Raw genomic sequence first — 70789 nt, 5'->3', positions numbered from 1 at the left:
TGGATCACCTGAGGTCAGGAGTTTGCGACCAGCCTGACCAATATGGTAAAACCCCGTCTCTAAAGAAAAATAAATTTTAAAAATAAATGTAATTTAAAAAAATACAAAAATTAGCGGGGTGCAGTGGTGCACACCTGTAGTCCCAGCTACCCAGGAGGCAGAGGTTGCAGTGAGCTGACACGGCGCTGCTGCACTCCAGCCTGTGCAACAGAGTGAGACTCCATCTCAAAAAAAAAAAAAAGGAACATATCTCAACATAATAAAGGCCAGATATAACAAACCCACGATAATATTATACTGAAAAGTTGAAAGCCTTACTACTAAGAAGTGGAACAAGACAAAGATGCTCACTTTCACCATTCCTATTCAATGTAGTATTGGAAGTCCTAGCCAGAGCAATCAGGCAAGAGGAAGAAATAATGACAGCCAAACTGGAATAGAGAAAGTCAGATTGTCCCTCTTTGTCAACTACATGAGTTTAAATACAGAAAGACTTAAAGACACCACCAAAAACTCTTAGAGCTATAAACAAACTCAGTAAAGTTGTAGGATACAAAATCAACATGAAAAATCAGTAGCATCTGTATATACTAATAACAAACTAGCTAAAAGGAAATCAAGAAAGCAATCCCATTTACATTAGCTACAAAAAATTACCTAGAAATAAATTTAACCGAAGACTTGAAAGACCTCTACAACACTTGATGTTGGTGGTTTCCTGATTTAACCAATTTCAGAGCTATCTGACCTTGGAACCTCTTACTATGTATTATAATAAATTTTCTTTACTATTTTTAGCCTACTGAGTCTGCGTTGCTTTTAACTTCATCCTGAAAACTTATTCAATGGTACAACATTAAAAAAAAATCCCCAGAGTGAAAGAAGATATTTGCAAGACTGTATCTAATAATAGTTTAGTATCTACAGTATGTGAATAATTCAAAACTCAACAATAAAAAGACAAATAATCCAATTTAAAAAGAGCAAAGCATTTGAATAGACAATTCTCTAAAGAAAACACACAAATGGTCAACATATACTCAGCATCATTAGTCACTGGGAAAATGCAAATAAAAAACTACAATGGAATCTCACTTCACATGAACTAAGATAACTACGATAAAAAGAAAATAGCAAGTATCAACAAGGATGCGGAGGACCGGAACCTTTGTGCACGGTGCGGATGTAAAATTAAGCAGGTAGCTGTGGAAAAGTTTGGCAATTTCTCAACAATTAAATGTAGTTACTATACAACATGGCAATCCTCTCACCATCTTTTGATCAAACACAACTCTCAAGTAAGTTTATTTTTTATTGATTATCATTATTTTTCGAGACAGGGTTTTACTCTGGTGCCCAGTCTGGGTGCAGTGGCACTATCTAAACTCAACGCAGCCTTGACTTCCCAGGTTCAAGCGATCTTCCTGCCTGAGCTTCCTGAGTAGCCAGAATCACAAGCATGTGCCACTACACCAGGCTATTTTTTGGTATATTTTTGTAGAGATGGGGTTTCGCCACGTTGCTCCCCCAGGGACTGGTCTAGAACTCCTGAGCTCAAGTGATCCACCCACCTCAAACTCCCAAAATGCTGGGATTACAGACATGAGCCACTGTGACCGGCCTCAAGTGAATTTGTAGTAGGTTAAATCGCTGCAGTGAGCCACCTTACTGATGTCTTTAGTATCAACTCTTCAATCCTCTGAGCAGCCTTCATGGGACAGTAAGATCTGCCCATGTCTAATTTATTTTCAGACTCTTGAAATACCTTCCATTTTCTTTACTTGTAATTTTAGAACTTTGGAATAAAAAGTTTCTGTCTTACCTTGAGGAACTGTGGACAACAAGGCAAGGACTCCAAAGATAAAAAACAAGACCCTCATGGTTGAATAGGTAAAGCAGGTTAGAGAGAATCAGTAGCTGAGGTGAAGAGGACTTCTGCGTACGTTTAGTCCTCTTAAGAGATGAGTTGCTGAATGATTATGGAACCTTCCAGGAGCAAGAACATTTCTGTGCTTCAGTGAGATTTTATATCAAGAGACAACATGCAATCATCATGACTATCAATCATTCAAAGTACATTTATCAAATCTCAACAGGGTGTGGACAAAGGTAGCAGAAAGCACAGCCATGGCAAAGGCAGGAAAGAGACTCTGTTGAAATATCAGCATTGTCTCATGAATTCTAGAGGAATTGTAAAAGTTAAGGAAACAGTTACAGAGGAAAAGCATTCATTTTATTTTTTCTGATAAGAAGAAGCACATGATACAACAGCATGCCTATTTATTAATATTTTTGGCACTGTGTATTCGCATCCTTAAGTAGTGGCACTAGATTTGAAATTGTAAACAGACTAGTAAGATATAGAAAGATTTCATTTGATTATCTTTCTGTCCAATCAACTGAATGAGGTCAACTAATTTTTACATTGAAATCTAAGTTAATACAAATTCTTTACACATCAGTTATATGTAATATGAGAGGAATAAAAGAAAGATGAGCGGGCCTTAGAGAATCTATAATACACGTGGGAAAGCAAATAATATGTACAAAGCAATGGCAATGCAACACGAGCATGTTTCTGACAAAGAGACACAAATTACCACTTAGACACTAAGGAAATGAACATAAACACCAGAATACTTTGGGTGGCCTAGGGCATGCTTAAAGAGGGTGTGAGCAAACTTTATTCGTTTATTTAGAAATAGGGTCTCATTCTGTTGCCCAGGCTGGAGTGCAGTGGTGTGATCTCAGCTCACTGCAACATCCACCTCACGGGTTCAAGCAATTCTCCTGCCTCAGCCTCCCAAGTAGCTGGGACTACAGGTGCACACCTCCATGCCCTGCTAATTTTTGTATCTTTACTAGAGATGGGGTCTCGCCATGTTGGCCAGGCCAGTCTCAAACTCCTGGCCTCAACTGATCTGTTGCCTCAGCCTCCCAAACTGCTGGGATTACAGGTGTGAGTCACCATGTTTGGCCAGAATATCAACCTCAGAAACTGCAAAGTACATGCACATTCCTGGTCTTACTGGATCTTCATGGCTTTCTAGTTGGTCTCACTACAGGTGAAGTAACTTTTCTCAGTACCAAAAAGGAAGTTCTCTTTCTGCCATGGCTTCTTCAGGGTGCTACTTCTATAATACTTCAAAGTTTTAGTGAATGGAACATGTGGTTACTTTATTTAAGCAGGCATTCCCTGCCTTTAGAGACTTTGAAAATGACATGTTAAGTTGAATCAGGGATGGGGAGGTCTTGGAAGAGGCAAACTTCACAAGTTTAAGCCTAAGGAGGGCCAATGAGGGGCATGAAAGCTCTGGGGATGTTTTTCCCTAAACCTCCATTCAGGTCCTTCCTCCTGAGCTGCAGAGGCAGCGGTGCCTGGGCAAGAGCATCTGTCAGCACCCTAGAAACACAAAGGGGGATCTTCGGGTCGTTGTGCTGGTTACTGCTATTGCTGACTGTTCCATTTACTGAAACCAGAATGGCCTAGGATCACTGGCATCTCTGATCAAGAATCCAGAATTTACTGATTTTTCTCACCTATCTGAGAAGTCTTTCCTTCTTGATCATGAGGAAAAGCTTTGGAAATACAGTTTACATTACAAAGCAATAGACTTTATGAGAACAAATAATTGAAATCCTTTATGGAACACTAAGGGAAGAATTTTCTCAGCTTAATATATTCTATGAACTTTGTTTGCTAGCCTGATATAGATTTGCACCAACCTAATAGATTTGGAGCCAGGAGACAGGTTTGGAATGCTTCCCAGGAAGCCCAAGAACATTGTGTAATCCACGGGCTGGCGATCAGGGATATCAAAGAAGGGTCACAGGAAGGTTCACTGCATTCTGGGAGTGGGCCAGTAGGTACCAGATGAGCATTGAAAGATGGCTTAGATTGCAGAGGACTTCAGTAAAAAAAGATAAAGTGCTTTGACAAGTGCCTTTCCTTAAAAGAACACCAAGAAGAAGATCAGATAGCTGTCAAATATAAGTTGTCACAGTAGAAGAAGAAAGGAGGCAATTTACCATTAGATAGTTAAATTTGACCTAGAAATTATTGCGTTTTATTGCACATAGTGCTCCAGGAAGGTGCCAGATTTTCAATAAATAATTTATAACCAAATATTCATTGTTTACCTTCCTTCATTTGGATTCTAATGCCTTGGGCTTTAACATAGAGATTGAAGACATTCAATCTTTGAACTTCAATTTATGCCTAGACATTTTAAAAGGAAAGTTGTTGTTTATATTGAAATGTGGAAAATTTTTCCTTTTTAGCATTTTGATATAGGAGGGTATTTATGACTTTAAAAATCCCTTACTGTCATTAATTATCAGAGAATCTCTAATGTGCTATACTGAATAATGTAGTGTCACACAACTTAAGATGACAAAGAAGATATGAATTTTCAGCTATGGGTACAGTGTACCTGGTAAAAATTGTATTAGTGTGTTATTCTGAGATTAGCTTAGAATCTGATCTCAGAGTAATACGCTGTTCATGCGTGATTCTGAGATAGAAAAGCGATGACTATCACTCAAGAAACAGATCCACGAAGATGCAATTAGAGTTATTTTAATAGACTCCTGATGTCTCCTCTAGACAGGGAGATAACCCACCTTCCCTGCTCCCCTAACTGATTGACTATAAGCTTTGTGGTTAAAAAAACACAAACTCTTGAATTTTGTTTGTGGGGTAATTCGGTCTCATTCTAGATTTTTTCCATCTTTGTGGCACTCATGCCATGTTGTACTCCTGGTATCCTTCCTGCCCTTTAATTTTCTTGGCCTGAAAATGGAGTTATCTGAGAGTTTGGAAACACTGAACCAGGCATGCTGACTTAGCAACTCTTCAGCTCTACAGCTCCTCCTAGTGAGCCTACTTGTAGAGAGCAGGTCTTCTTCTCTATTTCTCTAGGGGCAGAGGGCAGTAGAGGGGGGACCTGCTTCAAGTGCTGGAATGACTGGAATGGTCACGTGCCTAATTCTCAGGTGCAATGTTAGCAAGGTCGCATGATTAGCAGACGTTAACCCATGTTATCCAAGCAGGTCTCTATTAGTAATGAAAATGATATTTGTTCAGAACCAGATGAGGAAGAAGGTTGACTTTCCACTTCAAATAATCAAACACTGCCTACTGCGACTGCATATTCTCATTGTTTTACATATTTAACATTTTTATCTTTATTTTTTTCTTAGAAACTTACATTTTTAATAAAAACCTGTAGGGTATGAGATTCCCCTATTATTTATTCTTACAGTTCTTTAGAGGCTTGAATGTGCATCAAGAAGAAATGTTCCAGGAGTCAGTCAGTACATGTGGGATTAGGACATTTATTTCCAGTCAAGGAAGAATAAGAAATTATGTTAAACGGAAGTCTGTAAAATTTATCTATCCATTCTGGAGTTCAAAGAGCTTAAAGTTTCCTCCCAGCTAAGGAGATTTTCCTTTGGGAACCGGAGTTGGATAGGGCTCAAGTATCCACCACCTTCTACAACATTTTTTTTTGTCACTACATTAACCAATGGTATCATCTAGTGTGCTGCATCTGGCGTCTCTGCACACCCCTTTCAAAGCAATGCACTGTTTTTGTCCTGGAATAATGCCAGTCTTTCCTACACAGGAAGAGATTTAGGAACATCATTAATTCACTGTTGGAAATGTACATAAAACAATAAACCCCCAGAAGAATGGCTTTGGGATAGAAAAGAAAACATTGTCTATAAAAAAGGATCAGACACATAGACAAAAATGGTGCCTTGTTATGGGAGGGGAGCTAAGATTGCAGATTATATACACCTTGAAGGAAATAGGCAAATTTCTAAAAACCTTTAAAGGGATTGTCCTCCCTTGGAGCAGTACATTTGGAAATGTGTGGAAGCATTTGTTCTTGCCGCCCTGACTAGGGAAGGTGTCATTGGTATTTAGTAGGTAAAGCACAGAATTACTAAATTTTTCACCTAAGGAATTGTCTTGCACCAAACACCAACAAGACCCCCCTAGGAAACAGTTTCAAAAAAAGTATCTGTCCCTCCACCCTCCCTTCTGTGTGTACATCATTCTTATCAAATGGTGCAGGGTTGCATCTTTAGCTCCTTTTAAAGAAAACCTATCAATCCTTTAGATTTTATCTAAACTAATTTTCTCATTTCAGGACTATGTAAGAAATACCTTTCCTATGTTGCTCAATGCCCCATAGATAGATAGATAGATAGATAGATAGATAGATAGATAGATAGATAGATACTTGGAGAGAATTACTCACAGAGCTAAAAGGTATTTTCCCTTAAGTGTATCCACATTTTCTCTTATTCATTTGGTTGTTGAGAAGCATATGGCTATGCGTGTGCTCTAATTCAGTAGTTTCCTCTATGCTTACTCTCCTTTCTCTTGCCTTCTCAGCACAACCATAGTTTATTTTTCCTACTGTGGATCACAGCAGATGTCATATAAGAAAAACACTTTTGCTTATGTTCATTAACAGACATTGGTTCCTGAACCATCCTATTAACACACCTGGATCTTACTTTTACTATCCTGTAACACTCTACCTCTTACTTCTTTGCTTCTGCAGTTTGACTAATAGTTTGATGGCCTTTGGAGCTCTGAATCTTTTTGTTGTAGTTTTTTATTGTTTTGTATTTAAACTAGGCTATCATTATTGTTTCTCTATTTTGTAGAAATAGATCCATAGCCAGAAAAACCAATGCAGACTTTGGAACTGAGTGCTCATAACCTGTGCAAGATTGTCTTCCACCCTTGTTAGAAGCTTCAACCTAGTGAAGTCTGGTATTATACTCTACTATCAGGTGAGCGGTCCGTAAACTCAGGGTTTCTATGCAGCAAGAGAATGTCATGATGGGGGAGTTGGATAATATCTGGTGATACTACCTCTTTTTTTCCCCAAGACTATTGTGGAAGAGGAAGTGGCTGCCTTTCAGAGAGAGAGACTTGAAGTCTCACCAGCCAGTTATGGAAGGTGCTGGTTTAACAGCATTGTGCAGTTGGTTAAACAGCAACTCCCCATTTCCTCCTCCCTCCCCAGTCCCTGGCAACCACCATTCTACCACCTGTTTCTATGGGTTTGACTATTTTATGTACCTCATGTAAGTGGAATCATGCAGTATTTGTCTTCTGTGACTGGCTTATTTCATTTAGCATACTGTCCTCCGGGTTCAACCATGTTGTCACATACAGCAGAAAATCTCCTTAGTTTCCCCAATATATAATCAGAAGATTTTGAGAAAAAAGTCTGACAGAAATCAGAGTTATCATTTTTGTGTGCATATCCACACCCATGGATTGATAAAAACAACAACATTGACCTAGATTAAAGAGATTTGATTTTAGCTGCAATGTTGCTACTACCTATGTGATCGTAGTAAAATCACATTCTGTATCTGTACATGGGTTCTACTATCTAAAATAAAAACAATTACCATTAAATTTTATTTTAATTTGAAATTATTACCATCATATAATTTCATATCAGATGTCACCACAAGTGTGTCTGACTTCAATTGTACCTTCTGACCACTTGCATCTTCTGAGAACCAAAGGAGAATTGCACAAGCTCCTTCAGAAGCAGGCAATCATATGTGAGGTAGGTCTCAACATGTCCACAGAGTAGGTTAAGATCAAACAATTGAGTAGCTTTGATTGCATTTAAAAGAATATCAGAACTGAAACAGACAAGAGTGCCGTCTCTCACCATCCTAATCAATATAGTACTGGAAGTATGAGACAGAGCAATCAGCCTTTTGAAATAAAAGGCATCAAAATAGGAAAAGAAGTTGAATTGCCTCTTTTTATTGATGATATGATTCTACGCTTAAGACATCCTAAAGACTTTGCCAAAGGGATCCTAGATTTGAGAGACAACTTTAGTAAAGTTTCAGGATGCAAAATCAATGTACAAAAATCAGTAGCTTTTCTATAAACCAATAATGTTCAACCTGAGAGCCAAGTCAAGAATGCAATCTCATTTACAACAGCCACACAAAAAATCAAATACCCATGAAGACATTTAACCAAGGAAGTGAAAGATCTTTACAAGGGATACTACAAAACACTGTTGAAAGAAATCATAGATGACACAAGCAGAAAAACATGCCCTTCTATGGATTGGCAGAATAAATATTATGAAATGGTCATACTGCCCAAAGCAATTTATAGATTCAGTGCTGTTCCTATCAAACTACCAAGGACATTTTTCACAGAATAGAAAAAAGCTATTCTAAAATTCATATGAAGCCAAAATATAGCTCAGGTAACCAAAATAATCCTAAGCAAAAAGAACAACACGGGAGGCATCATCCTACTTGACTTCAAATTATACTACAAGGCTACAGTAACTAAAACGGCATGGGACTGGTATAAAAGCAGACACATGGACCTTTGAAACAGAATAGAGAACCCAGAAATAAAGCTGCACATTATCTGCTCTTTGACAAAATTGACAAAAATAAGCAACAGAAAAAAGGACTCCCTGTTCAATAAATGCTGCTGGGATAGTTTGCTAGCCACATGCAGAAGAGTAAAACTGGATGCCTATCTTTCACCAAAAAATTAATTCAAGGTGGATTAAAGATTTAAATGTAAACCTCAAACCATAAGAATCCTAGAAGAAAACCTAAGAAACACCATTCTAGATATCGGCCTTGGGGAATAATTTATGACTAAGTCCTCAAAAGCAATTGCAACGAAAACAAAAATTGACAAGTGGAGCCAAATTAAACTAAAGAGCTTCTGCAGAGAAAAATAGACTATTAACAGAGTAAACAGCAAACTACAGAATGGGAGAAAATATTTGCTAACTATGCATCTGACAAAAATCTAATATCCAGAATCTATAGGAAATTTACATCAACAAGCAAAAAGCAAGTAACTCCACTAAAAAGTGGGAAAAAGACATCAAAGACACAAACAGACACTTCTCAAAAGAGGACATAGAAGCAGTCAGTAAACACAAAAAATAGAACATCATTAATCACTAGAGAAATGCAAATCAAAACCACAATGAGAACTGTCCCACACCAGTGAGAATGGCTATTATTAAAATTTCAAAAATAACAGATGTAGATGAGGCTTGGAGAAAAGAATGCATATACACTGTTGGTGGGAATGTAAATTAGTTCAACCACCGTGGAAAGCAGTCTGAAGATTTCTCAAAGAATTTAAAACAGAGCTACCATTCAATCCAGGAATCCCATTACTGGGTATATTGTCCAAAAGAAAATAAATCATTCTACCCCAAACATACATGCACTCCTATGTTCATCACATAACTACTCACAATAGTAAAGACGAAGAATCAACCTAGGTGCCCATCAATGGTGAATTGGATAAAGAAAATGTGGTACATATACAGTATGGAATACTATGCAGCCATAAAAAAGAACAAAATCATATCCTTTGCAGCAACATGGATGCAGCTGGAGGTGTTTAATACAGAAATAGAAAACCAAATACCGCGTGTTTTCACTTATAAGTGGAAGCTAAACATTGGATACTCATGTACATAAAGATGGGACGCTGGAGACTACTAGAGCGGGGAGGGAGGGGAACAAAGATTGAAAAACTGACTATTTGGTACTATGGTTGCTACCTGGGTGATGGGATCATCATCATATCCCAAACCTCACAGCACACATTATACCAACCTAACAAAGCTGCACATGTACCTCCTGAATCTACAATATAAGTTGAAATTATTTTAAAAAAGAATCTCAGAGATAAAGCATGGAAGAGATCTTTGTTCATTGACCACATTCATTTTGAGTGATATGAATATCCCACTGTTAACAGTGGAGATAATAATTTTATCAGAAACTTACTAGGATCTCGATGAAACATCCAGAAGATGTTTGATTCTATATTCCCTTTTAAATTTCATTCTACGTTTTAATATTTAAATTTCTGAATCATGGACCTTAAGAATGCAACTAGGAGTCTTAAAATGTTTTCTATATTATTTGTCTTACGCTTAAAATGTTGCTATTAAAGCTTCATGCTACAGTTTATACTTTTTCCAAATTCCCCTGCTCCCAAATTTCTATTGGTCTTTTATAATTTGATGCAACACTTTCTTGTTGAACTATGTCTTATTTGCCTAACTGCTACCCTTCATGAATATTCCTCACCAACAGACTCTACATCATTTCCATTCACTACCAAGTCTGAAGCAAGGGCTGTCATCTTCCCTGTCCTTTCTGGAGAGTGAGACCTTGATGATAGCTATTTGCTGCATTCACTAACCTTTAAATCACATATCAAAACTTCTATACCACTACCTCTATTTTGGTCCCATTTTCTAATTATGGAGCTCTTGAACCCCCATTTTCTTTTGAAAGAACTCCTTGTCCCACTTCTTAATTTTGGATTCATTAGTACCAAAGAAGATAAGCATGTTGGATTTCTGAATTCCCAAGGCTGTGAATCGGGGTCTGAGTTAGGATGGCCACAGTATAATTCTCTCAATAGACCTCTTACGGTCTGGGCATCCCAATAGACTTCTATAATCATTTGCCATCTTACCTTTTGGTATTAAAGTCACAAAGAGGAGGAGAACAGAAATAAGGGAATGAAGTTTCATGGTTGAGCACCCAACAAGAGGTGAGTGATCAGGGCTGGTGGAACACAGGGGCTTTCATTTACTTCTGGGGGCCCGAGGTTCCTCTTAGTCAGTGAAGCTTAACAGCAAGGAAATAAAACAGCTTCTGTTGGAATATCTCCAAACCCTAGAGTCTCTAAATTTGGTGACAAATTAACCTAATTATAGGAAACCAGATGGGTAGCGCTTTCCTTTTTCTATGGGCACTCAATTTCACCACGGTTAATACCTTTAGTTAATTTTCTTTTCTGAATGGGGCCAAGAAGTAAGATCATGTGAGTACAGAACATCCTTATTATAAAAGTCCTAGGACTTGTAAAAAAGCATTTTCATAATACACCCTTTTTTTTGCAAGAGGGACAAGAGTATTATCTAAGGTTCATTTATGAGGAGCTATGTTTTTTAATTAAGTTATTCCTTAAAAGAGAGGCTATCACTTGTGTACAGTGTTCTTAATCACATCTGAAAGGTGGATATGCTTAATTCACATTGAAAACAAATAGTTTTTCATCATTGTTGATCTTTTGTATAATTATCTCATACAACAAGGTGAATAAGATCGGGAGAGTTGAAAGATAAGAGACACAGTAAAGTGCACAGCTCCTGTCAAAAGACTCTGGCCCTAAAGAGGCTCCCTAACCTTTCACCCTAACCCACCACATAGCAACAAAATGTTGAAAGCTTATGAGCATGCCTTTCATCAAGAATCAATTGGCCAAAATCCAATTTACCCAAAACAAATTTACCTTCTGTTCAATTCCTTATTGACCAGAAGAATCAATTGACCAAAATCCAAAATATTGAAAGCTTATGAGCATGACTTTCATCAAGAATCAATTGACCAAAATCCAATTTACCCAAAACAAATTTACCTTCTGTTCAATTCCTTATTGGCACATTTCCCTGAATTGATATTTTTTTAAATTTGTAAACTTTCATATATGATGTAAGTCTTTTTTGAAAAACCTATATACATATATATGTAACTTTTATATAGCTTTTATTTGACTACTTTTCATCATTTTCATGACATATTTATGAGCATTTACTAATTTATCTCTCTTAATAATCTATTTTAATAATTTTATGTTTGCAAAAATGTTGCAAAAGAGTAATATTCAAAATAATTTTTCTAAAGTAGAACAAAGCTGGATAATTTAGACTGCCTTGTTTCAAGACAAAGCTACATTAATCCAGACATTGTGATACTGGAATAAGGAGAGACATACAGTTCAACAGAACATAATAGAGACTCAAGGATAAGACCATCATATGAATGGTCTGCATTCATATATAAGACCGTATATATTTAAACATGGTCAACGATTTTGGCAAAGGTGTTAAGTAAAGTCTTTTTTTGTTTATGCCTTCATTCTTGTTTATGTAATTCATTCAAGTGGTTCATGTGCGGGTCTGTTACATGGGTAAATTGTGTGTCATGGGGGTTTGGTGTACAGACAATTTTGTCACCCAGGTTTTCAGCATATTACTCAATAGGTAGTTTTAATATCCTCACCTCCTCCCACCCTCCACCCTCAAGCAGGCTTCAGTGTCTATCGTTCCTTTCTTTGTGTCCATGTGCACTCAGTGTTTAGGTTTCACTTTTAAGTAAGAAAATGTGGTATTTGGGTTTCTGTTTCTATGTTTATTTGCTTAGAATAATGGCATCCAGTTGCATCCATGCATCTGGAAAGGACATGATTTTGTTCTTTTTTATGGCTGCATGGTATTCCATGGCACATATGTACCACATTTTCTTTATCTAGTCCACTATTCATGGGCATCTAGGTTGATTCCATGTCTTTATTGTTGTGAATATTGCTGCAATGAACATACACAGGCATCTATCTTTATGGTGCAATAATTTATATTCCTTTCGATATATACTAAATAATGGGATTGCTGTGTCAAATAATGCTTCTATTTTAAGTTCTTTGATAAATCTTCAGACTTCTTTCCACTGTAGTTGAACTAATTTAAATTTCTACCAGCAGTATATAAGCATTTCCTTCTCTCCAAGGACTCCCCAGGGTCTGTTATTTTTTGACTTTTAAAAACAGCTATTCTGACTGGTGTGAGAGAGGATCTCATTGTGGTTTTGATTTGTATTTCTCTAGTTATTAGTGATATTGGGCATCTAAAAAAATATATTGGCTGTCTTTCTGTATGTCTGCTTTCGACGAGTGTCCACATTTGCCAAATTTTTATATAAAGGTTTTTGTTTTTGTTTGTTGATTTAAATTCCTTATAGATTCTGGATATTAGACTTTTGTCAGATGCGTAGTTTGCAAATATTTTCTCCCATTCTGTAGTTTGCTATTTACTCTGTTAATATTTATTTATTTATTTTCTCTGCAGAAGCTTTTTAGTTTAATTCAGCTCCACTTGTAAATTTTTGTTTTTGTTGCAATTGCTTTTGAGGACCTGGTCATGCATCATTTCCCAAGGCCAATGTTTCAAATGTGGTTCCTAGATTTTCCTCTAGAATTCTTATAGTTCGAGGTCTTGCATTTAAATTTTTAATCCAACTTGAGTTAATTTTTTGTATATGGTGAAATGTAGGCATTCAGTTTCATTCTACATATGGCTAGCTAGCTATCCCAGCACCATTTATTGAACAGGGAGTCTTTTACCCATTGTTTATTTTTGTGAACTTTGTCAAAGAACAGATGGTTATAGGTGTGCAGCTTTATTTTTGTGTTACAGCAATCTTTCTCTCTGGAATAGAGATTCTGTTCCAATGGTCCATGTGTCTGCTTTTGTACCAGTCCCATGCTGTTTTGGTTTCTGCAGCTTTGTCAGATAGTTTGAAGTTGGGTAGTGTAATGCCTCCAGTGTTGTTCTTTTTGCTAAGGATTACTTTCCTTTGTCAGACTCTTTTCTTTTTTTTTTTGGCTTCATATAAATTTTAGAACAGTTTTTTCTAATTCTGTAAAAATGTCATTGATAGCTTGATAGGAATAGCACTGAATCTGTAAATTGCTTTGGGCAGTATGGCCATTTTAACAGTATTGATTCTTCTTACCTTTGAGCACGGAATGTTTTTCATTTGTTTGTGTCATCTGATTACTTTCAGCAGTGTTTTATAATTCTCATTTTAGAGATCTTTCATCCTCTTGGTTAGCTGTATTCCTAGGTATTTTTAGTTTTTCTTGCAGCTATTATGAATGGGATTTTGTTCTTGCTGTGGCTCACAGCTTGGTGTATAGAAATGCTGCTGATTTTTTATACATTGATTTTACATCCCGAAACTTTACTAAAGTTGTTTATCAGATCTATGGCCTTTTGGCAGAAACTATGGCGTTTTCTCCTTACAGAGTCATGTCACTTTTGAAGATAGATAGTTTGACTTCCTCTCTTGCTATTTGGATGCCTTTTATTTCTTTCTCATACCTGATTGCTCTGGCTAGGATTTCCAGTCTTTTCGACTAGGGGTTCTGGAGAAGCAGATACAAAAAGAAGCCCTATAACCTTTTATTATGTAGCCTGAGAAGTCAGAAAGCATTGTCTGCACTGTATTTATTAGTTAAGGCAGCTACAAAGATTTGCCTCAGATCAAGCAGAGGGAACATAGACTTTACCTCTCAGTGGAGGAGCATCAATGTTACATTATAAAAAGACCTTGTGGGATGGAATATATATTTTTAGAAAACTATACTTTTTGAAAATGCACTTTTGAAAAATACAATGTGCCACCATAGCTTTAATTTTTTTCAATTTTAAAAATGTCAATTTTACATTGTTCAATCCATTATGGTCTCTACTAAAATTACCAGAATTTTATTGTTCGTCATTTTCAATATTGGGAATTGTTATGATTAATAAGTAATAGTAATAGTATAATGAATACATTATATGGTACAAATAGTATAATAAAAAGGTTGTGGTGTAGTGACATCAGCAAAAATGGAATAAAAATTTTCAAAATTTTTATCTTCATAAAATCTACTAAAAAACTGGCAACAACTGTCAAAGCTTCTTAGAACTCTGAAAACTAACCATTTATAGACTTGCATATGTTGAACCAGCCTTGCATCCCCAGGATAAAGCCTACTTGATCATGGTTATCTCAATATATGCAGAGAAGGCCTTTGACAAAATTCAACAGCTTTTATGCTAAAAGCCCTCAATAAACTAGGTATTGACGGAATGTATCTCAAAATAATAAAAGCTATTTACGACAAACCCACAGCCAATATCATACTGAATGGGCAAAAACTGGAAGCATTCCCTTTGAAATCTGGCACTAGACAAGGATGCCCTCTCTCACCACTCCTATTCAATATAGTACTGGAAGTTCTAGCCAGAGCAATCAGGCAAGAGAAAGAAATAAAGTGTGTTCAATCAGGAAAGGAGGAAGTCAAATTGTCTCTATTTGCAGATGACATGATTTTATATTTAGAAGACCCCATTGTCTCAGCCCAAAATCTTCTGAAACTGATAAGCAACTTCAGCAAAGTCTCAGGATAGAAAAATCAATGTGCAAAAATCACAAGCATTCCTATACACCAATAACAGACTTAAAGAGAGCTAAATTAAGAACGAACTGCCATTCACAATTGCTACAAAGAGAATAAAATACTTAGGAATACAACTAACAAAGAACATAAAGGAACTCTTCAAGGAGAACTACAAACCACTGCTCAATGAAATAAGAGAGAACACAGATGGAAAAATATTCCATGCTCATGGTTAGGAATAATCAATATCATGAAAATGGCCATACTGCCCAAAGTAATTTACAGATTCAATGCTATCCTCATCAAGCTACCAATGACCTTCTTCACAGAACTGGAAAAGACCACCTTAAACTTCATATGGAACCAAAAGAGAGTCCGCATAGCCAAGTCAATTCTAAGCAAAAAGAACAAAGCCGGAGGCATCACACTACCTGACTTCAAACTATACTACAAGGCTAAAGTAATCAAAAACAGCATGGTACAGGTACCAAAACAGAGACATAGACTAATGGGACAGAACAGAGGCCCCAGAAGTAACACCACACATCTACAACCATCTGATCTTTGACAAACCTGACAAAAACAAGCAATGGGGAAAGGATTCCCTGTTTAATAAATGGTGTTGGGAAAACTGGCTAGCCATGTGCAGAAAGCAGAAACTGTACCCCTTCCTGACATCTTACACTAAAATTAACTCCAGATGGATTAAAGACTTAAACATAAGACCTAACACCATAAAAACCCTAAAAGAAAACCTAGGCAAAACCATCCAGGACATAGGCATAGGCAAGGACTTCATGACTAAAACACCAAAAGCATTGGCAACAAAAGCCAAAATAGACAAATGGGACCTAATCAAACTCCAGAGCTTCTACACAGCAAAAGAAACAGTCATTAGAGTGAATCAGCAACCAAGAGAATGGGAAAAAATTTTTGCAATCTACCCATCTGACAAAGGGCTAATATCCAGAATCTACAAAGAACTAAAACAGATTTACAAGAAAAAAACAAACAAGCCTATTCAAAAGTGGGTGAAGGATATGAACAGACACTTTACAAAAGAAGACATATATGAGGCCAACAAACATGAAAAAATGCTCATCACCACTGGTCATTAGAGAAATGCAAATCAAAACTACATTGGGATACCATCACAGGCCAGTTAGAATGCCGATCATTAAAAAATCTGGAGACAACAGATGCTGGAGAGGATGTGGAGAAATAGGATCATTTTTACACTGTTGGTGGGAGTGTATTGAGATATGATTAGATTTAAAAAGCGGTACATATTTAAGGTATACATCTCAGTGAGTTTGGGGGTAAGTATACACCATGAACGCATCACCGCCATCAAGATTATAAACATATCCATCATCTCTCAAAGTCCCCCCCCTTATTATTATTATTTGTTTTGGTAAGAATGCTTAACATAAAATCTACCCTCTTAGCCAATTTTAAGTATGCAATAGAATATTCTTAGCTATATGCACTATGCTATAAACTAGACCTCCAGAACTTATTTATGTGGTACCTGAGACTTTGTGCTCTAACCACACCTACCCATTTCTCCTGCACCTCGGCCCTGGCAACCACCATTCTACTGTCTCCTTTTGTGAGTTTGTCTATTTTAGATTTCAAATACAAGTGAAATCATACAGTATTTGTCATTCTGTGGTTGGCCTATTTCATATAACATAATGCTTTCCAAGTCATCCATGTTGTCACAAATGACAGGGTTTCATTATTATGTAACACAGAATAATATTCCACTGCATATATGTATTCGCCATTTATCCTGATGCTCTCCCTCCCGCTGCCTCCAACACCTCCAACAGGCCCTAGTGTGTGTTATTCCTCTCCCAGTGTCCATGTGTTCTCATTGTTCTGCTCCCACTTATAAGTGAGAATATGCAGTGTTTGGTTTTCTATTCCTGGGTTAGTTTGCTGAGAATAATAGCTTCCAGCTCCATCTATGTTCCTGCAAAGGACATGATCTCATTCCTTTTTTATGGCTTCGTAATATTCCATGGTGTATATGTACCCATTTTTGTTTTGACTATATCTCATTGTTTTAACCACCTCCTCCAAGATTGTAGATCTGTGTTGTCCAATATAGGAATTACTAGTCACATGTGGCTATAAACGGTAAATTAATTGTAATTAAATAATTAAATGCCATATCCTCAGTAGTAATAGCAAAATTAGTGGCCAAACTAGAAATTCTGTGACTATATATGCATGGTAGTTACTGCAATGGACAATGCAGATGTAGAGCATTTCTTTCATCACAGAAACTTGTATTGGGCATGTTGGCTACCACTTATTTTTAAATTCTATTTGTGTGGTTTATAGTTAAATTATATTCTGCTTCTCTAGATTAATTTCCTTTCATAGATTTTCTCAAGCAGTTTTTAAATTTTATTCATTTACCTTCTTAAGGTAAGTACTTAGATTTTTTTTTTTAAATAACGTACAGCAAATAATTTTTCTAGGGATATTGTTTTAGCTTTGATGTATTGGTACCTTTACATACTATATTCAGGTATTATTATTATTCATAACTTACTTTAAAAATTGTGTCAAGTTTATTTAAAAGAGATTTCTACCTTGATTTTCAGATGTCAGATTGTGTCTTCTATGGCTGTTATTTAAATTTTATTTTATTGTATGTAGATAAGTTGCATATTCCTTTTTAAAGCATGTGAGATTCTCATCTCTCCTCTTACACAAACTCTGTATGCAGTGTTCATTATGCACTTTAAAAATCAATCTTTTGTTTCAGGGCATGGTGCTTCCACACATAAAACCTTACAATAGGCTGGGTGCAGTGGCTCACACCTGTAATGCCAGCACTTTGGGAGGCTGAGGGGGAAGATCATGAGGTCAAGAGATCGAGACCATCCTGGCCAACATGGTGAAACTCCATCTGTACTAAAAATACAAAAATTAGTCGGGCATATTGGCATGCATCTGTAGTCCCAGGTACTTGGGATGATGAGGCAGAAGAACTGCTTGAACCAGGGAGGTGGAGGTTGCAGTGAGCCAAGATCTCACCACTGCACCCTAGCCTGGTGACAGAGTGAGACTCTGTCTCAAAAAACAAACAGCCAACTCCAAGATGGCTGAATAGACACAACTCTGGCACACAACAGCCAGCGAGAGAGACACAGAAATCCAGAGATCTCTTAGCTCCAACCAAGGAACCAGGGGCATTTCAGTGGGTCAGGTCCTATGGTGAACAAAGCCCAGGCAAGGCAGAGCAAGGTGGGGAAGGGTGCTGCTTCACTCAGAAAGTGCACCTGACTGGCAAGTCGGAGGCTGCCCCTCTGGCACTCTGGTCCAGATACAGTGCTTCCCACAAAGCCTCAGCAATACACAGGACAGGGGATCTTTGCCAGTCAAGCCAGGAATTACAAGCATGGAGTTGAATAATCATCCAGGATGGTGTCCTGGATTGATGCACAGGCCTAAACAGACTCATAAGCCCAAAAGCTGGCTGAGAGAGCCTGTGGACCAAGCTATCGCGCCCTCCCACCTCCCAGAGAGAGAGGGAGCTGTAAGCTGGAGGATGGATGGAGCAGTGCTCAGGGCACCTACCCCATGACTGGAGAGAGTGGAAGCTGAAAGGGGGAGATGGCTGGGTGTGGCTGGGCAGGTCCCTACCCGCCCCCACAAACTCCAGAGTGCTGAAGCTTTGACTCTAGTGGGTTGCGCAACCAGTGCCACAGTCTGAGCTGAACCCTGAATGATCCAGCCCAGTGGAGGAAGAGCACAACCCGCCACTAGAGGGGTGGGACTGGGCTACATGTTTTAACAAAAAACACAGGAAGCCTACTTAGCAATGGGACAGAGTTCTTGACCAACCAGCAGTGCCTACAGGTCAGTGGAAGAGGCAGGCCTAATCTCCCAGTATAAACAAAAAAGACATAGGAAGCTTCCCTAGTAAACTGAAGGAGTCCCTAGAAACCCAGTAGCACCTTGACAGGCAGAGAAGCGACCTCATCAACAGCTCCCTGAAACCACACCCAGGTAAATCCATGAAGATGGGAAAAAACCCGTGCAAAAAAGATGAAACCATCAAAGACCAGAACACCTCTTCTCCTTCAAGGGATCACAACTCCTTAACAACACAGGAACACAACGTGACCAAGGAAGAGTGTGATGAACTGACAAAAACAGGCTTCAGAAGGTGGATAATAACAAATTTTTCTGAGCTAAAGGATCACGTTCTAAATCAATGCAAAGAAACCAAAAACCATGAAAAAAGGTTAGACGAAATGCTAACTAGAATAACCAGCTTAGAGAAGAACATAAATGACTTGATGGAGTTGAAAAACACAGCACGAGAACTACATGAAGCAAACACAAGTTTTAATAGCCGAATCGATCAAGCAGAAGAAAGGATATCAGAGATTGAAGATCAACTCAATGAAATAAAAAGAGAAGGCAAGACAAGAGAAAGAAGAGTGAAAAGAAGTGAACAAAGCCTCCAAGAAATATGGGATTATGTGAAAAGACCTAATCTACACTTGATCGGTGTACCTGAATATGATGGGGAGAATGAATCCAAGCTGGAAAACACACTCCAGGATATTATCCAGGAGAACTTCCCAAGCCTAACAAGGCAGTCCGACATTCAAATTCAAGAAATACAGAGAACTCCACAAAGATATTTCTCAAGAAGAGCAATCCCAAGGCACATAATCATCAGATTAACCAGGGTTGAAATGAAGGAAAAAATGCTAAGGGAAGCCAGAGAGAAAGGTCACGTTACCCACAGAGGGAAGCCAATCAGACACACAGCGGATCTCTTGACAGAAACCCTACAAGCCAGAAGAGAGTGGGGGCCAATATTCAATATCCGTAAAGAAAAGAACTTTCAACCCATAATTTCATATCCAGCCAAACTAAGCCTCTTATGTGAAGGAGAAATAAAATCCTATACGGACAAGCAATTACTGAGAGATTTTGTCACCACCAGACCTGCCCTACAAGAGCTCCTGAAAGAAACACTAAGCACAGAAAGGAACAAGTACCAGATACTGCAAAAGCAAACCAGTTGGCAAAGACCAAAAATGCAATGGAGAAAATGAGTCAACTAATGGGAAAGAAAACCAGCCAATAACAAAATGGCAGGATCAAATTCACACATAACAATATTAACATTGAGTGTAAACAGCCTAAATGCCTCAATCAAAAGACACAGACTGGCAAACTGGATAAAAAGTCAAGATCCATCAGTGTGCTGTATTCAGGAAACCCATCTCACACACAAAGACACACATAGACTCAAAATAAAGGATAGAAGATTTACCAAGCAAATGGAGAACAACAAAAAAGCAAGGGTTGCAATGCTAATCTCTGATAAAATGGACAAAGATCAAAACCAACAAAGATCAAAAGAGACAAAGAAGGACACTATATAATGGTAAAAGTATCAATCAGACAAGAAGAGCTAACTATCCTAAATATATATGCACCCAACACGGGCACGGGAGCACCCAGATACATAAAGCAAGTTATTAACGACCTAAAACAAGATTTAGACTCCCACACAATAATAGTGGGAGACTTCAACACTACACTGTCAATATTAGACAGATCAGCGAGACAGAAAATGAACAAGGATATCCAGGACTTGAATGCAGAGCTGGACCAAGTGGACCTAATAGACATATATAGAATGCTCCACCCCAAACCACAGAATACACATTTTTCTCAGCACCACATTGTACTTACTCTAAAATTGACCACATCATTGGAAGCAAATCACTCCTCAGCAAATGCAAAAGAATAGAAATCATAACAGTCTATCAGACTACAGTGCAATCAGACTAGAATTCAGGATAAAGAAACACACTCAAACCAGCACAAACACCTGGAAACTGAACAACTTGCTTCTGAGTGTCGACTGGATAAACAATGAAATGAAGGCAGAAATAAAGACATTCTTTGAAACCAAGCAGAATGAAGACACAACTTACCAGAATCTCTGGGACACCTTCAAAGCAGTGTCGAGAGGGAAATTTATAGCAATAAATTCCCACATGAGAAACAAGGAAAGATCTAAAATTGACATGCTATCATCAAAATGGAAAGAGTTAGAGGACAAAGATCAACAAAACTCAAAAGCTAGCAGAAGACAAGAAATAACTAAGATCAGAGCAGAACTAAAGGAGATAGAGACAGAAAACACCCTTCAAAAAATCAACAAATCTGGGAGCTGGTTTTTTGAAAAGATCAACAAAATAGACAGACTGCTAGCCAGACTAATAAAAAAGAAAAGAGAGAAGAATCAAATAGATGCAATAAAAAAAGATAAAGGGTACATCACCACTGATCCCACAGAAATACAAATTACCATCAGAGATTACTACAAACAGCTCTATGCACATAAACCAGTAAACCTGGAAGAAATGGATAAATTCCTGGACACTTATACTCTACCAAGACTAAACCAGGAGGAAGTTGAAACCCTGAATAGACCAATAACAAGGGCTGAAGTGGAGGCAGCAATCAATAGCCTACCAACCAAAAAAAGTCCAGGTCCAGACGGTTTCACAGTCGAATTCTACCAGACATACAAAGAGGAGCTGGTTCCATTCCTTCTAAAACTGTATCAAACAATACAAAAGGAGGGAATCCTCCCTAACTCATTTTATGAGACCAACATTATCCTGATACCAAAACCAGGCAGAGACTCAACTAAAAAAGAACACTTCAGGCCAATATCCATGATGAACATCGACGCAAAAATCTTCAATAAAATACTGGCAAACCAACTGTGATAGCACATCAAAAAGTTTATCCATCACGATCAAGTAGGCTTCATCCCGGAGATGCAAGGCTGGTTCAACATATGCAAATCCATAAATGTAATCCATCACATAAACAGAACCAAAGACAAAAGCCACATGATTATCTCAATAGATATAGAGAAGGCCTTTGACAAAATTCAACAGCCCTTCATGCTAAAAGCTCTCAAGAAACTAGGTAACGATGGAATGTATCATAAAACAATAAAAGCCATTTATGACAAACCTATAGCCAATTTCATACTGAATGGGCAAAAGCTGGAAGAATTCCCTTTGAAATCAGGCACTAGACAAGGATGCCCTCTCTCACCACTCCTATTCAATATAGTATTGGAAGTTCTAGCCAGAGCAATCAGGCAAGAAAAAGAAATAAAGGTATTCAAATAGGAAAGGAAGAAGTCAAACTGTCTCTATTTGCAGATGACATGATTGTATATCTAGAAGACCCCATCATCTCAGCCCAAAATCTTCTCAAACTGATAAGAAACTTCAGCAAAATCTCAGGGTACAAAATCAATGTGCAGAAATCACAAGCATTCCTATATACCAATAACAGACAAACAGAGAGCCAAATCAAGAGCAAACTCCCATTCACAATTGCTACAAAGAGAATAAAAAACCTAGGAATACAACAAACAAAGACTGTAAAGGACCTCTTCAAGGAGAACTACAAACCACTGCTCAATGAAATAAGAGAGGACACAAACAAATGGAGAAATATTCCATGCTCATGGTTAGGAATAATCAATATTGTGAAAATGGCCATACTGCCCAAAGTAATCTATAGATTCAATGCTATCCCCATCAAGCTACCAATGACCTTCTTCACAGAACTGGAAAAAACCACTTTAAACTTCATATGGAATCACAAGAGAGCCCGCATAGCCAAGACAATCCTAAACAAAAAGAACAAAGCCGGAGGCATCACACTACCTGACTTCAAACTATACTACAAGGCTACAGTAATCAAAACAGCATGGTACAGTTACCAAAACAGAGACATAGACTAATGGAACAGAACAGAGGCCCCAGAAGTAACACCACACATCTACAACCATCTGATCTTTGACAAACCTGACAAAAACAAGCAATGGGGAAAGGACTCCATGTTTAATAAATGATGTTGGGAAAACTGGCTAGCAATGTGCAGAAAGCAGAAACTGGACCCCTACCTGTCTGTCACCTTACACTAAAATTAACTCCAGCTGGATTAAAGATTTAAACATAAAACCTAACCCCATAAAAACACTAGAAGAAAACATAGGCAAAACCATTCAGGACACAGGCATAGGCAAGGACTTCATGACTAAAACACCAAAAGCAATGGCAACAAAAGCCAAGATAGACAAATGGGATCTAATTAAAATTCAGAACTTCTGTACGGCAAAAGAAACCATCATTAGAGCGAACTGGCAACCAAGAGAATGGGAAAAAATTTTTCAATCTACCCATCTGACAAAGGTCTAATATCCAGAATCTAAAAAGAACTAAAACAAATATACAAGAAAAAAGCAAACAACCCCATTCAAAAGTGGGCAAAAGATATTAACAGACACTTTTCAAAAGAAGACATATATGAGGCCAAAAAAATATGAAAAAATGCTCATCACTGGTCATTAGAGAAATGCAAATCAAAACCACATCGAGATACCATCTCACACCACTTAGAATGGCAATCATTAAAAAATCTGGAGACAACAGATGCTGGAGAGGATGTGGAGAAATAGGATCACTTTTATACTGTTGGTGGCAGTGTAAATTAGTTCAAGCATTGTGGAAGACAGTGTGGTGATTTCTCAAGGATCTAGAAATAGAAATTCCATTTGACCCAGCAATCCCATTACTGGGTATATATCCAAAGAATAATAAATTGTTCTACTATAAAGACACATGCACACGTATGTTCACTGCAGCCATGTATACAATAGCAAAGACATGGAAGTAACCCAAATTCCCATCAATTATAGACTGGACAAAGAAAATGTGGTACATATACACCATGGAATACTGTGCAGCCATAAAAAACAATGGGTTCATGACCTTTGTAGGGACTTGGATGAATCTGGAAGCCATCATTCTCAGCAAACTGACACAGAAGAGAAAAGCAAACACCACATGTTCTCACTCATAGGTGGGTGTTGAACAATAACACATGGACTCAGGGAGAGGAGCATCACACACTGGGGGCAGTTGTCGGGGGGTAGGGGAGGGACAGCAGGGGGTGAGGAGGGTGGGGGGATAACATGGGGAGCAACGCTGGATATAGTATACACCTAAAGTAAAATAAAATAAAAAATAAAAACAAACAACAACAACAAGGCAAACCTTAGAATAATTTTAAATTCCATTCCACTTTCACCATTCCCGAACTGCTATGAATGTACTGGCTGTTGAAACCATGGGAGGTTTTGACTTGAAATCCAGTCAAGGTAATAGGATTTTCCGTTTATAATGCATTCTGATTCATTTTGATTTCATAGTTTTAAAAAAACCTATTCTCTTTTACTCTGTGGTGATCTTTGCTTTTCTATTTGTGCATTGCTAGAACGTCAGCTGCTGTTTCCCTAGCACCTGAGATGTCACTCAACACTGGATAGCACTGGTGTTGAGAATTGAGAGGATCTACTAAATAATATCACTTTTCAAGACTACCGTTCTGAATTAAAAGGAAGGGAAAGGACAGGCAAAAGGACATGGACATGAGCTATTTTTATTGAAGAGTCATTGAAGAACATGGTTTTGGTGCCAAGGAACTTGAGACCTAATACTGCACTCCTGAGATGTGTCTGATTAGGCCGACTCTTAATTGCTATAGGTGCCCTTAAACTATTAAGGTGATATTGAGGATAAAGAATGGCTCCTTCCTCATGGCTTTTTAAGAGATCTGGAGGGAGACATTTTGAAGTCACCAGGCAAGTCTTTGCATGAAATGGTCTTGTGGAAGCTAGATACCCAAATAGTAAAGCATCAAATGGGACTACTGCCTTAAATATATTGAAACAGGCACTGAGGTTTGATGAAATTCTCAATTCACAAAGTGGACTGGGAAAAACCTTCAAGAAAACATGCAAAAGCCGAGAGATAAATTGATGACATCCACCAAAGTTATGACTGCAAGAAAAGAGAAATCATCATGACATTTTATATCCAGGGGTTTCTGACATATGATGGCCATTTAAAAAACAGACAAAAGAATAAAAAATTGATGAATCAGAAGCTCTCAAAAGTGAAACCTTTGGTTCATTAAAGAAATGATAAAAATAAAAACAACATCACACGGCATTGGAGATAACAGTTCAATAGGTATCTGAGAACGGATCAACATTCGATAGAGAGCAAATAAAAATTGCTAAACTTGATGAAAGCAAACAACCAAAATTACACCCTGGCAAAGCCTGGGTGACTGGGGTGAGGTCTGGTGTCTCAAGAAGAAAGAAACAGGCAAACACAGAGATTTAAAAGCAGGTAATCAAACAGATATTTGTCCATTATTCTTTCCACTAGCACTCCTTACAGTGAGAACAGGCAAAACAACCCAATTATCTCATGGATTCTTTCATCAATTGTTCAGGATCTGAGATCTTGCCTGAATTTCCAGTGACTTATTGTGGGGCGAACCTGCCGTTCCCATATTTAATGCAAAATTTCATGCTGATGAAGTTAGACATGGCCCTCCATGTCAGAGGGACAGAATTGGGGTGTGTCTTCAGGCCCTTTGTCTTACCAGGAATGAAGATCCTGGCTCTGTGGATTTTCTCAACATTTTTCAGACTGATAGGAAACAGGGCAGAATTGAGGCCATGCGACAAGGCCTTGAAGTGAAAAGAAACAGCACCTGGCTCCAGGCACAGGAAATGAGGATGACTGTAGGGAGGATGGTGGAATGAGAAGAGTGCGACCTTTGGCACAGTTTCTTTCACTTGTCTTCCCCGGCCAGGTGTGCTCAATCAGGAGGCATCCCATGCCTGACGCACAGAGTCCTGTTGGAAGAAGTGAGCACAGCTGAGACAGATGCTCGATAGGGAGGAAAGAGCCCCCTTTTTCAGGAGAATGATCTCCAGAACCATGAGAAATCCAGAGGCTGTGGCTTCACACAAGACGCTGGAGGTTATCTCTGGAGCCGGGACCTGGGCATAGATGTCCTTGAATGCTCCTGATTCTCGGGAAAGCCCAAGGGCTTTTGCACTGAAGTTTGCACATGTCACACAGAGACACTGTTAATATGCACATTTGGATGCTTGAGCAGGGTTGTACCCAAGAGTCTGTGTTTCTATAGAGCCCTGAGTTCTGCCCTGGATAGCTTTCCTCTCTGTTAGGTTGACTTTGATCATTGCACCTAACGAGACGTTGATCTGTGATGATTCCCAGTTGGTTTTGTGCCATTTGGATGAATTTCTATGAACCCCAGATTTACCGTGAAATGTAATCCACAGAAACACAGGACAAAAGGGCTATTCTCCAAAATAGTTTGGACTGAAACACTACCACAGATCAACAAGTCTCCTTGCAAGACAGAGATCGAGCTTCAAAGATGCAGTTTTCACAGCTGGACACTTAACCCAGGGTCTTTCCTGATGCCATGTTTTACATACCAAATGGGATTTATTTGGGGGATTTCTCAGTTCATTTTAGTTTAACACACACACACTCCTTACTTCCAAATGACTTACACAGCAGTGGGAGAAGTTCCCATTTCAATTCATGTGAAATTGACACCATCAACAGGCACCCTCTGTCTGTCTGTCTGTCCCCAGCATTATGTGGGTTCTGCCAAGGCCACCAGTCCTAGGGTGCCTGAGGTCCATTGAAAAAGCAATGTAAAAACACCAAGTCGGGGTAAAAAGGAAGAACACCCTTCTTCCAAATGCATTCCTGTTTCCACTATTCAGCGTCAGAAGAATGCTCCACAGACGTTTCACCTTAGCAAAACGTCGGCTTCTCGTGCCTACCAACAACTAATGAAACACACCCCAAGACAAAATAGTAAATACTGTTTTCCTCATGTGCAAACCTCAATATAGAATATTCATAAATTCACACTAATGTCATCTACTATGAATGCAAACAGATAGTCCCTCCACAGTTTCAGAAGCGTCCTGACTTCAACACTCTGTATTTCCCGTATGTGGGCTCATCCTGAAATGCAGCCATCACTCTCCAGTTTTCTCTCTTGCATAGACATAAACTTGGGCTCCTTGTCCCTTGATGTAGGACTGACTGTATATGCTTGTGTGTGTGTGTGTGTGTGTGTGTGTGTGCGCGCGCGTGCATGTGCACGCGGGCCTGTGCCGGCCTGCATGTGGGTCGGCACCTGCACTGAGATCACTGGCATACAAGCAGAGCCCTCTTGCTGTGCTTGTTCTTCCCTTTGGATCTCCTGGCCCTCCCTTTCAGACAAGCGAGTGTGCCAGTGTTCATGGACTCGTGATCTGTCAGGTTCCCGGAGGAGTTGTTCAACAGGGAGCTTCGCTGTTCAGGATGATGGTTTTTCATCCCACTCTTGTATTTCGATTGATGAATCACAAGTACATTGGGAGGCAGTGTCCATTCGACGTTTCTGATGTTGAACTCTGGCTTGGTTTTGTTTTGTTCTTGGAGGAATTTCCAGTGGTCTAAGGTGCTTTCATCGGTGGCTCTTTCCTCCAAGTGCTCTTTCAAGTCAGGGACCTGGAGGCAGGGGTCGGTCTCAAGCTCTCCTTGGGTTGCTCCCCTGTGTGTGTCTTCAGCACCAAGCGCTCTTGGTTCCCTGCCTCTTGACACAGTCTCACTGTCTCTTTCCAATTCAGTCTTCTGGATGTAAAAGAGGACATAGGCCTGTTGATTCAGGGCAGAAGTAATGCCACAGGCAGTGACCTCGGCATCATCCATTTTATACCACTGGCCATCCCCAGCTCCTGCTTTGACATAAGAGAAGTAATGTCCATTGTGACAACTCCACCCAGTGTGGACCAGCACAGCATAAAGAACATAGAGAAGAGGTCCTGTGTCCTCCTGAGACATGTATGGCTGCATGTCAAGGCACTCAGGATATGGCACATTCTTGGCCAGTTTGTGGCCTGTGACATGGGAGAATCTCTTCAATACAAGAATGAGGACCTTGGGGGAAGTGTGTAGAGTTAACGTCTTGGAGGCCGGCACCTTCTGGAGACAAACACCACAATGATAGGCATTCTCTCCATTGAGTTCTTCAGGCTTCACCAGATGTTCCAAAGCTTGCTTTACACTCTGGGCTGCCTGGATATCCAGGGCGATGTCCAGGTAAGGGTCAAAGGTGTCTGAAATGCCATGGCAGTGGAGACACTTGATTTGAGATCTCCAGTAGCCTCCAAATATTTGGTGGATGAGGGTGGTGTCCTCAGAGTGATGATCTAGCTGCTTGTGGCCGGGAAGCCTTGTCTTTTTCATGGCATTTAGAGTGAACATGAGAAATTCATGGGCATCTTCCTGCCTGTGTCTATGGAAGCCAGCAGCCAATGCCTGTGAGGGCTGGATGACATGGCCAGGACGGTGGAGGGCCTGTGTCATGTGAGTTTGCATAGTGCACAGCATACAGCACTTCTGGTGATGACAAGTTTGAGAGTGCTCCCCAGACAGCATGTACTTGGCAAGGGGTGGTGTATATGTCAGGCACTGCAGGGAAGCATTCGCGTAGCAAGTATTTCCCATGTTCTGGAGCCCGGCCCCCACCGCAGCAGGTCTCCTGCTACTCAGAGGAAGTTTCTCCCTGGGAGCCAGCTGTTTTGCTGGCTCAGGAGTCAAATCATCAGAAAGGTGGACATGGGGCTCAGATGACAGTGATGACTTCTCAGGTAGAGACCTCGGCTTGAAGTCGGCAACAGCTGCAACTGGCCGAGAAGATGTGAGTTTTGGAAAGTCGTTGAAGTGCGACTTGCCTCCCAAGTGGAGTGAGTCGGCCTCCATGTTGCCAGGGGCAAGGATCGCCAGGGGCAAGGATCGCCAGGTTTCGCTGCTGGGACCACTCGCTACAAGACGCTTTCTCCTGCGAGAGAGCCTTCAACTGATGGGCTGCCTGGCTGCGCCAGCCCTTATATATCTAGCTCCCGCCCAGAGGGCTCATCACACCCACCCATCAGGTACCCGATCCACCAATCAAATATCAGCACTCAATCAAGCTATGGGCCTCAGGGCGTGTCCTCTTGCATTCCTCAGGGAATTCAGTGCGCACAACCCACAGTCTGAATTATAGAACACCTGAAGCAGATTTACTTAGGATGATGGGCAAATATAATAAGAGTGGAAGCAGGTTAGGATAGTGGCCACTCATTGGCCTTATTTTATGGAAAATAAATGCCAGAGAAGAATTTAGTACATATGAAACAGCATGTTTGTGTTCGTGTGTGTGTGTTGTATGTGTGTATTGTGTGTGTGTCCTGTGTGTGTATGCATTTGTGTGTGAGGTTCTCTGTGTGTTTGTGTCTGGGATGTGTGTGTGTTTGTGTGTTTATGTGTGTGTGTTTTGAAAATTCCTTTTAAGCATGTGCATTCAAGAAATTCAATTATCCTTTAGCAACTGAAGGACAAGAAGTTGAAACCACAGTACAGTAATCAACAAATAATTAAGGTGCATTCCTTACCTTAAGATAGTGAGATGGATGGAATCCAATAGACAGGAGCAAGGATCACCTGGTTTCTGCTGAGACCCACCCGCTGCAGCAAGATGCTTTCTCTTCTGACAGAGCCTTCAAATGATGTGCTATCTTGCTATGTCAGCCCTTACATACCTATCTTCTGCCTAGCGGGATCACCACACTGACCTATCAGGTACTGGATCCACCAATCAATTAACAGCACTCAATCAAGCTATGGGCCTCAGGGCGTGTCCTCTTGCATTCCTCAGGCAATTAAATGGATGCAGCCCACATAATGGATTATAGAACACCTGAAGCAGATTTACTTATCAGGATGATGGGCAAATATAATAAGCGTGGAACCAGGATGGGATGGTGGCCACACATTTGTTTTATTTCGTGGAAAACAATTTCAGGGAAGATTTCTGTACATATTGAACAGTATATATATTTTTTTGTCTGTGTGTGTGTCAGCCTGGACGTGTGTGTCTGTATGTGTGTCTGTGTGTTGAGAATTTTTGTAAGCATATGCATATGGGAGGTACGGTCATCCTTTCAGTGACTGAAGGACAAAATGTTAGAACTACAGTTTCTGATTTGAGTATACTCAACAAATTACCATAATTAACGCAGCATATTCTTTGCCTTAATTAAGAAAGCAAGATCTATGTAATCAAATAGACATTCCTTCGATAACCTTTCTATGCACGGCTAATTGATTCTCCATCAGGGTGCAATGACCTGGCAGTGGGGACAAGACAAGTCTTTGCATGAAATGGTCTTGTGGAAGCTAGATACTGAAATAATAAAGTATCAAGTGGGTCTACTGCCTTAATATGTCGAAACATGCACTGAAGATTGATGAAATTTTCAATGCACAAAGCAGACCGGGAAACACCTTCAAGAAAACATGCAATTACTGAGAGACTAACTGACGACATCCACGGAAGTTATGACTGCAAGTAAAGAGAAATGTTCTTTAAAGTTTATATTTAAGTGTTTCTGACATATGATGGCAATTTTAAAAAACACAAAATAATAAAAACTTGACCAATCCAAAGGTATGAAAATGAAAACTTTCGATGTATTATAGAATCGATGAAAGTTCAGACAGCATAACTCAGAGCATGGGAGATAATGTTTCAATGCATATCTGATAATGAATTAACATTCAATAGAGAGAAAATAAAAACTTCCAAAACTTGACAAAAGCAAACAACCAATATCACACACTGGAAAATTCTGGATGACCGTAGTGAGGCCCTGTCTGAAGAAGCAATAAACGATCAATTGTTCAGGATCTGAGATGTTGCTTCAATTTCTAGTTACTCATTGTGGTGTACCTGCAATTACCACATTTACTGTAAAATTTCATGCTGATGAATGTAGACCTGTCACCTAATATCAGAGGTACAGAATTTTGGTGTGTCTCCAGGCCCTTTGACATATCAGGAATGAAGATCCTGGCTCTATGGATTTTCTTAATATTTTTCAAGACAGTAAGAAACAGGCAGAATTTAAGCCATGCGATAAGATTTTGAGGTGTAAGGAAACAGCCCCTGGCTCAGGGCTCATGAAATTAGGATTATTTTTAGGAAGGATGGTGGAATGAGAAGAGTGAGACCTTTGGCACAGTGTCTTTCACTTGTCTTGTCTTGTGTCAGGTGTGCTCAATCAGGAGGCATCTCATTCCTGATGGACTGAGTCCTGGAAAAAGAAATGAACGCTGCCAAGACTGAACAGGGAGGAAGGAGCCACCGTTTTCGGGAGAAAGATCTCCAGAATCATGAGAAATCCAGATGCCATGGCTTCACACAAGACGCTGGAGTTTCTAATCTCTGGAGCCGGGACCTGGCCATCAGTGTCCTTTCATGCTCCTAACTGATTCCCAGGTGAGCCCAAAGGATAACGTGTCTGCAAGTTGCACTCATCGCACTGAAATTTGCACGTGTCACACAGAGACACTGTTAATATGCACATTTGGATGCTTGAGCAGGGTTGTACCCAAGAGTCTGTGTTTCTATGGAGCCCTGAGTTCTACCGTGGACATGTTTACTCTTGGGTAGGTAAACTTTGATCACTGTACCTAATGAGAAATTGATCTGTGATGATTCCAAATTGAAGCACCTGTTGGTTTTGTGCTATTTGGATGAATTCTGTTAATATTTAAATGGAAGGCCGGACATGGTGGCTCATTCCTGTAATTCCTGTACTTTGGGAGGCCAAGTCAGGTGGATCATCTGAGGTCAGGAGTTCAAGACCAGCCTGGCCAACATGGTGAAACTTTGTCTCTACTAAATATATATATTTTTAAAATTAGCTGTGTGTGGTGGTGAGCACCTGTAATCCCAGTGTCTCGGGAGGCTGAGGCAGGTGATTCACTGAGCTCAGGAGGCAGGGGTGGCAGTGAGCTGAGATTTTGCCACTGCACTCTAGTGTGGGTACCAAGAGCAAAGCTCTGTCTCAAAAAAAAAAATTTTAAAAGGAGTTTCTAGCCCCAGATTGCGCATGAAATGTAAGAAGCAAATACACAAAACAAAGGGGCCATTCTCCAAAATAATTCCCACTGAAACACCACCAAAGATAAATAAGTCTTATTACAGGGCAGGGATTGTGCTTAAAAGATGCAGCTTTCACAGCTGGACACTTGATTTCAGAATTTTCCCTAATGCCGTTTTTTACACACCATATACGATTTATTTCAGAACTGTCTTGCCCATGCTATCAGGCAAGTCTACTATGAGCACCGCCCTTGTCTGTCAGCATCTCCCAGGGTTTCTGCCTGGCTGCACCTTTTTGCTGTACGAGCTCAGATCCCCAACTTGGGCCGTTCACAACATTCACCACCATAGATATTTTGCCAGAAGACCACATCTAACCATGTGTGAGTTTCTGCATATAAACTCCCACCAGTGTGCACCCACACAAAGTATTCTCCCACTGTCACAGGCATGCACATTCACGGACCACACTGTGCTGTGAATGAGCATGGACCTGCTGCTACCACTTCAATGAAGAGCTTTTACTGGAACCTCCACTGGAGTTTTGTTGCTACAGACCAGGGGCATTTCAGCCCCTCCATCCCGTAGATGCTTAACTTGGACGGGCCAGATAACAAACTCTGGGAAACTACCAACTGTGTCCTCCTGTTCAGAGTGATGAGTTCCCCAGGTTCCATTTGGGTCCAAAGATGCCGTCCAGGAACCAGGGACTGGAGTCAAAAACCTTAGAAATCGACATGGTGTTCTATTCTGCTGCAGCTGAGCTGGCACTTCAACCATGTGACACAGATGTTCCCACTCTTCCTTCCCCTTCATAGGCAGAGGAGCCTCACCCTGTGGCCACCATCACCACAATTCCATGGGGAGCACTGCCAGGCTACTGCTGATGTTCAGTTAAGCCAAAGAGCTTTTCAGTCTGCTGAATGTTGCCAGGCCTGGGATGCACTTTTTCAGGGCAGTTGGCTCCCCTCTGGCCCAGGACATGTCCAGAAATGCCATCCATGAGTCTAGTCCTGAAATCAAGGATCCCGAGAGCCTGCTTCGTGCACTACCAGTCTGTGGCAGAGTTGTTACCTAAAGTGTACAACGAAGTCACCTTTACATTTCCCTCTGCTTTTCTCAAACAGAAGGATTCTCTATTCACAGCCACCACAGCTGGGAATGTGCTGGCTCTCAGCTGCAGTCAGCTGGTGTCCCCATGTTTCTGAGTCTCACCCAAGGCCCACAGAACACTACCTGGATACTGCTATTGGTTCTTCAGGGTCCATGGGCTTTTTAGTCAGTAGATTATAAACTCTGCCAGTACTGGGTCCTTTCTTTCAGGGCAGCAGGTTTCTTTTTGGCCCAGGAAGTGTCTAGAAGTGTCATCCAGGAGCAAGTGCCTGCAATGGGAACCCCATGACCTCATGACCCTGACCAGTGCCCTATCCTACTGTGGCTCAGCTGACCTCCAAGATGCAAGACAACATCCTTTTTACTCTTTCTTCTAATTTCCTCTAACAGACGGAAGGGGCATCTTTTGGAGCTGCAAGCTGTGCTGTCTGGGTTCCGGGAGAGGCAATGCAAGTACTCCTTTAGCTGTCCTGGCTGGTGTCTCAGTAGGTTGTGTGGCCACTCACCTCTGTGTACTGGCTCTGAGCACAGTACTACTGTGTCTGCAGTAGTGAATGAGATGGAAAATAAGTCTCCATTCTCCAAGACCTTTCTTGAGCATCAGGGCTGCCCGACTGTTGGGGTATAGCCACAGACTTTCCTTGCTGAGCCAAGCATGCACATGTTCCTCTGCTGGAAAACAAAATAAAAACTAACAACTTCCCACACTGGAACATTCTGGGACTCAAGACTATCTATACTATTTTGTCCCCAGGGTGCTTCCTTGATGTGGTGCACTTCCTCTTTCCTCGGAGTAGGAACCCCTGAAATCCAGATGACTGTGAATGCTGCTGTTCCTCTGGAACTAGCCACCCAGTGGGGCTGCCACACAGCAGGCTGGTGCTGGAGAACGTCTGCAATGGATCCAGTGATGTAATCTGTCCTCAAGTCTCCCAGCAGTGTGTATCAGCAGCTGATCACATCGGGGTGGCAGGTAGACCCTGAGAGATTCCTTGGTTATACATAGCCCTAGTGTGTTGAATTTCTCAAATGCTGGTTGTAGTAGTAATGAACTCATCACATGGACAGACTCAGGGCCTCCTGGTTAGCCAGAGTGATGTAGGCAATGGTAACAGCTGTGGCCACTCACAAATTTTCTCCTTCCTGGGTGCTGTTATTCTACTGCAGATGCGGTAATGGACTGTATCAGCTGGCCTTCAGCCAGAAGGTGGCACTTGTGAAAGACTGCCAGCTGTGGTAGTAGTGGTGAGATTTTGACTTGCCTTATGTTAACCATGGGAGGTACTCCAGTGTCTCAGGAAATGGGCGGAGCCATAGAGTTCCTAAAAGTTTCTTCTGTTACTTGTGTTAATCTACCAGGGTGGGTGGTTGAGCAAAGCCAGGTGGGAAGTGGATCAGGTAAGGTCATGCTCTGGCTCTCTCCATGTGGGAGAAGCTGTGGCTCCAGTGGGAATTGGAGGGCAGTTCTTGGGCCACTGGAATAATTTTCCAGAGAGGAGTGAAGTTGACTCTGCCTCTGCCTCTGTACAAGGAGAGTCCATACGAAGAATCGGGAGTAGCAGGTTGGCAATAAGTTCCATCCTTGGAACTCCCACACACTTGGCGAGGCAGGTCTCACACCCACAGTGTTCTATTGGGAGTAGCTAGCTAAGTTTCAGGATGTCTGCATTGAGAAGTCAAAACTGACGATCCATAAGCCTTTCCTATGGAGATAGCAATTGCAGCCTTCAGACCACACCCCTCCTGGTCCACCTGCAGAGCAGGGGCACCCAGCTCCTATGCTCGCTGCTGCAGCACACTACCCACTCACCCCTCAGTTCTGGCCTGGGGAGTTTGTCCCCACTCAAGATTATATCAAAAATTTCAGCTGGGAAGTTCTCTCAACCTGTGACCACCATCTGAGTTAGCTGGCAGATTTCTGGGAGGTCCTCTCTGAAGTAGAATCAGGAATGGCTTCCTTCCATTCTGCCAGAGACTGGCAGGGACTCAAAGCACATCCCAATGCCACTCTGCACATACTCCCTACTCTTCACTAAACCAGGTCCAGCGCTGGGTGGGGTTCAGGCCTTCCCCCATGGCCTGGTTTGATAGGTTTCCCAGCGGAACTGTATATCTTAGAGTCAGTTTACCCCCATCTAACACCCCAGGAACTTAAAATGTTCTGCTAGCTCATGGTGTAAGCTGCACCCTGCTGCTTCTTTCAAAGGGTCTGTGGCTTATTTCAATTTTCCTGTTAAGTTCCTGTGTTGTTTCTTGAAAGAAAGTTCACAGTGTGAATCTCTACACACCGTTTTATCTTTCCAAGCTTGAGACGCAGGCCAACAAAATGCATTCTATCCACTACCCTGGAAAACACAAGTAACAGTTTTCTCACTTTTAAAGGTTTGTTAAGATCTGTTAATGACTCAAAAAGGAATAGTACTTGGGTATATTTGAAATTAATGTTTACTCATTTGCACTGATAAGTCAAAATAGAAGATGGTTATCAAGATGGAAGTACTTAATATGTATATTTTAATATTCTTAGATGCAAAAACTTCACTTCTGTTGTATTTTAATTTTATGTCAATTTCATTTCAACTTAGGTTTAAGAGGTTCTTGAAAATCTGACATGATAAGTGGTGTTGGAATTGGCATTGAAATCCACCATACTCTACAGCACTTCATCTTCTTCAGCAGGCATGAATTTCATCTTCTATTACTTTGCAGATATCTCTTCTGCAAATACTACCCAAATTGAGACAATGACCTTCAGCAGGACCCAAACCACTTCTTACTGCAGAAAAGAAGATCCAGCAAGATAGTCCACAAAGAGAATGTAAATCCATAAACACTCTTAAGAAACAGAATGACTTTAGTATGAGCATTTTTATGTGGGAACTCTTACAATGGTTGCTGCTCATATGTCAGAGGCACATGCAGGTTAAGAGAAGTAGCAGTTCCCATCCTGGTTTGGCACAACAGTCATTGTATTTCTCGTGGAAAAGGGATGTGAGAGGGGATGGTACATCTTCATCCTTTTCTTTGGGTTTTCTGTTAGGAATGGCTGCTGCTTACCCCAGTGGCAAAAAATGCCAGTGTCCTCTGCCAGAACGGGTTATTGAGGGCCACAGTGGTTTCCACCTTGTGGCTGATACAGATAGTCTCTTTCTCCTTTTTTTGTTTCTAGCCAAAAAGATGTTTCTGGCATCTCAGGTATGCTGATTTCACCAGTTGTTTTTTCTATGTGGCTATTCTTTTGTTTGGTTCTCTCTCTCTGCCTCTCTCTGTCTCTGTCTGTCTCTCTCTCTCTCTCTCTCCCCACTGTGTTGCAATGGTTTCTTAAATGGTCCCTTGAACCCTCCCAGGGCTGTTTTGCTTTGTACATAGCTATATAATTTGGTGGTGATGTTTTGTTTCCTGTAGCAGAGTAGTATATATAATATACTGTTATATACTATAGTATATATAATATACTAATATACTTCATCAAGTTATTTAAATCTGCCTTTGAAAGGGGAGAATTGAAAATAATATTAGCAGTGAATCCCGGTAAACATTTAAAAAATAATGAGAAAAATATTGCCCTTACAAAGTCAAAATTTGTCTGAATACAACCCATATAGCAATTTCATTATAAACAGCACTATTAAAGTCAGAAGGAAAAGAATAATGCCCGCTGTCAATGCTGTGTTAATATAGTTCTCAAAGTTTTGGACAATGCCAAATGCTGTAAGAAGAGAAGTCAGGGGAGACTTGAGCCCACTGTTTTTTCTCTCCTTCTGTACCTCCCAAAATGCCGTCGGAATGATGTGATGTTTTGAAGAATCTATAGTAGTGCCCCAAATCATAGAACACCATCAATGCATCTGAATCTGAGATATGCCCAAAAGATACAAAATTGTTGTGATTAGAATGAAAGAAAGATTTAGGTTTTTGTCCATGACTGCAAGTTAGCTGCTCTCCAGTGACTACTGCTATAGAACAAATATATTTTAGAGGATCTCTTTGAAACATTTCTATTCTTGAAAATGGTTAGGCAAGTTCTTAAAATATCCCCTCTTTCAAACACAACAATAGTCTGTGAACTGGAGCTTGAGCTCTGGGCACTTTGTATTGGCTAGCTGATGGAAGCGGGTGAGGGTTTCCCGGAAGACATTCTGGGAAGATCTGCTATTATCAGCAACGCGAATGGGGGTATTACTGACTCTTGGGCCATCAGGAATGCTAGTTTATTAAGCCTGAAGCTCCTATATTGAGATAAAGCACTGAGTCAGTTTCACAGAAGAAGTTTGGATAATAGCATTCTCATTTTAGACCATAGAATAATGGCAGATTAAGGATGAGCAATGAATTCAGTATTAAAAATGATCAGGTAGGCAAGACACCATGAATAAAAGTTAGTAACATAAACAGCATATTTGGACCCTCAAAAACTAAATGTATTGAAATTTGTAATGTGGAGAAATAATTAGGCAGCTCTGTATCAATTAAATTGTTTAAAGAAACAATCTACTATTACAAAGCTGTAAAGTTCAGTCCTGTCATATCTAACTGCCTGCATATAAATTTTCATGCCCCACCAAGGTATCCCATTGAGGCCACATTCTGTTGTATCCTTACTTTGTATCTTGAGATGCCTTGGTGGGGCATGGAAATTAAATGTAGGCAGTTAGATTTGACAGGATTGAATTTCAGCAGCATCCATTATTATATCCATTCACTAGGTCAAAAGACATGGATGGAAACTTATCAACAGGTGCTACTGCTAAATGAGTCTCTTTTCTATTTTTCCCTATTATAATCCTAGTAAAGCTGTTAATATTAGATTCCTGAACCCACAGGACCGATTCTAGGATCTTGTCTGGCCAGGGACATAGCCTTCAAATCTGCAGAACTTTATGATAATCAGCTACCAACTTATCTGGGGATAAGAGAATCGAAAAAAGAAGGAGAATAAGGAGAAGCAAATGGAGTCTCATAGCTGAAGGGCCAGCATCAATGCGGGTTGAGCCTGGAGTCTCTGGGCATGGTGGGGCTGCACCTATTTATGATGTTCTCTGGGTCTGTCATTTGTTCTTGGTTAGCAGAACCTAACGAAAACAGAAACACTAAGTCTCCCACAGGAAATTTCCAGGGACACAAAAGTACATAAATGTGGTCATATCTCAATGGATGAGAAAGCAGATTAATATTATTTATTTCCCAAAGACTCAGGATGTCTTTCTTGTCAGCTGCTTTCTTTACTATTTCCTACATGCACAGGTAACGTCATCGATCCTACTTTATACATCTATTGTTTGCCAGGAAATATCGTAGGAACTAGAAGTGCATGAAGTACTTCATGATAAGATCACGGGAGAAAAAATGTTAAATGGGTTCATGCAGTAGCATACGTAAAAGACACAATAATCCAAAATAGATAATTGTTATATTAGAGTTCCCTTCACTGAAAGGGAGCGGATAAAAGAATGTTGGGAGAAGCTTCATAAAATGGATTATATAGAATGTGCTTGAAAAGAGTTTGGTGTTTTATTGTGTGTGGAAACAGCAATACAGGGAGTTCTTGTTCAAGGGTTAAAGCTGTATAAAGTTAGTCAATTGCAGAGATAGGCTCTGAAACATAGAATGGGATATTGTGTACTTAACAATTTGTTAAGAGGGTAGATCTTAGGGGTTCCGACAACAACGAAGGGACATAGGAAACTTTTTGGAGGATGTTGGTTGTGGTAACAAGAGTAATATATAAGTGCATACTTGCCAAGTTGTATCCACTCATTATGTACAGTTTGTGTATAACAATTTTACTCCTATATATCTGGAAGGAAGAATTTGGTATTTCATTTCATAGCAACATTAAGTTGAAAGCATATTTCAACCTCTTTTTAGATATTGTAACTTTTAAAAATCATTAGTTATTGTTTTAAATAAACACTTATTTTTCAAGTAAAGCTTGGCATTTAAAAAATTCAACAAACTGAAGAAAAGAAGGAAAATTACTTGGAATTCCACTACTGAAATTCAATAGCTAAAGATTTTGAAACATTTTTGCTAGCATAAGCAGCCTTTGTCATCTCTGCAGAATAGTCCCTATAGTAATTTAAAAATGTTAACCTAAATATAGCTATCTGAATAAAAGTCTACACCACTGAATGTTATTGTGAGCTTCCGCAGTGGTCCTCAGCTATCCTTCCTTCTTGTTGTTCATGCCCTTGCGTAACACCTCCTTCCGAGAGTAGGCTGGACTTAACTGCTTCTAGTCATTATAGTACAGCAGATGGGATAGGCTGTCACTTCATAATTCAGAACCATCTTGGGCATCTTTGCTCTCCTTGGCTTATTTAATCGCTCTAAGAAAAGTCAGTTGCCATGTTCTGAGCTACCTTATGGAAAGACCAATGCAGCGGGCTGGAGTGCTATGGCACAATTTTGGCTCACTGCAACCTCCTCTTCCTGGGTTCAAGCAATTCTTCTTCCTCAGCCTCCTGAGTACCTCGGACTACAGGTGCACACCACCACATCTGGCTAAATTTTTTCATATTTTTTTTTTTTAGTAGAGATGGGGTTTCACCATGTTGGCCAGGATGGTCTAGATCTCCTGACCTCGTGATCCACCCACCTCAGCCTCCCAAAGTGCTGAGATTACAGGTATGAGCCACTGCACCCAGCCTCATTTGTAATTTCTTTGACAGATTTTAAGTAACCTAGAGAAATATTTCATGATGAAATATAAAGATAAGTTTGAGACTAGGAGTATGAATTCAGTCAGATGCATTTGGGCAATCAGATCTGATGCTAATCACTTCAGAAGTTAGTCACTGAAAAAGAGAAGCAAAAACGAGAGAAACCATATGAAAATAAAAATGTTCTGCATAGAAGTCTTAGATTAGAAAACATTGGGTTCTTATTATTACAGCCAGGTTCACAGAAACTCTGATGCTTTTTGGTTGATTGCTGGTGAGAATGTTCCATGGTGGCTCTAGCGGTAGCCTGAGAAAGGCCGAGCTGCCCTCCAGGGAATCACTCAGATGCCCCAAGGTGTCTGTTGGGAAGCACCTGGGACAGCACTTTTTATACAGAGGACACCCCCACCCTGCCCCCAGTCCTAGGTGGCCAGAGCACGTCTGAAAACTGTAGTCACAGCCATTCCTTGGAAAAATGTTTTGAAGCACAATGGCCAGCAAGCCTGGGTCACCCCTGTTGTGTGTGAAAATCATGCAGATGTCAGTGGCAGCTGCTCTGCTGCTCAGCCCTGGGCCTGGGTGGGTTCACGTCCCATCTTATTCAATCACGAGATGATTCTAACATCTAAATAAACCTCCTCTTTTTATATGGAATAAAAATGTTAACAATGATGCTGGAGTGTCTAGAAATCATGTTCATATGCTACATTCTTAGGCATTTAAGGCACAGAGTTACATGGGCTCAGACCATGTAAGAAAATGTAAAGCAATGATTGCTGTCACAAAGAGCACCTATAATGTCAAAACCTTCCACTTCACCACAGGTAAAGGACAAGGTCATGACAACTGCCTGCGGGCCTGGCTGTCTCCTCACTCACACTGCTCAGGTGCATTTTACACCTGGCTTTTCCTCACACTTTCCAGTCCTGTTCTACCATTAGGGTCTTTGCACTGGTTCTTCTTTCAAGAACTCTAGATTTTTGTATGTCTGACTCATTTGCTTCCTTTCATTATTTGTTTGAATGTCATGTACTCTTCAAACTATCACTGACATGTTATTTAAAAATTTAACCTTAAAATACATTATCTTTATTATTCTATCTTTGTCTATTTTTATTGTTGGTGTATATTGCCTTTTTCTTCCATCTAGACTGTATCCTTCAATGAAAGCATGAATTTTGATACATTGGGTTTGCTGATGTATACCCAGTGTCTATAACAGCACCTTAAAGATAGAAAGTACATAATAAATGTTGGTTGAATGACTAAATCATTAATAAACAAGTCTCTTGTCAATAAAACAAACTAAAAAAGCATGCCTACAGACTATAGAAAATAGCCTCAAAAGGGCAAATCTAAGAGTTATTTGCCTTAAAGAGGAGGTAGAGAGACAAATGGGATGAAAAGTTTATTCAAAGTAATAACAGAAACCTTCCCAAACCTAGAGAATATATCAATATTCAAATACAAGAAGGTTATAGAACACCAGGCAGATTTAACCCAAATAAGACTACCTCAAGATATTTCATACTCAAACTCCCAGAAATCAAGGACAAAGAGAAGATTCAGCTAGGTGTGGTGGCTCATGTCTGTAATCCAGCACTTTGGGAGGCTGAAGAGGGAAGATCTCTTGAGCTTAGGATTTTGAAACCAGCCTAGGCAACAGAGTGAAAATGCAAAAAAAATTGGCTGTGTGTGGTGGTGGGCGCCTGTAGTTCCAGCTACTCTGGAGGCTAAGAGGAGGACTACTTGAGCCCAGGAGGTCAAGGCTGCAGTGAGCTGAGATCGTGCCACTGTACTTCAGCCTGGGTGACAGAGTGAGACCCTATCTCAAAATAAACAAAAATAAATTTTTAAAAAAGGACCCTAAAACCAGAAAGAGGGATAAACAAATACCATACAGTTGAGCTCCAATATATCCTGGCCTGCCTGGATTCATCACTTGCTGTCTAAAGAGCCCTCGGTCCCGAATGATGAGTGGCAGTAACCATGCAGTGCAGGTAGTGGGCCTTGGGTAAGACTGAGATTTACTGACTTCAGGTGTGACCTGAAGCACATTCACAGTTGTGCTGCCTGTAGAGGATAACGCCTTCTGCTTGGGAAGTGGTTTTTTTTTTTCCTTTTGTCTCCTTTGACTGTGTACTTTCAAATAGCCTGTCTTCAAGATGACTAATTTATTCTGCTTGATCAATTCTGCTGGTAAAAGACTTTAATATTTAACTATGTCAATTGCATTTTTCAACTCCAGAATTTCTTTTTCATTGTTTTTAGTTATTTCAATGTTCTTGTTAAATTTACCTGATAGGATTCTGAATTCCTTTCCTGTGCTGTCATAGATTTGTTTGGGTTTTCTCAACACAGCAATTTTTATTTATCTGTTTGAAAGGGTATATATCTCTGTCTTTTCAGAATTAGTCCCTGGTGCCTTATGTAGTTCATTCCATATTTTGCTTTTGAGGTCTAGTAACGGCTAGTAAACTGGCCTAATTAATTCACATTTAGAGGTAGCATAAAGAGGGTTTCAAGCACTTGAAACACCACTGATTTCATTTCATCCGAGAGTTGCTATGGACAACTAACGGACTATGAGGCCGCAGGTCTCTCAGGCAATAGGTCTTCTAGATTTCCAATGAGACCCTCTTTTCTGGACATAGGTGATTTTGCTCTTGCTTTGAGTCAGACACTCTACTTTTACCAAAGCTTACACAAAATTTATCTTGTTACATGGTAGAGCTTGGCTCATGAAAAAAGAGAATGGTAAAGAGGAGGATAGCAATCCTCAAGGCTGAAGAAACAAGAAACTTTGACTTTATTTCCTGGAGGCAGCGAAAACTTCCATCTGTGGCTCTCTAGCACAAGTGGAATGTCTTTGTTTGGATAATAAGTGTCCTTCCGTACCTCATTAGGGATATTCACAGACAGAGATGTACTACGCACGCAAAATCAGCTTCCTGTGATGACTACGAGTCCATGTTTTATTGGACACTCAGTTCATCACAATGATGTGGGTGCACAATTTTGACCAGAAAACCTTGTTAAACGGGAACATAAGCTACAAATGTTTTGGCAAAAGATGAAGGTTTATGAACAAACAACCATTTCTATTAAGTTGCAATTAGTTAGGCCATGTTGGGAAACCATTTGGTTTAGTTAATGACTAGACATTTTGTTAGTGAACACTTCCCAGACTTTACTAGCCCCATTAAGAATCATCCCCTTTGCTCCTGGTCTGAAGTCCCACAGTGCTTTGTTATGGCGCAGTGCCTGCTGCATTGTATGTCAGATTAGTGAATGTATGTTTGCCTCCTCCTCTACTGTGTGAGCTTCTTGCTTCCCAGGACAAGTCTATACTCCTCAGAGCTGAGGAGGGAGTTGAATTATGTGGTCATTTATTCTCCAATCCCTTCATCAAGTGAAGAAAAACAGAACAGTGAAATGCCACTGCCCATGGAAGCAGGAGGTCTGGATTTGAGTTCTAAATCTCTAAATCTGTGCTAACTGGAGGTATGGATATAGTCAGAAAAATTTTCTTCCTTAAATCTTGATAGCACCTATGTAGGTCCAGATCTGTTGAATCTAGATAAGGGGATTCTCAATAATTACTGTGCATAAAATCAACTGAAAGAGTTGTTTTGCAATGCAGATCCTTAGCCCCATACTATGAAATTTTTGTTTTATAAGTTGATCAAGAATTTTTATCAGACAATGTAAATTTCCTTGCCTACACCAGCTTACAAAAATATTGAATAATATTAGTAGCAGAATCTTTCAACAAAGTAACTATACATAGCTATTAAACCACTTTGTTTCACTGCTTTTTATACTCTCATATTTATCACCATTGTCTTCATCATCATCATCATCACCATCATCACACATTGTTGAACACTCATCATGGACCATTTGGCATAAACATTGTTCCTGTTCATAAGGAGTATGTATTCTCTATATGTTTATAAAATTAATGCCTGAACAAAGTTGCCTAAACAAGGCAAAAGTTGATTTTTTTCCCACCTAAAATTAATCTGTAGTTATACCATTCAGGGCTAGTACAGATGCTTTCCAATGTCACTAGGATGCAAGTCCCTTCCAGCTCTCTGCTCTGCTATACTTTAGAAATGGCCCTAATCTGGCTGCTAAATTCCCACCTATTATTTCTGAATTCTAGACAGCAGGGAGAAAAAAGTCATGAGGGAAGGGCAAAGGAACATCTACGCTTCCTTTATAAATTTTTTAACCAACCCTCCTTAAAAAACACTTTGTTGAGATATGATTACATTTAAAAAGCTGTACCTATTTAATGTATATATCTCAGTGAGTTTGAGGTTAAGGATACATTGTGAAAGCATCACTACCATCAAAATTATAAACATATTCTTCACCTCCCAAAGTTCTCCCTCCCATTATAATTATTATTTTTATTGGTAAGAACAATTAACATAAAATTAACAGTCATTATATTTTAACTATGCAATACAGTATTCACAGCTATAAGCACTATGCTTTGAATTAGACCTCCTGAAATTATTTATGTGGTATATCTAAAACTTTGTACTATAAACACACCTACTTATGTACCTGCACAACAGCTCCTGGCAACCTCCAATCTACTCTCTGCTTCTGAGTTTGTTTGTTTTATATTTCAAATACAAGTGAAATCATACAGCATTTTCTATTCTGTGTTTAGCTTATTTCATGTGACTTCATGCCCTTGAGATCCATTGATATTGTCACAAATGACAGGGGGGTATTATGTTTATATAATACTGAATAATATTCCATTGTGCAGATATATATAATATATATATAAATGTTAATAAATGTATATATAATACATAATATATATATAATATACATGTAAAACATGCATTCATCCATCCATGAATGGATAACCTGTATATTTTCTTCATATATCTTGACTATTGTGAACAGTGCTGAAAGGAACATAGGAGTGCAGATATCTCTTTCACATACTGATTTCAAATACTTCATATATATAAGTGGGATTGCTAGAACAAAGTGGTATTTTTATTATTAATCTTTGAGAAAGCTCCATACTATTTTCCAAGGTGGCCATACTAATTTACATCCCCACTGCCAGGGTACAAAGGTTCCCTTTTCTCCACATCCTTACCAACACTTGTTATCATCCATCTTTTCTATAGTAGCTATTCTAACAGGTGTCAGGTGATATTTCATGGAAGTTTTCATTTGCATTCCTGTGATGACTAGAGATGGTAAGAAATTTATGGATATATGTTGTCCATTTGCATCTCCTCTTTTGAGAAATGCCTGCTCACATCTCTTTGTTCATTTATAAATTTTTAATTTTTATTTTAGACACAGAGGATACATGTGCAGGTTTGTTCCATGGATTTATTGCGTGATGCTGAGGCTTACAGTATGAATGACTTCATCACCCACATAGCGAACGTAGTACCCAATGGGTAGTTTTTCAGGCCTTGCACCCATCCCTCCTCCTCCCTCCAAAAATCTTCAGTGTCTGTTGTTTCCATATGAGTGAGAGGTAAACAACGTATAACCCAATGTTTAGCTCACACTTATAAATGAGAATATATAACGTTTGGCTTTCTACTCCTGTGCACCACACCGCACTGGCTAATTTTTGTATTTTTGGTAAAGGCAAAGTAGTTTCACCACGCTGCCCAGGCTGGTCTTGAACTCCTAAGCTCATGTGATCCACCCACCTCACAAAGTGCTGGCGTAACAGGTGTGAGCCGTCGCACCTGGTTTTCTGAACTATTTTTTTTTTTTTTTTTAGCTTATATTAGGTTTGTCTGTTCTAGAATTTCGTATAAATTTATATTGTGGGACACTTTTTAGCTTAGCTTTCCCCACTCAGGGTTGGAAAGATTATATTGCTCCATGGCATTGATTAATAGAGTTGATTATTCCCCTTTTTTGGTAAATATTACTCTATAATATGCATATAATTTATCAATTTCCTGTTGATAGACATTTGAGTTGTTCCCACGTTTCAGCTACTGCTAATAGAACTCAAGGATACATTTTTATATGAAAAAAATTCAAATCCAATATTGTGTCAGAGTTATATTTTTGTTGTCTTGAAAACCCAATTCCACTGAACAGCATGTGTCTCCAGAATCAAGGTTTCGTATATGTGTGGTCTGGGTGTGTCCCTGGAATGTAGCCCTTATTAGGTTTATTAAGCATTTTCCTATATAAATTGAAATCAAGTAGAAGATGCATTTTTCCACAGTAGGAGAAACAGTTTAGAACTTTGCAGAAATAGCAACTTGCTGCTTGCCTGTGCAACCTGCCTCAAAAGATACAAATCCTCTAACTTTTGCTTTCTGATGACTTGTCCAAACAATCAGATGTGAACTGACCTTATTCCCTTACAATGCTACAAGTCGATCTTCTGCACCTGGCCTAATATAGTATAAAACTGATGGATATACATTTCTTTTGATTTCATACTTTCTATTTAAAACTATTCTCTTGGCTGGGGCGCTGTGGCTCATGCCTGTAATCCCAGCACTTTGGAAGGCTAAGGTGGGTGGATCACTTGAGGCCAGGAGTTCAAGACCAGCCTGGCCAACATGGTGAAAGCTGTCTTTACGAAAAATACAAAAATTTTCCCGGCATGGTGGCACATGCTTGTAATCCCAGCTGCTTGGGAGGCTGAGACAGGAGAATTGCTTGAACTCAGGAGGCAGAGGTTGCAGTGAGCTGAGATCCTGCCTCTGCACTCCAGCCTGGGTGGCAGAATTAAACTCCATCTCGAAAAAATCAATAACAAATCTATACTTTTCTTTTGGTTCATTATTAGAATGTAGGAGACAACAAGGCAGAGCTATTGGGGGTGTTAGTGTGTATCTGTAGCACTTAGAATAGTGCCTAGCCCATCACTTGTGTTGAGAATTCATAGAACCTTCTTAATATCACTTTTCTGCCTTCTAGTTCTGAATTTACAGAAAGAAAAAGACAGGTTAGCAAATACAGGTATCAGTTATTTCTATTGACAGATCATTTGGAGAACAAGTTTTTGGGTGTGGGAGAACAAAGGTCTCTAACTCTCCACTCCAAAAAAAATTTTGCTAATACAAAAATCAGCCATACAGACTGGTGCACACCTGTAATCCCAGCTACTTAGGAGGGTGAGGTGGGAAAATAATGAACCCAGGAGGCAGAGATTGCAGTGAGTCAAGAGTGCCCTACTGCACTCCAGCCCCGGGAACAGAGAAAGACTCTGTCTGAAAGAAAAAAAATTTAACCTTATAGCACATAATCTTGCTGTCATCTCATTTAAAATTGAATGGTACATTTGGATTGAATTCTTATGACTACAGAGACATTTGCTTCTGGCTTAAAATCACTGGTTTCAGGAGGTAACTCCACCAGAGGGCATCGTAAGGATTGCATAGTGCCTGAGGTCATCTTGGTCATTTCCCAAATAATTCCTGGCAATTCTGTTAGGTCTTGAACTTCACTTACTTCTTACATGTTTAATAAAAAGAAGTTCAAAATGTTACCATGGCTGTTGAATTCCCACAGGCTTGTCTCCTCTTTAAAATTCATCACATGGTTTGTATTCTTTTGCAAATATAATACATAAGTTTGGAGGTGGATACTTTCAGCCATTAAGTTTAAAAGCATCGCTACATGGGTCGGGTATGGTGACTCATGCCTGTAATCCCAGCACTTTGGGTGGCTGAGGTGGGCAGATCATGAGGTCAGGAGATGGAGACCATCCTTGGCAACATGGTGAAACCCCCGTCTCTACTAAAAATACAAAAATTAACTGGGCATGGTGGCATGCACCTGTAGTTCTAGCTACTCAGGAGGCTGAGGCAGGAGAGTCTTTTGAACCAGGTACTCAGAGGTTGCGGTGAGCCAAAATTGCACCACTGCACTCCAGCCTGGCAACAGAGTGAGACTCCATCTCAAAAAAAAAAAAAGAAGAAGAAGAAAGTTCTGCTACATGGACATCCATTGTTCAGGCATCTCTGCCATAACAGCTGAGGAATGGTCAAGAATGCCTGCTCATTTCTTTAACTCCAATTTTGTGTCGTGCCCCTTGGTCTCCTGCCATACCATAAATTGTATTATTCATAAAATGGACCCTTTATCTATAATTATTTCCTCTCAGTATGCTACATCCTTTCAGCATTTAAACATAGAGTGTCTCCCAACCTCAAATTTGGATTTTTGAAAAACCAGAAAACCCAAAACATTTTTGGAGACCTTTTATTTCCAGCTGTTTTCATCTCCTCTCCTTTTGAATACAAGTTGAGGGTAAAGTCCATTTGTTAGCATTTCTCCTCAACTCACAACAGCCTCTTCCCACTCCAATATGATTTTTGTCCCCACGAGTTAATGTGCTTAATTCTTGCTGGCAGTGGTAATGTTCTAATAGAAAAAACCATGAGATGGCATCAGACTTTACCTTATTTTCTAGCTCAGCTGAATTTGATTCCTGTCTGATAAGGAAACGCTATTTTCCCTAGAAACCTTTCACTTTTGTCACAGGTTTGGTTCCCAGGCAGCTGGATGTAGATGAAGTTTAGTGTGCAGGATGTTTATTAGGAAGTGATGTCAGGATCCACCTCTGTGGAAAGGATTGGAGGGAAGCCTTATATGCAAAGTGACAAGTCTAACGGCAATGCAGCCCGACATTGTCAGCTGGTCTCACAGACAGAGCTGCACAGCTAAGAAGGCCTCCCCTATTTCTCCCAATTGAAGCACATGGCGAAGCCTAGGCACCCCTTGCCACCATTGATAATTGTGTGCTTGCCACTTCTGGAGGGTGAGACTTTGAAGAAGGTGGCTTTCTGCAGCTGGAGAAAACCTTAAATGTGCTGACAAAGTTTTCCAAAGAGACAGAGAATGGCATCTGCCATGGATGTCGCCCCTCTCCAAAGAGGAAGCAACAGGGTAATGGCCTCCAATAGCTCTGTACACAGACAGGTGGACCTCCTGTGAGCTAAGAAGAGCAGATGGCAGACACGCAGCCAGGCAGTAGAGGTAACACAGTGTGGGAAGATAAACACCTGTCATAGTGGTGCTTCTTTGAATTAGGTGTGACATGAGCCTTGCATCCCTTGCACCGACCCCTTCCCTGTTATCCTGCTGTCCTACCTCATGAAGGTGGGTGGGGGCTGGTGGGCAGTCCCAGGACCAGGTACACTTCACTTTACCTGCAGTGTTCCCACATGAGTTCCAAGGCAACCCATGTGGTCATTCATGAACTGTGTGTTTTCCTCATACTGCTCATCTTTGCCTTTGAGGAACACATTTCATTTGACTCTGAGTACGAACAACTCCTGTGTTCCTGTATCTGTACATCATCCTTCACGTAGGGGAGTCTTTAATCTCTAATACCTTTGTTTTATTTTACTATCAATAAAATAATAATATTATCATTATTACCTTGATTATTGATACTCAATTATTTTTATCAATGGAGTTAATATGAATTGTTCTTTTGTGGCTACTTACACCACGATAAAGATAATTTATTAGTTCAGGAAGAACCTGCGTTCTGAAGGTGAATAGAAGATCCCACTATACGTGTGCAGACACATGCCTTCCTGCTGGACCTGTTAGTGCCTCCTGACCCTAAGGAACCTCCTGAATGATCCAAGACTCCACCAAGGCAGGTGTCCGCTTGTGCATGCCTGAGAGCACCCAGGATGAAGTGAGGTGCTGAAAAATGGCATGACTTCCCGCCTGATCCCAAAAAGCTTACAGGTGAACTGGATGCCACAGAAAGAGGAGTGGCAAAACAGAGGCAATAAAACTATTTCTAATTCTATTAAGAAACCCAGGAACCACACTTGTTGCCATTAAGTGGGAGAGCAAGAGCCTGTGATGGGATCTTAGTCCTGCCTGAGATTCCACAGATGTTTCTATGTGACTTCAGATTTGATTTGCATTCATTCATTATTCATGATTCAGGTAGGAACACCTGCTTACAGCCCCACCCCCCACCCCGAGCTGTCCTCTGAGCTCTCGGATTACATCGTTTCCTTCCATGCTCTTTGGTCATTTTGGTGAAGGTCCCTTTTGCTGTCAGGGCAGCAGAGAGTTTGTCTTATTGATTCTGGATACTGACACTTTCCAGGTGATCTAGATAATCAAGATAACCATGCTCCAAGGCAAGGAAAAGGGAACAGCCTTTTGGTCTTTCTCAGAAAATCCCTCTCAGTTCAGAGGCCTCCTAATGTGGAATCCTGGTCAGAGTTGTTCCCAGCTCAGAGGATGGAGACAGCCTGTGCATGATGGGATGTCTTTGCCTCATTCTTTCAGTGATCCTGAACCTCACGTACTCTCAGGATCATGTGGGGAGTGACTGAAAGGCCCGGGGCTCAGGCATCCGAAAAGACGGGATATATCTTTGACCTTGGAAGTACATCCCAGATCTGGGAATGTACTTCAGTTTTACAGGGGTCTATTTGGCAAATGAAACTGTGCCTAGTTCTCGTGTGTACACCTGGAAGCGGCTTCATGGGGACCATCACAATTATCAATGCACACTTAGCATCACTGTGAGCCAATTTCGGGCTTGGGGGTACAAGTAGTACTCACCATGTCTGCAACGTGTGTGATTCACTTGGCGCAATTTGACTTGCTGCGGGTGTTGGCAGAGTGGGGCGGAGATTTTCCGGCTCCTGGGGAATTTTAGGAAGTCAAAGGACTGCCAAGGACTGCCGTCCTCTAAGGCAGCTCTGTCTTGGAGAAACAGTCTTGTCAAAGGTTTGGATTGCTAACTAAGTCAAGAACTGTGAAAGCTCCTGGAAAATTTGAGGGAGACGCGGTCGTACTTGTTGGGGGTCAGGGATCCGCACGCTCCTGCTCCTGACTCACCGCACGCACCTGATCCTGCTCCCGACTCACTTGTTCCTCTCGCTGAGGAACAAGTCCACCAGGAAGCCACGCAGCAGCCATGGCTTTTAAGGATACCAGAAAAACACCTGTGGAGCTGGAGGGAGTAGATCACAGAATTCGAATCACTCTAACGAGCCGCAACGTAAAACCCCTGGAGAAAGTGTGTGCTGACTTGATCAGAAGAGCAAAGGAAAAGAATCTCAAAGTGAAAGGAGCAGTTCAAATGTCTCCAAGACTTTTAGAATCATGACAAGAAAAACTCCTTGTGGGAAAGGTTCTAAGACATGGGATCATTTCCAGATGAGAATCCAAAAGCTACTCATTGGCTTGCACAGTCCTTCTGAGATTGTTAAGCAGATTATTTCCATCACTATTGAGCCAGGAGTTGGGCTGGAAGTAACCTTTACACATTCTTAAGTCAAATATTTTAATAAATTGATTACCAGTTGTTAAAAACCCATGAAATGAGAGTCAAAAGATAGTCTGTCATCTTTTCCAATAATTTTATTAACTTCCAAACAATTTAATCACAAATATTTACAAAGGCATTCCCTACCACAATTTTCAAGGCTGAGGAAAGACCCCAAGAATGCTTTCCGAAGAACCCATCCCAGGGTCCAAAACACCAATCTCAGGGTGGGGCGTGGCTGAAGAGGGGCACCTATCAGGGTTCCCTAACTTTTCCCATATTCAGTCATGTAGAGAGCAGACACAGAGTAATTCCACAGTTTCCGGTTGACATGAGAGTGGAAGACTGACTCGTGCAGGACACCCAGTCTCTTACACAAGGAATCCTTGGCACAGAAGCTTTTCAGGGCCAGTTTCAGGAAACACATTCCAAATATAATTTCCCTCACCAGAATTCAAGTAGGCAGGGACTCTGCAGTTGGTCTCTACCTGATCTAGGCTCCAGCATGCACAGGAGCGCCTCAGAATGCGGGGACCTTCTGAGTCACCACACAAAGCCTGCTCCCCACTCTGGGCTCCTCAGTCCCACAGTCCCCTCCGAGTCACGGGAGCTGGAGGCCAGGGATCCCCTGCCAACTGCAGTCTCGCTCCAGGTCAGTCCAGCTCCTCCTCTGAGGAAGAGGAAACCTGAAGGTCCTCATAGAGGACACTGGGTGGGACACAAACACAGGGCCCCACAGACTTCTCTGTGACATGAGGGCTCTGAGTCGGGACGGCTCCCGGCTCCTCCAGAGAGTGGAATGAGGGAGCCGTCAGGAACCTGGAGCTCCACCCTCCGTCTTCCAGTCTCCTGAAGAGCATTCTGAGAGGCTGGTCTCCATCCTGGCTGGCCGCAGGGTGATGGGATATGGTGCAGGCCTGGGCAGTCGGCAGGCAAGGTCTGCTTTGCAGAGGCTGCAGGTCGATGCCGAGCACCTGGGCGGGTGTCTTCCGGCTCATCTGGGGTGACCTACTTGGTCCAAGTTCAGTTAGAGCTGGCAGAGGTTGTAGAGTCTCCAGGGCCCCCAGCTCCCCTCCCTGGATGCTGTCTTCGGGGATCTGGACGGGACCGACTCTGGCTTTCTTGGGGAAACTCAGGCAAGCCTGAATCGGAGCCTGGGCCGGCCTCTTGGCTCCTGGCCTGAAGCTGAGATTGGAGCCTAGGCCCAAGCTGTGTGTGGCGGCTGGTGGGCAGGGCTGTGAGGTCACAGCAGGACGTTTGTCTTGTGCCTGGGGGTCGATGACATGGTTCAGGCCGTGGGTGCTGGAGACAGCCTGGGGAACTTCACGGCAGCCACCCTCAGGGTGGCTGTTTGTGGGCTTCACCAAGAGGAGAGGCTGCGGGCCATGGCGCCGGAATGCAGGCTGAGGGATGTGGGCCACGGCCCCTGTCTGTGGTTCCGTGGGTCCACGACTTGAGGAGGAGCTCACACTGGCTTTTCTGAGGGGAGACAATGAAGCCCAGGTGGAGCCCCTGTCAGCTCTTTTGGGAGCTGAGCCGTCAGTGAGAGCAGCGTCCACGACTGGCCTCCTCTTGGTGGTGTGGACCGGCATTGGCCTGCTTGCCACCTGAAAGAAAGGAAACCACACACGTTAGATGTTCCTGCACATCCAGCCCACAGAAAACCCAGCACAGCCAAACACGAGGTGCTCACACCCTGACATTCCTCATACAGCCTTGACAGGCAGTCATTGGAAGCAGGGACTGATCCTCAAGTGAGTGCTGATCAGGACGAGACACGTGAAAAGCAAGCTCTGGAACTAGGTGTAGTGATCTACAAAATATCATTGCTGAAGTGATTGTGTCTTGGGGATTAACTGGAGTGACCTAATGTCCTCCTGCCGCTAGGAAAGTGTTGTTGGCAGGCTTGCAATAGTCGGACAGAGAGAAAGCACCAGGAAATATGGCGTTCTTAAACGCCTTCACCTGGAATCAAATAGACCTGAAAGGGTCGTTGAGACCCCGAGGCTGAGAAGGCAAGGAGGAGGGGTTTCCGGATTCCCTCCCACAGACAGGGGCCTGAAAGGAAGTCCCCCAGGGTAACCTACAGCAGATAAAGAGGAGGGGCCCAGGGCGACACTCACCCTCAGATAGTCACAGGATTCCGTCGATTCTTTTCGATTTGGCAGCTGCTTGGCTTGAGGTTTCCCGGAAATTATCTGGAGGAGAGCCTTCCTCTGCTGGTCTTGTGGCCTGCAGAACAGACAAAGTTCAGGTGATGGCCCCTAGTTTTCCCCAGGGGACAGGGAGAACCTCATCTGGGGCCCAGTCCCCCTCCATCATGTGCCAAGCTTCCCATCCTCCAGGCGGCCCTCTAGGTTTCCCAACTAAGGACGTTCCTTTGCATTCCATTGCTTTTTCCCCTGTCCTGGGCAACCTCCAGGAAACACCCCTGCCTCTCCCGTCCCTGAGTTGGTCTCCCAGGGTGAAGGGAGCTCCTGGGTGTGGCACCCTGGAGGACACCCAGCTCTTAGGTGGCAGTACCCAAAGAGCGGTGAAAACCCCTCCCACTGCTCACCTTGGTCTCTCTTCATTCTCTCCCTTCTCCTTGCTCCAGGGCCCCGAGTTCCCCTCAACCCGGGGCTTCCACGGTTTCAGATTTTCCTTCCCTTCCTTTTTGACAGAGGTCTGGGGGACCAGGGCTCCGTTCCAGCGCTTCATGGGGCACCTTGTACTTCTGGCCGTGTGGCCAAAGGCCCCGCAGTCTTTACACTTGACCTGTGGGTAGAAAGGAAGTGCTGTCAGTGCACGAGCATTTGAGGCAGAAATCAAATATCAAAAATGAGACAGATTGGGAATTCAGAGCTCAGTAGGGATTCCAGGGAGGGGACGGTGGCATGGGGGCCGTTAAGTGCTGGGAGAGCTCAGATACGGTGTTCCTTCCCGGAGTCCATGTTACAGAGAAACTCTTAATGGGAACACGCAAGGTTCTAAGGGTATGGGCATAAACCCAGTGTCAACAACACAGCCAAAGCTGGCTACGTGGGATTCTAGGCAGGAAGGGAGTCTGCTCTCAAGGGTCTCTCAAGGGACCTGTGTGGCCTGAGAGGAGGACCCAAGCCAGGCCCACCCTGGATAGAAAAAGAAATTTGGGCCGGTTGCGGTGGCTCATGCCTGTAATCCCAGCACTTTGGGAGGCCGAGGCGGGTGGATCTCCTGAGGTCAGGAGTTTGAGACAAGCCTGGCCAACATGGTGAAACCCTGTCTCATTTAAAAAAAAAAAAAAAAAAGAAAAAAAAAAGAAAAAGCAATGTGGGTGGGGGTAATAGAACTCTTTTGAATCCAACCCAGTCCCTGAGGACCACGGGACACCCTGATGCCCAAAAGATCCAGGACTACACTTACCCTGGGATTTTCCTCATCGGGTGGGGGAGCCCTTGGCCCAGCTGGGGCCCTCTGCTGCTTCTTGAGGGTCTGGGCTCTCATGAGTCTGTTTGCCCCTCTCTTGGGGTCACGGCATGCCATCATCTTCAACTCCTGGGGGTTTGATGTCTGCGTTTTTCAGGGTCGACTGTCGGGTCACCTGAATCACACACAAACACACACAAATCCACAGTTAAGCACACTGGATATTCACACACCCACAAGCCCTCACCTAATTCCTTGCTGCTGTGGTCATGAGGAGACCTGCCAGCAGTTGGTCCAATCTGTGGCTCACAATGTGATGTGCATCCTCAGATTACCGTATGTTCCTCTGCCAGGATTGCCTGGTCCAAGAGGAAACCTCGCCTGCCACGGGTCCCGTGGCCTCTGTATGGCGAGCTGAGCTTTCAACCCCCAACAACTGATTCTGGAGACTGGACTTAGGTCTATCACGATTCAGCCTACTAGGAAAGACAGTGATTCTGTCTCCCTTGACGCTCACAACAATCAAAACTACAGGGCATGGTCTGCGGGCCCCTTTGGCAGGTCTATTTTAAATCAGGAATAACAGATGCTTCCTATCACAACTTGATTTGCTCCTCTGGACATCTGACTTGGCAGCTGCCAAATAGAAATTCATAAAAAGAAATCATCTTCCCCTCTATCACCATAGCTGGATATGGTCTTCCCTGTTCTATGTTTTTGGCTGAGCTCCAGCCCCAGCCCCCATCTTTATTTTTCTGGTATTTTATAGGCTCCATACGAATTATGGAAACAGGGTGAACTAAGGTCATATCAGTTTCTTACATGACTAAAAGACAAACCACCCTCGTTCCACAATTCTTTTTCCATTAACCTAGCAACTCGGCATGATGGAGAACATTTCTGTTCCCATTTCCATCTCCATCTTCTTTCCAGGGATGGAAAGAAGATGGAAATACCTTCTCAGTTTCTGTTCCAGGAAATACTAGTAACAAGAACACACGTCTTACCCTATCATGTAGTCATTACCCCAATGTGATCTGTTCCTTTCACCTTTCTTTGTCTCTTTTCCTTCCAACTCCTCAGGAATGATGTGAGACAAACAATTTTTCAGTGAAACTAACCTGAAATGGCAGGTCTACTATGGTTCGTCGGCTGGCGCTCAGATGGGCAGATATTGGAGCAGCCCTGCGGGAAGCGATGCAGCCTCCAGGAAGCCAGAGGAAGGGTCTGAGAGGGAACTGGGCTCTGCAGGCTGCCTTTTATACTGCATCTGGAGACACCCATCCGGAAATGTACCCTCACCTAATCAACTTAATCCAATTACATGACCCAGAAATGTCTGTCTACAAAGCCCACTCCAAAATGACGTTCACTACTGACAAACGTTCTAAAACCCATATGTCCACCAGCAAGATTGGAAGACTCTGTGTCTCCTGTCAGAAAGATTCCATTTGCGCATGTAGCTCTGTCTCATTTTACATGGTGATTTTTAGAAGGTGGGGAAATAGACACAGTTGAATTGGGCGATTTCCCATGGGATGCACTACACCTGTTGAAGCTTGATTCCCCTTTCATTTGCATTTCATTAATTATTTATGATTCGGGGTGGAACACCTGCTTACCAATCCCCCATGCCTACCCCCAGCCCCGCACCCAACAACCTCGAGCTGGTTCCGTGAGCTTTCTGATCATAACGTTTCCTTCCATGTTCTTTGGTCATTTTGGTCATAATCCTGTTTGCTCTCAGGGGAGCAGAGAGTTTCTCCTATTGATTTTGGATACTGATACTTTTTAGGTCATGTAGATAATCAAGATAGTGACCCTCAATAGCAACGGAAGGGGAGCCACCGTTTGGTCTTTCTCAGAAAATCCCTCTCAGTTCAGAGACCTCCTAGATGTGGAATCCTGGTCAGAGTTGTTCCCAGGTCAGAGGATGGAGACAGCCTGTGCATGATGGATGTCTTTGCCTGGTTCTTTCAGTGATTCTCAACGTCACCTCCTCTTAGGATCGTGTGGGAAGTGACTCAATGGCCCGGGGCTCAGGCATCCGAAAAGAAGACGGGATGAATCTTTGACCTCGGAATGTACTTCAGCTTTACTGAGGTCTAATTGGCCAATGAAACTGTGCCTAGTGTTCCTGTGCACACCGGGAAGCGGCTTCATGGGGACCATCACAATTTTCGCCACACACTTGGCATCCCTGTGAGCCAACCGGGGACTCGTGGGTGGAAGCCGTGCTCACCACGTCGGCAATGTGCGTGAGATTCACTTGGCAGATTTTGACTGGGTACGTGTGTTGGTAGAGTGGGGCGTAGATTTTCCAACGCCTGTGGATTCTCAGGAAATCAAAGGGAGAAACAATCTCGTCAATGCTGTGGATTGCTAACAAAGTGGAGAAACCTTCAAGCCCTTGGAAAATCGGCGAAAAACAAACACACAATGAGAGTCGAAACACAGAATGTCGTCTTTTCCAATAATTTTATTAACTTCCCAACAAATTAACCACACATATTTACAAAGGCATTCCCTACCACAATTTTCAAGGCTGAGGAAAGACCTCAAGAATGCTTTCGGCAGAACCCATCCCAGGGTCCAAAACACCAATCTCAGGGTGGGGCGTGGCTGAAGAGGGGCACCTATCAGGGTTCCCTAACTTTTCCCATATTCAGTCATGTAGAGAGCAGACACAGAGTAATTCCACAGTTTCCGGTTGACATGAGAGTGGAAGACTGACTCGTGCAGGACACCCAGTCTCTTACACAAGGAATCCTTGGCACAGAAGCTTTTCAGGGCCAGTTTCAGGAAACACATTCCAAATATAATTTCCCTCACCAGAATTCAAGTAGGCAGAGTCTCTCTCTGCAGCTGGTCCTGGCCTGATCTAGGCTCCAGCATGCACAGGAGCGCCTCAGAAGCTGGGGAGCTTCTGAGTCACCACACAAAGCCTGCTCCCCGCTCTGGGCTCCTCAGTCCCACAGTCCCCTCCGAGTCACGGGAGCTGGAGGCCAGGGATCCCCTGCCAACTGCAGTCTCGCTCCAGGTCAGTCCAGCTCCTCCTCTGAGGAAGAGGAAACCTGAAGGTCCTCATAGAGGACACTGGGTGGGACACAAACACAGGGCCCCACAGACTTCTCTGTGACATGAGGGCTCTGAGTCGGGACGGCTCCCGGCTCCTCCAGAGAGTGGAATGAGGGAGCCGTCAGGAACCTGGAGCTCCACCCTCCGTCTTCCAGTCTCCTGAAGAGCATTCTGAGAGGCTGGTCTCCATCCTGGCTGGCCGCAGGGTGATGGGATATGGTGCAGGCCTGGGCAGTCGGCAGGCAAGGTCTGCTTTGCAGAGGCTGCAGGTCGATGCCGAGCACCTGGGCGGGTGTCTTCCGGCTCATCTGGGGTGACCTACTTGGTCCAAGTTCAGTTAGAGCTGGCAGAGGTTGTAGAGTCTCCAGGGCCCCCAGCTCCCCTCCCTGGATGCTGTCTTCGGGGATCTGGACGGGACCGACTCTGGCTTTCTTGGGGAAACTCAGGCAAGCCTGAATCGGAGCCTGGGCCGGCCTCTTGGCTCCTGGCCTGAAGCTGAGATTGGAGCCTAGGCCCAAGCTGTGTGTGGCGGCTGGTGGGCAGGGCTGTGAGGTCACAGCAGGACGTTTGTCTTGTGCCTGGGGGTCGATGACATGGTTCAGGCCGTGGGTGCTGGAGACAGCCTGGGGAACTTCACGGCAGCCACCCTCAGGGTGGCTGTTTGTGGGCTTCACCAAGAGGAGAGGCTGCGGGCCATGGCGCCGGAATGCAGGCTGAGGGATGTGGGCCACGGCCCCTGTCTGTGGTTCCGTGGGTCCACGACTTGAGGAGGAGCTCACACTGGCTTTTCTGAGGGGAGACAATGAAGCCCAGGTGGAGCCCCTGTCAGCTCTTTTGGGAGCTGAGCCGTCAGTGAGAGCAGCGTCCACGACTGGCCTCCTCTTGGTGGTGTGGACCGGCATTGGCCTGCTTGCCACCTGAAAGAAAGGAAACCACACACGTTAGATGTTCCTGCACATCCAGCCCACAGAAAACCCAGCACAGCCAAACACGAGGTGCTCACACCCTGACATTCCTCATACAGCCTTGACAGGCAGTCATTGGAAGCAGGGACTGATCCTCAAGTGAGTGCTGATCAGGACGAGACACGTGAAAAGCAAGCTCTGGAACTAGGTGTAGTGATCTACAAAATATCATTGCTGAAGTGATTGTGTCTTGGGGATTAACTGGAGTGACCTAATGTCCTCCTGCCGCTAGGAAAGTGTTGTTGGCAGGCTTGCAATAGTCGGACAGAGAGAAAGCACCAGGAAATATGGCGTTCTTAAACGCCTTCACCTGGAATCAAATAGACCTGAAAGGGTCGTTGAGACCCCGAGGCTGAGAAGGCAAGGAGGAGGGGTTTCCGGATTCCCTCCCACAGACAGGGGCCTGAAAGGAAGTCCCCCAGGGTAACCTACAGCAGATAAAGAGGAGGGGCCCAGGGCGACACTCACCCTCAGATAGTCACAGGATTCCGTCGATTCTTTTCGATTTGGCAGCTGCTTGGCTTGAGGTTTCCCGGAAATTATCTGGAGGAGAGCCTTCCTCTGCTGGTCTTGTGGCCTGCAGAACAGACAAAGTTCAGGTGATGGCCCCTAGTTTTCCCCAGGGGACAGGGAGAACCTCATCTGGGGCCCAGTCCCCCTCCATCATGTGCCAAGCTTCCCATCCTCCAGGCGGCCCTCTAGGTTTCCCAACTAAGGACGTTCCTTTGCATTCCATTGCTTTTTCCCCTGTCCTGGGCAACCTCCAGGAAACACCCCTGCCTCTCCCGTCCCTGAGTTGGTCTCCCAGGGTGAAGGGAGCTCCTGGGTGTGGCACCCTGGAGGACACCCAGCTCTTAGGTGGCAGTACCCAAAGAGCGGTGAAAACCCCTCCCACTGCTCACCTTGGTCTCTCTTCATTCTCTCCCTTCTCCTTGCTCCAGGGCCCCGAGTTCCCCTCAACCCGGGGCTTCCACGGTTTCAGATTTTCCTTCCCTTCCTTTTTGACAGAGGTCTGGGGGACCAGGGCTCCGTTCCAGCGCTTCATGGGGCACCTTGTACTTCTGGCCGTGTGGCCAAAGGCCCCGCAGTCTTTACACTTGACCTGTGGGTAGAAAGGAAGTGCTGTCAGTGCACGAGCATTTGAGGCAGAAATCAAATATCAAAAATGAGACAGATTGGGAATTCAGAGCTCAGTAGGGATTCCAGGGAGGGGACGGTGGCATGGGGGCCGTTAAGTGCTGGGAGAGCTCAGATACGGTGTTCCTTCCCGGAGTCCATGTTACAGAGAAACTCTTAACGGGAACACGCAAGGTTCTAAGGGTATGGGCATAAACCCAGTGTCAACAACACAGCCAAAGCTGGCTACGTGGGATTCTAGGCAGGAAGGGAGTCTGCTCTCAAGGGTCTCTCAAGGGACCTGTGTGGCCTGAGAGGAGGACCCAAGCCAGGCCCACCCTGGATAGAAAAAGAAATTTGGGCCGGTTGCGGTGGCTCATGCCTGTAATCCCAGCACTTTGGGAGGCCGAGGCGGGTGGATCTCCTGAGGTCAGGAGTTTGAGACAAGCCTGGCCAACATGGTGAAACCCTGTCTCATTTAAAAAAAAAAAAAAAAAAGAAAAAAAAAAGAAAAAGCAATGTGGGTGGGGGTAATAGAACTCTTTTGAATCCAACCCAGTCCCTGAGGACCACGGGACACCCTGATGCCCAAAAGATCCAGGACTACACTTACCCTGGGATTTTCCTCATCGGGTGGGGGAGCCCTTGGCCCAGCTGGGGCCCTCTGCTGCTTCTTGAGGGTCTGGGCTCTCATGAGTCTGTTTGCCCCTCTCTTGGGGTCACGGCATGCCATCATCTTCAACTCCTGGGGGTTTGATGTCTGCGTTTTTCAGGGTCGACTGTCGGGTCACCTGAATCACACACAAACACACACAAATCCACAGTTAAGCACACTGGATATTCACACACCCACAAGCCCTCACCTAATTCCTTGCTGCTGTGGTCATGAGGAGACCTGCCAGCAGTTGGTCCAATCTGTGGCTCACAATGTGATGTGCATCCTCAGATTACCGTATGTTCCTCTGCCAGGATTGCCTGGTCCAAGAGGAAACCTCGCCTGCCACGGGTCCCGTGGCCTCTGTATGGCGAGCTGAGCTTTCAACCCCCAACAACTGATTCTGGAGACTGGACTTAGGTCTATCACGATTCAGCCTACTAGGAAAGACAGTGATTCTGTCTCCCTTGACGCTCACAACAATCAAAACTACAGGGCATGGTCTGCGGGCCCCTTTGGCAGGTCTATTTTAAATCAGGAATAACAGATGCTTCCTATCACAACTTGATTTGCTCCTCTGGACATCTGACTTGGCAGCTGCCAAATAGAAATTCATAAAAAGAAATCATCTTCCCCTCTATCACCATAGCTGGATATGGTCTTCCCTGTTCTATGTTTTTGGCTGAGCTCCAGCCCCAGCCCCCATCTTTATTTTTCTGGTATTTTATAGGCTCCATACGAATTATGGAAACAGGGTGAACTAAGGTCATATCAGTTTCTTACATGACTAAAAGACAAACCACCCTCGTTCCACAATTCTTTTTCCATTAACCTAGCAACTCGGCATGATGGAGAACATTTCTGTTCCCATTTCCATCTCCATCTTCTTTCCAGGGATGGAAAGAAGATGGAAATACCTTCTCAGTTTCTGTTCCAGGAAATACTAGTAACAAGAACACACGTCTTACCCTATCATGTAGTCATTACCCCAATGTGATCTGTTCCTTTCACCTTTCTTTGTCTCTTTTCCTTCCAACTCCTCAGGAATGATGTGAGACAAACAATTTTTCAGTGAAACTAACCTGAAATGGCAGGTCTACTATGGTTCGTCGGCTGGCGCTCAGATGGGCAGATATTGGAGCAGCCCTGCGGGAAGCGATGCAGCCTCCAGGAAGCCAGAGGAAGGGTCTGAGAGGGAACTGGGCTCTGCAGGCTGCCTTTTATACTGCATCTGGAGACACCCATCCGGAAATGTACCCTCACCTAATCAACTTAATCCAATTACATGACCCAGAAATGTCTGTCTACAAAGCCCACTCCAAAATGACGTTCACTACTGACAAACGTTCTAAAACCCATATGTCCACCAGCAAGATTGGAAGACTCTGTGTCTCCTGTCAGAAAGATTCCATTTGCGCATGTAGCTCTGTCTCATTTTACATGGTGATTTTTAGAAGGTGGGGAAATAGACACAGTTGAATTGGGCGATTTCCCATGGGATGCACTACACCTGTTGAAGCTTGATTCCCCTTTCATTTGCATTTCATTAATTATTTATGATTCGGGGTGGAACACCTGCTTACCAATCCCCCATGCCTACCCCCAGCCCCGCACCCAACAACCTCGAGCTGGTTCCGTGAGCTTTCTGATCATAACGTTTCCTTCCATGTTCTTTGGTCATTTTGGTCATAATCCTGTTTGCTCTCAGGGGAGCAGAGAGTTTCTCCTATTGATTTTGGATACTGATACTTTTTAGGTCATGTAGATAATCAAGATAGTGACCCTCAATAGCAACGGAAGGGGAGCCACCGTTTGGTCTTTCTCAGAAAATCCCTCTCAGTTCAGAGACCTCCTAGATGTGGAATCCTGGTCAGAGTTGTTCCCAGGTCAGAGGATGGAGACAGCCTGTGCATGATGGATGTCTTTGCCTGGTTCTTTCAGTGATTCTCAACGTCACCTCCTCTTAGGATCGTGTGGGAAGTGACTCAATGGCCCGGGGCTCAGGCATCCGAAAAGAAGACGGGATGAATCTTTGACCTCGGAATGTACTTCAGCTTTACTGAGGTCTAATTGGCCAATGAAACTGTGCCTAGTGTTCCTGTGCACACCGGGAAGCGGCTTCATGGGGACCATCACAATTTTCGCCACACACTTGGCATCCCTGTGAGCCAACCGGGGACTCGTGGGTGGAAGCCGTGCTCACCACGTCGGCAATGTGCGTGAGATTCACTTGGCAGATTTTGACTGGGTACGTGTGTTGGTAGAGTGGGGCGTAGATTTTCCAACGCCTGTGGATTCTCAGGAAATCAAAGGGAGAAACAATCTCGTCAATGCTGTGGATTGCTAACAAAGTGGAGAAACCTTCAAGCCCTTGGAAAATCGGCGAAAAACAAACACACAATGAGAGTCGAAACACAGAATGTCGTCTTTTCCAATAATTTTATTAACTTCCCAACAAATTAACCACACATATTTACAAAGGCATTCCCTACCACAATTTTCAAGGCTGAGGAAAGACCTCAAGAATGCTTTCGGCAGAACCCATCCCAGGGTCCAAAACACCAATCTCAGGGTGGGGCGTGGCTGAAGAGGGGCACCTATCAGGGTTCCCTAACTTTTCCCATATTCAGTCATGTAGAGAGCAGACACAGAGTAATTCCACAGTTTCCGGTTGACATGAGAGTGGAAGACTGACTCGTGCAGGACACCCAGTCTCTTACACAAGGAATCCTTGGCACAGAAGCTTTTCAGGGTGGGTTTCAGGAGACCCATTCCAAATATAATTTCCCTCACCAGAGTTCAAGTAGGCAGAGTCTCTCTCTGCAGCTGGTCCTGGCCTGATCTGGGCTCCAGCATGCACAGGAGCGCCTCAGAAGCTGGGGAGCTTCTGAGTCACCACACAAAGCCTGCTCCCCGCTCTGGGCTCCTCAGTCCCACAGTCCCCTCCGAGTCACGGGAGCTGGAGGCCAGGGATCCCCTGCCAACTGCAGTCTCGCTCCAGGTCAGTCCAGCTCCTCCTCTGAGGAAGAGGAAACCTGAAGGTCCTCATAGAGGACACTGGGTGGGACACAAACACAGGGCCCCACAGACTTCTCTGTGACATGAGGGCTCTGAGTCGGGACGGCTCCCGGCTCCTCCAGAGAGTGGAATGAGGGAGCCGTCAGGAACCTGGAGCTCCACCCTCCGTCTTCCAGTCTCCTGAAGAGCATTCTGAGAGGCTGGTCTCCATCCTGGCTGGCCGCAGGGTGATGGGACATGGTGCAGGCCTGGGCAGTCGGCAGGCAAGGTCTGCTTTGCAGAGGCTGCAGGTCGATGCCGAGCACCTGGGCGGGTGTCTTCCGGCTCATCTGGGGTGACCTACTTGGTCCAAGTTCAGTTAGAGCTGGCAGAGGTTGTAGAGTCTCCAGGGCCCCCAGCTCCCCTCCCTGGATGCTGTCTTCGGGGATCTGGACGGGACCGAATCTGGCTTTCTTGGGGAAACTCAGGCAAGCCTGAATCGGAGCCTGGGCCGGCCTCTTGGCTCCTGGCCTGAAGCTGAGATTGGAGCCTAGGCCCAAGCTGTGTGTGGCGGCTGGTGGGCAGGGCTGTGAGGTCACAGCAGGACGTTTGTCTTGTGCCTGGGGGTCGATGACATGGTTCAGGCCGTGGGTGCTGGAGACAGCCTGGGGAACTTCACGGCAGCCACCCTCAGGGTGGCTGTTTGTGGGCTTCACCAAGAGGAGAGGCTGCGGGCCATGGCGCCGGAATGCAGGCTGAGGGATGTGGGCCACGGCCCCTGTCTGTGGTTCCGTGGGTCCACGACTTGAGGAGGAGCTCACACTGGCTTTTCTGAGGGGAGACAATGAAGCCCAGGTGGAGCCCCTGTCAGCTCTTTTGGGAGCTGAGCCGTCAGTGAGAGCAGCGTCCACGACTGGCCTCCTCTTGGTGGTGTGGACCGGCATTGGCCTGCTTGCCACCTGAAGGAAAGGAAACCACACACGTTAGATGTTCCTGCACATCCAGCCCACAGAAAACCCAGCACAGCCAAACACGAGGTGCTCACACCCTGACATTCCTCATACAGCCTTGACAGGCAGTCATTGGAAGCAGGGACTGATCCTCAAGTGAGTGCTGATCAGGACGAGACACGTGAAAAGCAAGCTCTGGAACTAGGTGTAGTGATCTACAAAATATCATTGCTGAAGTGATTGTGTCTTGGGGATTAACTGGAGTGACCTAATGTCCTCCTGCCGCTAGGAAAGTGTTGTTGGCAGGCTTGCAATAGTCGGACAGAGAGAAAGCACCAGGAAATATGGCGTCCTTAAACGCCTTCACCTGGAATCAAATAGACCTGAAAGGGTCGTTGAGACCCCGAGGCTGAGAAGGCAAGGAGGAGGGGTTTCCGATTCCCTCCCACAGACAGGGGCCTGAAAGGAAGTCCCCCAGGGTAACCTACAGCAGATAAAGAGGAGGGGCCCAGGGCGACACTCACCCTCAGATAGTCACAGGATTCCGTCGATTCTTTTCGATTTGGCAGCTGCTTGGCTTGAGGTTTCCCGGAAATTATCTGGAGGAGAGCCTTCCTCTGCTGGTCTTGTGGCCTGCAGAACAGACAAAGTTCAGGTGATGGCCCCTAGTTTTCCCCAGGGGACAGGGAGAACCCCATCTGGGGCCCAGTCCCCTTCCCTCATGTGCCAAGCTTCCCATCCTCCAGGCGGCCCTCTAGGTTTCCCAACTAAGGATGTTCCTTTGCATTCCATTGCTTTTTCCCCTGTCCTGGGCAACCTCCAGGAAACACCCCTGCCTCTCCCGTCCCTGAGTTGGTCTCCCAGGGTGAAGGGAGCTCCTGGGTGTGGCACCCTGGAGGACACCCAGCTCTTAGGTGGCAGTACCCAAAGAGCGGTGAAAACCCCTCCCACTGCTCACCTTGGTCTCTCTTCATTCTCTCCCTTCTCCTTGCTCCAGGGCCCCGAGTTCCCCTCAACCCGGGGCTTCCACGGTTTCAGATTTTCCTTCCCTTCCTTTTTGACAGAGGTCTGGGGGACCAGGGCTCCGTTCCAGCGCTTCATGGGGCACCTTGTACTTCTGGCCGTGTGGCCAAAGGCCCCGCAGTCTTTACACTTGACCTGTGGGTAGAAAGGAAGTGCTGTCAGTGCACGAGCATTTGAGGCAGAAATCAAATATCAAAAATGAGACAGATTGGGAATTCAGAGCTCAGTAGGGATTCCAGGGAGGGGACGGTGGCATGGGGGCCGTTAAGTGCTGGGAGAGCTCAGATACGGTGTTCCTTCCCGGAGTCCATGTTACAGAGAAACTCTTAACGGGAACACGCAAGGTTCTAAGGGTATGGGCATAAACCCAGTGTCAACAACACAGCCAAAGCTGGCTACGTGGGATTCTAGGCAGGAAGGGAGTCTGCTCTCAAGGGTCTCTCAAGGGACCTGTGTGGCCTGAGAGGAGGACCCAAGCCAGGCCCACCCTGGATAGAAAAAGAAATTTGGGCCGGTTGCGGTGGCTCATGCCTGTAATCCCAGCACTTTGGGAGGCCGAGGCGGGTGGATCTCCTGAGGTCAGGAGTTTGAGACAAGCCTGGCCAACATGGTGAAACCCTGTCTCATTTAAAAAAAAAAAAAAAAAAGAAAAAAAAAAGAAAAAGCAATGTGGGTGGGGGTAATAGAACTCTTTTGAATCCAACCCAGTCCCTGAGGACCACGGGACACCCTGATGCCCAAAAGATCCAGGACTACACTTACCCTGGGATTTTCCTCATCGGGTGGGGGAGCCCTTGGCCCAGCTGGGGCCCTCTGCTGCTTCTTGAGGGTCTGGGCTCTCATGAGTCTGTTTGCCCCTCTCTTGGGGTCACGGCATGCCATCATCTTCAACTCCTGGGGGTTTGATGTCTGCGTTTTTCAGGGTCGACTGTCGGGTCACCTGAATCACACACAAACACACACAAATCCACAGTTAAGCACACTGGATATTCACACACCCACAAGCCCTCACCTAATTCCTTGCTGCTGTGGTCATGAGGAGACCTGCCAGCAGTTGGTCCAATCTGTGGCTCACAATGTGATGTGCATCCTCAGATTACCGTATGTTCCTCTGCCAGGATTGCCTGGTCCAAGAGGAAACCTCGCCTGCCACGGGTCCCGTGGCCTCTGTATGGCGAGCTGAGCTTTCAACCCCCAACAACTGATTCTGGAGACTGGACTTAGGTCTATCATGATTCAGCCTACTAGGAAAGACAGTGATTCTGTCTCCCTTGACGCTCACAACAGTCAAAACTACAGGGCATGGTCTGCGGGCCCCTTTGGCAGGTCTATTTTAAATCAGGAATAACAGATGCTTCCTATCACAACTTGATTTGCTCCTCTGGACATCTGACTTGGCAGCTGCCAAATAGAAATTCATAAAAAGAAATCATCTTCCCCTCTATCACCATAGCTGGATATGGTCTTCCCTGTTCTATGTTTTTGGCTGAGCTCCAGCCCCAGCCCCCGTCTTTATTTTTCTGGTATTTTATAGGCTCCATACGAATTATGGAAACAGGGTGAACTAAGGTCATATCAGTTTCTTACATGACTAAAAGACAAACCACCCTCGTTCCACAATTCTTTTTCCATTAACCTAGCAACTCGGCATGATGGAGAACATTTCTGTTCCCATTTCCATCTCCATCTTCTTTCCAGGGATGGAAAGAAGATGGAAATACCTTCTCAGTTTCTGTTCCAGGAAATACTAGTAACAAGAACACACGTCTTACCCTATCATGTAGTCATTACCCCAATGTGATCTGTTCCTTTCACCTTTCTTTGTCTCTTTTCCTTCCAACTCCTCAGGAATGATGTGAGACAAACAATTTTTCAGTGAAACTAACCTGAAATGGCAGGTCTACTATGGTTCGTCGGCTGGCGCTCAGATGGGCAGATATTGGAGCAGCCCTGCGGGAAGCGATGCAGCCTCCAGGAAGCCAGAGGAAGGGTCTGAGAGGGAACTGGGCTCTGCAGGCTGCCTTTTATACTGCATCTGGAGACACCCATCCGGAAATGTACCCTCACCTAATCAACTTAATCCAATTACATGACCCAGAAATGTCTGTCTACAAAGCCCACTCCAAAATGACGTTCACTACTGACAAACGTTCTAAAACCCATATGTCCACCAGCAAGATTGGAAGACTCTGTGTCTCCTGTCAGAAAGATTCCATTTGCGCATGTAGCTCTGTCTCATTTTACATGGTGATTTTTAGAAGGTGGGGAAATAGACACAGTTGAATTGGGCGATTTCCCATGGGATGCACTACACCTGTTGAAGCTTGATTCCCCTTTCATTTGCATTTCATTAATTATTTATGATTCGGGGTGGAACACCTGCTTACCAATCCCCCATGCCTACCCCCAGCCCCGCACCCAACAACCTCGAGCTGGTTCCGTGAGCTTTCTGATCATAACGTTTCCTTCCATGTTCTTTGGTCATTTTGGTCATAATCCTGTTTGCTCTCAGGGGAGCAGAGAGTTTCTCCTATTGATTTTGGATACTGATACTTTTTAGGTCATGTAGATAATCAAGATAGTGACCCTCAATAGCAACGGAAGGGGAGCCACCGTTTGGTCTTTCTCAGAAAATCCCTCTCAGTTCAGAGACCTCCTAGATGTGGAATCCTGGTCAGAGTTGTTCCCAGGTCAGAGGATGGAGACAGCCTGTGCATGATGGATGTCTTTGCCTGGTTCTTTCAGTGATTCTCAACGTCACCTCCTCTTAGGATCGTGTGGGAAGTGACTCAATGGCCCGGGGCTCAGGCATCCGAAAAGAAGACGGGATGAATCTTTGACCTCGGAATGTACTTCAGCTTTACTGAGGTCTAATTGGCCAATGAAACTGTGCCTAGTGTTCCTGTGCACACCGGGAAGCGGCTTCATGGGGACCATCACAATTTTCGCCACACACTTGGCATCCCTGTGAGCCAACCGGGGACTCGTGGGTGGAAGCCGTGCTCACCACGTCGGCAATGTGCGTGAGATTCACTTGGCAGATTTTGACTGGGTACGTGTGTTGGTAGAGTGGGGCGTAGATTTTCCAACGCCTGTGGATTCTCAGGAAATCAAAGGGAGAAACAATCTCGTCAATGCTGTGGATTGCTAACAAAGTGGAGAAACCTTCAAGCCCTTGGAAAATCGGCGAAAAACAAACACACAATGAGAGTCGAAACACAGAATGTCGTCTTTTCCAATAATTTTATTAACTTCCCAACAAATTAACCACACATATTTACAAAGGCATTCCCTACCACAATTTTCAAGGCTGAGGAAAGACCTCAAGAATGCTTTCGGCAGAACCCATCCCAGGGTCCAAAACACCAATCTCAGGGTGGGGCGTGGCTGAAGAGGGGCACCTATCAGGGTTCCCTAACTTTTCCCATATTCAGTCATGTAGAGAGCAGACACAGAGTAATTCCACAGTTTCCGGTTGACATGAGAGTGGAAGACTGACTCGTGCAGGACACCCAGTCTCTTACACAAGGAATCCTTGGCACAGAAGCTTTTCAGGGTGGGTTTCAGGAGACCCATTCCAAATATAATTTCCCTCACCAGAGTTCAAGTAGGCAGAGTCTCTCTCTGCAGCTGGTCCTGGCCTGATCTGGGCTCCAGCATGCACAGGAGCGCCTCAGAAGCTGGGGAGCTTCTGAGTCACCACACAAAGCCTGCTCCCCGCTCTGGGCTCCTCAGTCCCACAGTCCCCTCCGAGTCACGGGAGCTGGAGGCCAGGGATCCCCTGCCAACTGCAGTCTCGCTCCAGGTCAGTCCAGCTCCTCCTCTGAGGAAGAGGAAACCTGAAGGTCCTCATAGAGGACACTGGGTGGGACACAAACACAGGGCCCCACAGACTTCTCTGTGACATGAGGGCTCTGAGTCGGGACGGCTCCCGGCTCCTCCAGAGAGTGGAATGAGGGAGCCGTCAGGAACCTGGAGCTCCACCCTCCGTCTTCCAGTCTCCTGAAGAGCATTCTGAGAGGCTGGTCTCCATCCTGGCTGGCCGCAGGGTGATGGGACATGGTGCAGGCCTGGGCAGTCGGCAGGCAAGGTCTGCTTTGCAGAGGCTGCAGGTCGATGCCGAGCACCTGGGCGGGTGTCTTCCGGCTCATCTGGGGTGACCTACTTGGTCCAAGTTCAGTTAGAGCTGGCAGAGGTTGTAGAGTCTCCAGGGCCCCCAGCTCCCCTCCCTGGATGCTGTCTTCGGGGATCTGGACGGGACCGACTCTGGCTTTCTTGGGGAAACTCAGGCAAGCCTGAATCGGAGCCTGGGCCGGCCTCTTGGCTCCTGGCCTGAAGCTGAGATTGGAGCCTAGGCCCAAGCTGTGTGTGGCGGCTGGTGGGCAGGGCTGTGAGGTCACAGCAGGACGTTTGTCTTGTGCCTGGGGGTCGATGACATGGTTCAGGCCGTGGGTGCTGGAGACAGCCTGGGGAACTTCACGGCAGCCACCCTCAGGGTGGCTGTTTGTGGGCTTCACCAAGAGGAGAGGCTGCGGGCCATGGCGCCGGAATGCAGGCTGAGGGATGTGGGCCACGGCCCCTGTCTGTGGTTCCGTGGGTCCACGACTTGAGGAGGAGCTCACACTGGCTTTTCTGAGGGGAGACAATGAAGCCCAGGTGGAGCCCCTGTCAGCTCTTTTGGGAGCTGAGCCGTCAGTGAGAGCAGCGTCCACGACTGGCCTCCTCTTGGTGGTGTGGACCGGCATTGGCCTGCTTGCCACCTGAAAGAAAGGAAACCACACACGTTAGATGTTCCTGCACATCCAGCCCACAGAAAACCCAGCACAGCCAAACACGAGGTGCTCACACCCTGACATTCTTCATACAGTCTTGACAGGCAGTCATTGGAAGCAGGGACTGATCCTCAAGTGAGTGCTGATCAGGACGAGACATGTGAAAAGCAAGCTCTGGAACTAGGTGTAGTGATCTACAAAATATCATTGCTGAAGTGATTGTGTCTTGGGGATTAACTGGAGTGACCTAATGTCCTCCTGCCGCTAGGAAAGTGTTGTTGGCAGGCTTGCAATAGTCGGACAGAGAGAAAGCACCAGGAAATATGGCGTCCTTAAACGCCTTCACCTGGAATCAAATAGACCTGAAAGGGTCGTTGAGACCCCGAGGCTGAGAAGGCAAGGAGGAGGGGTTTCCGGATTCCCTCCCACAGACAGGGGCCTGAAAGGAAGTCCCCCAGGGTAACCTACAGCAGATAAAGAGGAGGGGCCCAGGGCGACACTCACCCTCAGATAGTCACAGGATTCCGTCGATTCTTTTCGATTTGGCAGCTGCTTGGCTTGAGGTTTCCCGGAAATTATCTGGAGGAGAGCCTTCCTCTGCTGGTCTTGTGGCCTGCAGAACAGACAAAGTTCAGGTGATGGCCCCTAGTTTTCCCCAGGGGACAGGGAGAACCCCATCTGGGGCCCAGTCCCCTTCCCTCATGTGCCAAGCTTCCCATCCTCCAGGCGGCCCTCTAGGTTTCCCAACTAAGGATGTTCCTTTGCATTCCATTTCTTTTTCCCCTGTCCTGGGCAACCTCCAGGAAACA

At 43.6% G+C, this 70789-nt stretch overlaps 7 protein-coding genes and 1 pseudogene across 7 annotated transcripts in view; all 8 read right to left on the bottom strand.

Moving 5' to 3' along the window:
• Nucleotides 1–1880, bottom strand: part of LOC110567503 (beta-defensin 131B-like) — a 7364-nt gene extending 5484 nt beyond the window's left edge. Inside the window, exon 1 of the mRNA XM_021667161.2 lies at nucleotides 1823–1880. Within this exon, the coding sequence (XP_021522836.2) occupies nucleotides 1823–1880 (58 nt within the window). The remainder of the gene's footprint in view (nucleotides 1–1822) is intronic.
• Nucleotides 1881–5437: 3557 nt separating this feature from the next.
• Nucleotides 5438–10598, bottom strand: DEFB130A (defensin beta 130A). Its single transcript, XM_021667170.1, is given in 2 exon segments — nucleotides 5438–5619; nucleotides 10541–10598. Coding segments are annotated over 2 exon segments (240 nt in total).
• Nucleotides 10599–27213: 16615 nt separating this feature from the next.
• On the bottom strand, nucleotides 27214–28907 carry LOC105720686 (ubiquitin carboxyl-terminal hydrolase 17-like protein 17). The gene has a single exon (XM_012457329.2). The coding sequence runs from the start codon at nucleotides 28810–28812 to the stop codon at nucleotides 27214–27216; it is 1599 nt and encodes a 532-aa protein (XP_012312752.2). The 5' UTR covers nucleotides 28813–28907.
• A 6758-nt stretch (nucleotides 28908–35665) lies between these two features.
• Nucleotides 35666–38055, bottom strand: LOC135273208 (beta-defensin 109-like; annotated as a pseudogene).
• A 13635-nt stretch (nucleotides 38056–51690) lies between these two features.
• On the bottom strand, nucleotides 51691–54544 carry LOC135268149 (putative protein FAM90A26). Its single transcript, XM_064372108.1, has 4 exons — nucleotides 54422–54544; nucleotides 53595–53794; nucleotides 53161–53269; nucleotides 51691–52644 (listed from the first exon to the last, which is right to left on the bottom strand). The coding sequence occupies exons 1-4, from the start codon at nucleotides 54542–54544 to the stop codon at nucleotides 51691–51693; spliced, it is 1386 nt and encodes a 461-aa protein (XP_064228178.1).
• A 2921-nt stretch (nucleotides 54545–57465) lies between these two features.
• On the bottom strand, nucleotides 57466–60319 carry LOC110567508 (putative protein FAM90A26). The gene is made up of 4 exons (XM_064372109.1): nucleotides 60197–60319; nucleotides 59370–59569; nucleotides 58936–59044; nucleotides 57466–58419 (listed from the first exon to the last, which is right to left on the bottom strand). Exons 1-4 carry the CDS (start codon nucleotides 60317–60319, stop codon nucleotides 57466–57468), a joined length of 1386 nt encoding a protein of 461 aa, XP_064228179.1.
• Nucleotides 60320–63240: 2921 nt separating this feature from the next.
• On the bottom strand, nucleotides 63241–66093 carry LOC110567500 (putative protein FAM90A26). The gene is made up of 4 exons (XM_064372110.1): nucleotides 65971–66093; nucleotides 65144–65343; nucleotides 64710–64818; nucleotides 63241–64194 (listed from the first exon to the last, which is right to left on the bottom strand). The coding sequence occupies exons 1-4, from the start codon at nucleotides 66091–66093 to the stop codon at nucleotides 63241–63243; spliced, it is 1386 nt and encodes a 461-aa protein (XP_064228180.1).
• A 2911-nt stretch (nucleotides 66094–69004) lies between these two features.
• Nucleotides 69005–70789, bottom strand: part of LOC135273209 (protein FAM90A5-like) — a 2114-nt gene continuing 329 nt past the window's right edge. The window contains exons 2-3 of the mRNA XM_064372112.1: nucleotides 70485–70593; nucleotides 69005–69968 (exon numbers count right to left, since the gene is read on the bottom strand). Of these exons, the coding sequence (XP_064228182.1) occupies nucleotides 69015–69968; nucleotides 70485–70593 (1063 nt within the window). The 3' untranslated portion in view covers nucleotides 69005–69014. The remainder of the gene's footprint in view (nucleotides 69969–70484; nucleotides 70594–70789) is intronic.

This window comes from Aotus nancymaae, unplaced genomic scaffold (assembly GCF_030222135.1).
Source record: "Aotus nancymaae isolate 86718 unplaced genomic scaffold, 86718_ANA_hifiasm-v0.15.2.pri h1tg000456l, whole genome shotgun sequence".
Taxonomy (NCBI): domain Eukaryota; kingdom Metazoa; phylum Chordata; class Mammalia; order Primates; family Aotidae; genus Aotus; species Aotus nancymaae.
Note: the sequence above shows the minus strand (reverse complement) of the source record. Positions and strands in the feature narration are given on the sequence as shown.

Coding starts and splice junctions, on each gene's coding strand:
- LOC105720686 (XM_012457329.2), bottom strand. CDS start 28,812: ATGGAGGCCGACTCACTCCACTTGGGAGGCAAGTCGCACTTCAACGAC.
- LOC135268149 (XM_064372108.1), bottom strand. CDS start 54,544: ATGATGGCATGCCGTGACCCCAAGAGAGGGGCAAACAGACTCATGAGA. Junction 53,795..54,421: donor CCGATGAGGAAAATCCCAGG/GTAAGTGTAGTC, acceptor TTCTACCCACAG/GTCAAGTGTAAAGACTGCGG. Junction 53,270..53,594: donor GAGAATGAAGAGAGACCAAG/GTGAGCAGTGGG, acceptor TCTGTTCTGCAG/GCCACAAGACCAGCAGAGGA.
- LOC110567508 (XM_064372109.1), bottom strand. CDS start 60,319: ATGATGGCATGCCGTGACCCCAAGAGAGGGGCAAACAGACTCATGAGA. Junction 59,570..60,196: donor CCGATGAGGAAAATCCCAGG/GTAAGTGTAGTC, acceptor TTCTACCCACAG/GTCAAGTGTAAAGACTGCGG. Junction 59,045..59,369: donor GAGAATGAAGAGAGACCAAG/GTGAGCAGTGGG, acceptor TCTGTTCTGCAG/GCCACAAGACCAGCAGAGGA.
- LOC110567500 (XM_064372110.1), bottom strand. CDS start 66,093: ATGATGGCATGCCGTGACCCCAAGAGAGGGGCAAACAGACTCATGAGA. Junction 65,344..65,970: donor CCGATGAGGAAAATCCCAGG/GTAAGTGTAGTC, acceptor TTCTACCCACAG/GTCAAGTGTAAAGACTGCGG. Junction 64,195..64,709: donor AATCCTGTGACTATCTGAGG/GTGAGTGTCGCC, acceptor CCTTTCCTTCAG/GTGGCAAGCAGGCCAATGCC.